At 35.1% G+C, this 72,089-nt stretch overlaps 2 protein-coding genes across 4 annotated transcripts; both read right to left on the reverse strand.

Annotated features, from left to right (window-relative positions):
* Positions 1-28,514: 28,514 nt before the first annotated feature.
* LOC145005891 (defensin-like protein 19) lies at positions 28,515-29,136 on the reverse strand. The gene is made up of 2 exons (XM_078965006.1): positions 29,056-29,136; positions 28,515-28,877 (listed from the first exon to the last, which is right to left on the reverse strand). The coding sequence occupies exons 1-2, from the start codon at positions 29,117-29,119 to the stop codon at positions 28,618-28,620; spliced, it is 324 nt and encodes a 107-aa protein (XP_078821132.1). The 5' UTR covers positions 29,120-29,136; the 3' UTR covers positions 28,515-28,617.
* A 15,466-nt stretch (positions 29,137-44,602) lies between these two features.
* Positions 44,603-46,132, reverse strand: LOC145005671 (major pollen allergen Art v 1-like). Of its 3 annotated transcripts, XM_078964787.1 has the most exons (3): positions 45,810-46,132; positions 45,569-45,667; positions 44,603-45,153 (listed from the first exon to the last, which is right to left on the reverse strand). In XM_078964787.1, the coding sequence occupies exons 1-3, from the start codon at positions 45,871-45,873 to the stop codon at positions 44,729-44,731; spliced, it is 588 nt and encodes a 195-aa protein (XP_078820913.1). In that variant the 5' UTR covers positions 45,874-46,132; the 3' UTR covers positions 44,603-44,728. The 3 variants fall into 3 exon arrangements, with proteins under 3 accessions (XP_078820913.1, XP_078820915.1, XP_078820914.1); XM_078964789.1 differs by lacking the exon at positions 45,569-45,667 and having other exon boundaries at positions 44,603-45,141; XM_078964788.1 differs by lacking the exon at positions 45,569-45,667.
* Between the last annotated feature and the right edge of the window lie 25,957 nt (positions 46,133-72,089).

Below are 72,089 nucleotides of genomic sequence, written 5' to 3' on the forward strand. Positions count from 1 at the left end.
TCATAGTTTTCCCAAAAACATAAACAAAAAATGAGGAGTTGTACGATCATGCATTCGCCTTGCCGCGATCCCCTGATGTACCTGAAACAATAAAGTGAAACTGTAAGCTCGATAGCTTAGTGAGTTTCCCCCAAAATATCGATACATTGCACATAACACATATACGAATAACAACATATACTGGGTCCACAACTTGATGGACTGGATTACCCCTGGGCCTACAGTGTGAGTATGGATTGCCTTCCGGGCCCACAACTCACATCTGGATTGCCAAAGAGCCCACATCACGAGTCTCCCTCAACTCGTATCTGGAATGATCCCGGATTTGTTGGTGACTGCATGGAGCAGTATCAGCTCAACCCATGTCACATAATATGTCGATATATAAGACAACTAATGCACATACACATAATCACATGATACAACAGGTAGTCCTACAGATCTACCTAACTGGCATAGCAACTAACATGCAACACTAACTCATACTCAATATACTACCAACTGCTAGGAAATCATATCCAATGGGCCGACCTTGGTGCCTTAGACCCCTTAGTATAGTGACTCACCTCGCAACCGTCGATTCGAAAGATAAGCTCAAACTCTCGGATCATCGTCACAAACTCCACCACCTATATTTGTCACACAAACATGCTCATAAGTTTCCAAAATGCCCCAGACGTCCAAAAGTCAACCCTTGGTCAAATTCAAAGTCAACTGCCAAGGTCAACATTCTGAACTCGTCAAGTACAACCAGCCACTCGCCGAGCTCCTTGCATAACTTGTCAACTCGCTGAGTCACTTGAGTGACTCATTGAGTTCCCAATGTTTGTGTCTGTGAACTCCTTGGCCAAATCATCGAGTTTCCCCTTGCAACTCACCAATTTCATGCATGTCCAAAGTTTAGGAAAACCCTAGCGGACTCGCCGAGTCACTCTACTGACCCGCCGAGTCTACGACAATCTTCATCGGACTCGTCGAGTTGACCATGCAACTCGCTGAGTCCCTTCAGTCCTTCATTCAAACAGATGCTTTTTAAGCCATGCTAAGGTTCCAAATTGCAGATCCAAATCTCCGAGGCATGGTTATCACATAAACTTGCAAACTTTACGTGCATGCAAGACTCTAGAGACTCTAAATGACAAATCCAAGCTTGCAATAGAGTTTTACACCTTAGGAGAGTATCATTCTCGTAAAATCTGGAAGCTTTATAGATTTAGAGACCCAAGGGAGATCAGATCTGAAGTTGTAACTTTAGATCTTAGCTCAAACATAAGAAAGGCTTCCTAACATGCTAAAAAAGCCCTAAAATCCACCCAAATGAGATCTAGAATGAAATGAGGTCAAGATAACGGCTTAATACCTTCCAAAGGATGCCAATTGAGGTATATCTCTGATTCCCACATGTTTATTGCTTCTAGTCACTTCTCTCTAAGCGTTTCTCACAAAAAAAAAATCCTCTTCCAAAGCTTGAACACAGAAAATCAGCACACTCACACGAATTAGGGTTTATGGAATATCAAGAGGCTGTAAGGGGAGGCTGAGGAGGCCAGTGATCCTTTAAATAGGGTGCAAAACCCCAAAAATTAGGGTTTCATCCTCCAGCTCCTACTTGTCGAGTACCTTCTTGGACTCGTCGAGTAGATCACTTTAACCCGAAAATTAGGGTTTCATCCTCCAGCTGCCACTTGACGAGTCAGGGCAACCAACTCGTCGAGTAGACCTTAAAATCAAGATAATCTCATAACCAAAAATCAACACCTAAGAATCGGGGCGTTACAACTAGTATACCTATGGTGCAAGATTTTCTTGAGGTATTTCCAGATGAATTACCAGTATTACCACCAGAGAGACAAGTGGAATTCAGGATCGACTTAGTGCAAGGTACGATGCCAATTACGAAAGCACCATATTGTTTAGCACCTACATAGATGAAGGAGTTAATGCCACAACTCCAGAAGTTATTGGACAAAGGTTTTATAAGACCTAGCTTATCACCATGGGGAGCTCCAATACTGTTCGTAAAGAAGAAGGAAGATACTATGAGAATGTGTATTGACTATCGGGAGCTATAAAAAGCTACGATAAGAATTAGGTATCCTTTACCTAGGATAGACGACTTTTTTGATCAATTGCAAGGAGCAAACTATTTTCTATAAAATTGATCTCAGGTCAGGCTATCAACAGTTGAAGATTATGGATCAAGACATTTGGAAGAGAGCCTTTACAATAAGGTATAGGCACTATGAATTTCTTTTTATGTCCTTTGGACTAACAAATGATCCAAGAACATTGATGGATCTGATGCATCGATTTTGCAAAAAAAAAATCGATAAATCAGTAATAGTGTTCATTGATGATATCTTGATTTACTCCAAGAGCAATCAAGATCTTGGTAAGCATCTCCAAGAAGTACTTGAAGTCCATAAGTGGGAGAAGTTTTATGCAAATTTCTCCATGTGTGACTTTTGGATACGGTAGATATAAATTTTGGATCATATAGTCAACCGGGAAGGCATTATTGTTGACCCAACCAAGACAGAAGCGGTGATGAAATGGGAGATGCCAAAGAATACTACTGAAATTTATAGTTTCTAGGATTGGTAGGTTACTGTCGTGATATTCCATGTTCCCATGTCATGGCCCTCTAGCAACAGTCCATCGTGATATTCCACATTGCCATGTCGTGGCGACCTAGTGCTACATCGTGGTCACCAAGTCTTTAGCAACTTAATGGATTAAGTTGCCTCCCTCAATCCTAAGGGCTCCAAAGTTTAGATCTGGTCCATAATATTGTCTAAATGGATAAAGTTTCCAAATTTATCCATTAAGACTCCCAAAAAGATCAAGATCTCAAACCCTAGGTCCAAATAAAGCCAAAATCCATAATGTCTTACTCATTAAGCCCTTAATCTAAAAAAGTCCTTAACCCAACTACTCCATAAGGGTTTCTAATACTAGATATATCATAAAGGTGGAAGCTTTATAGACATGTATGCCCAATACATGCCTAAGATCCATCTTAGGTTAAAATATGAACCCTAAGGGACAAAACATAGGTAAATGATAAGATCTTCCATCAAAGACTAGATCCATAACATATAGTACTCTTGGGACTCGGGAGAGTCATAAAGTTGCCAACTTTATGAGTTCCTTCCCTCCAAACCTGCTCAAATATGAGAAACAATAGACCATATTCAAGGTCTAACCACCAAATGACATAAAGCAAAGAACTTAGATACTTACAAAGGTCCAGAGATATTATGAGGTGATGATAATGCTGATTCCTTGCAAGCTCCACCAAAAAATCACATTCTTCTTCTTCTTCTTTTCTTCTTCTTCAAACCTAGAAAGCTCCAAAAAGCTCAATAATCAAACAATGGATGGAGGCTATCATTTTAAGAGGTGAAACTGGGGTTGAAGGTTGATAATGAACCCTAAAATGGGTTTAGAGGGTTTTAAATCAGAAGGGAACCCTAAAAGAATAATGGTCTTGGGCCAGAACAGTTGTCATGCTGTGGTGGTTAAATAAAATACGCGTGTCATTTATTCAATGTCACGCCGTGGCATAGAGTTTTTTTCCCCAAAACTCAATTTTTAGCCTTAGAGAATAAATAGCTAAACCATAATAGAACACGGGTGTTACAACTCTCCCCCACTTGAATTAGATTTCGTCCTCGAAATCACTTTTCATTACATTCCAGGCACCCCTAACGATTCGTTTAATTCTTCCAACACCGCAAAAAAATTGAATCTGTCATATGATGGACTTCAAATATATGATTGGAGCCGACCTTAGCAGGACCCACATACCGATGATGATCAAATCCTTGCCCTGCTAACCTTAACCAATAAAGAATAACCCTCACTACTTAGCTCAATTTCTAGAAATCCAATACCTTGTCTGACTTCCTGAAACACAAAACCATTCTGAATTATTGCCAATACGAATCCACTTTGCAACCCCAAATTTAACAAAAACCCTTCCAACTCTAAATCATCTTGTAGATTCTACTGGGAAACAAAATCCTTGATCATTCATTGTTGCCAAAAACCTTTTACTTGGAAACAAATGCAACTCCCAACATTAGTCTTAATCATTGGTACCATCTTAGGCTCATCTTGTTGTCCTATAATCACATTTATGATCTAACTGAGACCTCCCTGTCCTTGTACTTACCTATCAATTAACTGGAGTACCGGATATCCAACCGGTTTTTTAGGCTGATAGCCTCACACACAATTGCACCATGCAACTTTGAACAAGGGTCTATATGGCAAGAGCTATCCTAGTTTTCTTGTCATAATGGGTCCAACAGCCCTCCTAATCCAACCAAGGACAACATAACCAACCATTATACCAAGGCAACATAATCTACTTGCTCTAAATGAATGGTATTCGCCCAATTGTAGTCTTACATCACAATCGGCCCTAAATGGCTCTTAACCATCCTCGATCCCATGAATATTGTGGTCCTCCCATAGTCTCACAACCCATCAAGCCATGGTTTAACTTTACCTAGAGAAAACTACGAGCGAAGTTGTACATTCGCAACACCATCACAGATGCTCATTGATCAGGTGAATGCTACGGACCACCCCACAGTCTGACAACACTCCTACCACTACCTACCAACCTAGTGAGTGTTATGCCACCCCACAGTCTTAAAACACTTCTATCACTATCTACCAACCCAGTGAATGCTATAGCGACCCCATAATCTTAAAACACTTCTACCATTACCTGCTAACCAAGTGAATGCTACGGCCGCCCTGCAGTCTTACAACACTTCTACTACTACCTGCTAACTTAGTGAATGTTATGACCACTCCACAGTCCTACAATACCTCTACCACTACCTGCCAACCGAGTGAATGCTACAATCACCTCATAGTTTTATAACACTTCTACCACTACCTGCCAACCCAGTGAATGTTAAGATCACCCTGTAGTCTTAGAACACTTCTACCACTACCTACTAACCTAGTGTATGCTACGGCTACCCCCTGTCTTACAAAACTACCACAACAACCATGGACCTAGTCCTGTCAAATCGGGCCATCGTGTCGTGTTTTTGTCTGACACGACACGACACGACACGACACGACAAGGTTTTTTGTAACACGAACACGACACGACACGATGTCGTGTTTTTTTTCACTAACATGAAAATGAACCAATTAAAAAACGACAACACGAAACAACACGACAAAGATAATATTACATAACTATTATTTTATTTAACTCATATTTAATCATATATAACACGATAAAAATGACAAACACGAAAACACGAAAAATACATGCTCAATCGTGTTAATTTCGTGTGGATTTGTAAACACGAACAGACACGACACGACATCGTGTTTTTTAAAATTGACATGAACACGACACGAAAACGAATTCGAATTTTGATTTCGTCCCGATTTCGTTTCGTGTCGTGTATTTTTGTCGTGTCGTGTCATAAATTGACACCCCTACATGGACCTAACTCATGACCTTGCACCATCTACCATACCATAGCATAATCAATCACGAGTCAATACCTTATTTGACCATACTTCAGTCAGGTGTTTGGGTTATGCTTTGAACCCCAAAGCCTTAATCAGACAAGAACATGCATAGATACTCTAACACACCATGACCTGAATCCAAACACATATTTCCCATGTGCTAGTATTGATGCGCAAGGTAACCTGAATCCTAATTCATCGATAAAACCTTAGTCCATACCGCGACTAGAAATGGCTCTCATCTTGTCTAGGGTATGGAACTCCTCCTTATTTCACATCTAAAATCATTCTCATTAATCTAGTCAATTCTACCCCACTTAGATTCGACTGCGCCCTGCTAACAATGAAATCGATGGATTTCCAAACCATCCCGCCACATTACTACCCGAATCTATCGACAACTCGAGCTTATAAGAACTAGCATTCCATTACTAGTCAATCCTATAGAACACACACCTTCCAAAATTGGATGAGTACTCCTCGAAATCTCAATGAGATCAATATTCCCAAGCACTTCCCATTGAATCCACTAAAAATCCTCGGTGACTTTATTAGATGACGAAGAAGAAAATCTCAACTATTGAATTGGGCACACAACCAATTTAATGACCTACTTACACTAGAGCAATTCACATGTAAACTTGCAACTAAGTGAACTTCAAAGGTATGAACTTGAAAACTACTGATCTTACATACGATCAAAACAATTACTTAATGTCTTGCAACCTCAAAAGATCCCTACAATTCCTCCATTCAAATATAGCATGCCCACCCTACGGATTCCCAGAATTCTTTACTGATACCACCAAAATTCAAACCAACTACTGGTCTTCTCTCACTTAAAGCTTGTTTTGACAATGGCCGATGCTTCCTTTATCGAAATATAAAACCAATTTACCCTATTATCATCTAAGCATGACTCTCGGTATGCAAAATGGCATATGAAGGTTCTCAAACTAAAATGTCTATAACATAATGAGGAAAATTCTAATTTATAGGTGGAGACTAAGATAAACCACACATATCGTCCCACACACAACATACCATCACAAACACAAATAATACTGGCATGAAGAAAGGAATACAACACATACATGCGATATCAAATGGAGGAACTCAAATCTCCTTGGCCTGAGACTGCAATGTTCGGCTCCTCACCACAGGAACATTGCACTGCCACCCTTGTGACCATCAATAATCTTAAGAGTGGCTGGAGCAGGTGCCCTGACTGCTCCCCTCACCAACTCCAGACCATCGGCCTTCTTGTGGCCCACTTGGTTGAAGTGGAAACATAATAAACTCGTTCCCTGGTAACAATATCTGCTAACATGACCAATCTTGTAACACTTGTAGCAACCCAAACTCCTAAATCGATAAACTCCATCATGCTGCTTCCCACACGTGCTGCACTGGCCTCAGCCCTGCTGGCCTCTCACTTGCTGATCAGAAGTCTTAGGTATCTTTGTAGGACCCCCAACTGTCTGCACCTAATATGGCTTCCTCTTCCCGAGGTACTCTAAATTAGTCTCCTTCTCTTAGGCTCTAATTATGATGTCCTCCAAAGTCTGACAAGATGAAAAGATAACAAACTCCTCGATATTGTCTCGCAACATATCATGGCACCAAGTCTTCTTCATCTCCTCATCTGCAAAATACTATAGTGATCAAGACTACCAGACTGATTCAGCAGGTGCGCGAACGCCTGCGAGTCGTGCAGAGTCATCAGAAAAGTTATGCTGATCGACGGCGGTCGGATCTTGAGTTCCAGGTGGGGGACTTTGTGTTACTAAAGGTGTCTCCCTGGAATGGGTTTATCAAGTTTTAGAAGAAGGGTAAGCTAGGACCTCAGTATATAGACTGGTTCAGGATTGCAGCCTGGTTGGGCAAGGTGGCATATCGCTTTGATCTGCCGAATGAGCTTAGCCAGATTCACAACACCTTCCATGTGTCACAGCTTCGGAAGTGTGTCACTAACGAGTCTATAGTCATTTCGCTAGACGACATTCAAGTGGATGAGAGCCTGAACTACATTGAGAGGCTGATTTCCATCTTAGATAGCGAGATCTACAACCTAGTCAATGAGCTGGAAGGTCGAATCGACGAGTAGGCGCTGTAAAGATAAAACCCTAATTTTAGGGTTTGCACCCTATATAATCTCTTTAAGAGCCTTGAGGTTGGCCTTCCATCAACCTCCAAACCCTAAGAACGTCTGTGCTAACCCTAATCCCCATTCTCTTCCATTTTGTGAGCTAGAGTGGCTTTTGGAGCTTAAGAAGAAGGAGATAGTAAGAAGATCCAGCAAACCAAGCACTTATCCATGAGCTTGACCATATTGTGGAATGATGTAAGTCTTCAAGACGCGATTTTTATCATATACTATGGCTAGATCTTGAGCTTGCTCTTCATTTCCTATCCTTCTTGTTGATTGCATGCATGAGGTTCATAAAGTCTGTAAATTTATGAATCTCCAGAGCAAAATGGTCCCAAGGTGTGATAGATCTGGCCTTTGGTCGAGCAAGGACACCATGTAAGGGTTTTTAGGGTATATTTCCCTCTTTTTTTCCATTTTGACCTAGGGACATGCATTTGACATGCATGCCCATAAAGCCTCCATCTTTGGAATGTGTTGAGGACTAGAAACTCTCCTGGAAAGGATGGAGTTCAGATCCCTAGAGTTTTGGACCATATGGCAAAGCTTTGGAGCTTTCCAACCTTTGACAAGGGCCTTAGGGCATTTGCTATGGTTCTAGAAGGTAAAGTTGGAAATTTTATCCTTCTAGACACCTTAGGGGTTCAGATCTAAGCCCTTGAGTCCTTGAATTTGATGCATCTTCACAAAAAGCAAACATGAAGGGGGACTCGACGAGTTTTCCTAGCAACTCGACGAGTCGGGTTGGGTTTCCCTGCTTTCTGGATATCAAGTGAACTTGACGAGTTGATGAAACAACTCGTCAAGTTGGCTAGGGTTTGATCAGGTCTTATGGACTCGGAAGGAACTTGACGAGTCGCTAGATACACTCGACGAGTTGAGGTCAACTTGGACTGTTGACCTTGACTTTGCCCAAGGTTTACCAGGGTTGACTTTGAGGGTAATTTTGGGATTATGACAAGTCTATCTTATGATGCTTTTAGGTAGTTGAGTTGGAGCAGCACGTGGGACATATCTGATTCTCATTTTTCAGTTCAACATTCGTGAGAGGTTATTCTCCTCACCATACCAATGGGTCAAGGCACCAATGCCGACCCATTTATTGTTACGTATGTGCTATTGGGTTAAGTGATAGGCCATGAACTAGTTGTATCTATGAACCATGTATGGAAGACCTCGGGGGTTCCTGAGGCACTTAGGTATAAGACCATGGAGGGTTTCTACGATATCCTAGGAAAAGACCTCGGGGGGTTCCTGAGTCACTTAGGTGTAAGACCTTGGAGGGTTTCCCTGGCATCCTAGGTCAAGACCTCGGGGGGTTCCCGATGTATTGGGCTAAGACCATGTGGGGGTTCCCATGGCACCCGGAGTAAGACCCTGGAGGGTTTCCAGGGTTCCTTAAATGTTGGTATGCATGACTTATATGATATATATAGCTTTATAGCTAATATGATATGTGCTTATGTGGATTGTATGTGTAATATGCTATGGCAAACTCACTAAGCATTAGCTTATTGTTTGTTGATTTGTTTCAAGTACTTTTGAGCCCAAAGGCAAGGTCAAGGCTTGATGGCACGACGTGCACTCTCTCAGATATTTTATGGGACACTCTGATATTTTGAAATAATGGTTTAATTGATATGAGTTTTTATAAAAAATCATAATTGGATTTTTTGGTTTATGAAAATGTAATTCAAATTGTCAAGAATGAAAAATTTTCCTTTGAAAATTGGGTCGTTACAAAAACCCATCAGTGGTATCAGAGCCTACGGTGTTTTTTGTTATATTGATGCAATTTTATTGTTTTCAAAGTTGAATAAATTTCAATTTTGGCCTCTGACTGCTGGACTCGACGAGTCCTATGAAGGAACTCGATGAGTAGGGCCAACTCGACGACTCCGTTTTCTGGATCGACGAGTTGTATCATCTGTTTGCAACTTTTTCGAGTTTTTGGCCAGATTTGGATTAGGATCATTACCACAAACTGTTTTGATTGATAAAATTCGATTTTTATGATAAGGTAATAATTATCCTCATCCAATTGAATGATGATTGTCAAATTTTAAGATAATTACTTGATTTTGTGAAAATATTAATTTATTGTAGAATTTGATATGAATCATCTTGCTATATGAAATTATATTAGGTCAATTTTGTGATATAATTAATTATATGATTAATTTAATTGTTCTCAAATTGGTCCAAGTGAGTTTTGAAAAGTTTCAAAATATGCTCTCAAGTTTTGGAATTTAAAAAGTGATTAAAAAGTTTTAATTTTGAAATGTTTAAATTCTAAATCCTAGAGTTTTAAAAGTGTAAAATTCAACCTTTATATTATTATAATATTAATAACTTAATACTTATACATATATATATATATATATATATATGTATGTATGTATGTATGTATGTATGTATGTATGTATGTATGTATGTATGTATGTATGTATGTATGTATGTATATATATATATATATATATATATATATGTATGTATAAGACAGTCAGTCTTACTGTTAGTAGGCCTCATTCACAAAGCTGGTTTATAAAGGGGGTATATAAGGAAATTACCTATAAAATGACGATTGAATGGGTGTCCACTCCCACCTACTGCTCCCTTCACTACTGGAGGGTCGTTAGATAAACGGGCAGGATAGAACATTAAATCTCATAAAAAAGTATAATGATAATTATAAAAGTAACTAAATATTTTTCATAAATTCCCAATCTTAGTTACTTTAGGAAAAATGTGAAAATAGTGCTATTCCGTGAAATTGCACTTTGCACCTTGCCAAGTCGTTAGTGGAGCATGTGTGGTTAACATGCATAGTAATTTGGACTAACAAGGGTGGCAAAGCGTAGCTTGATGTTTGTCAAAGATTAATAGAGAGTGTGTGGTTCACCGACACATTAATTAGGCGATAAATGACATCAAGAGTACCACGCATATTTGCGTGGTTATTCACACCTTGTTTCTGGTGCTTGGTATCCCAGACACAAACCTGAAGGGCATACTCGAGATTTAAACATGCCATTGAAAAATTCAATGATTCTAAAAGAACTAGAAATTTCATAAAACTTAATTCTTTAAAATTTTAGTTTTGGGTGGTGAGATTGGTATATTGTCAATTACCTACCTTCAAATATTTTGCAATTGGATTATGGCATCCCTCTTCCGAAGTGTGAAATATTGTGTTTGCATCCTTGCCTTAATATTTCATTTGGGTGTTCTATTAAGGAATTTCTATCTAATGAAACTTGGCTTTCTTTTTCAGATGTCTACTTCCAACAATGCTTCAAAATCAAATGATTATGGCTCTTTCTCCATCGTGAACTTATGTGGGAGGGTTATTTTCGATGGGTTAAATTTCAATGATTGGATTCGAAAAATTCACATGGCCATTCGATACGAGGAAAAGGAATATGTCCTCGACAAAGAGCTAAAGGAAATTGATGAAGAAATTGCTACTCCTGAGAAATTGACTGAGTATGGGGCTCATGAGAAGGACGCGACAAAGGTGTCATGCATCATGCTAGCCACTATGACTTCTAAGCTTCAGAAGTCCTACAAGGACTTCTGGCCTTTCAAGATGCACCAAGACTTGATGGAAAGGTACCATTAGAGTGCTCGACAAGAAGTGTATGAAATCATTGCCTCGATGATAACAACAAAAATGAAGGATGGAGAGTCCATCATGACCCACTTGCAAAAGATACAAAGATATGTGGACCGCTTGCTAAAGTTGAATGTCAATTTCAACGAAGATTTGGCTATTGACATTATCCTACACTACTTGCCTCCTTGCTATGATCAGTTCAGAATGACTTATCATATGAATAAGTAGGAAGTCACTCTGAGCAAGCTTCAAGTCCCACTGAGAACTGTTGGAAGTAGTTTAAAAGGAAAGTCTGTTGTATCCACTCCTACTGCTGCCCTAGTCCTGGAAATTGGACATGGGAAGGGAAAGAATAGGAAAGCTTCCTCAAAGAATCACAAGGGAAAGTCTCATGATGGATCCTATTCTAGTGGGTCCAAAGGTGGTTATGGTGCTCCCTCATCCAATCCAAAGGAAGCAGAGTGCTTCCATTGTCATGAAAAAGGGCACTGGAAATGAAGCTTCCCTAAATACTTGCAAGGCATTAAGGATGGGAGGATAAAGCTCACCTTTGCAGGTATTTACATTATTCAATCTAATAACTCATCACATGCTAGTTCTTGGGTCCTTGATACAGGATGTGGTTTTTGTTGGATTAGTGTCTAAGTCCATAACTATTTTGGTATGTACTTGACCCGATGGTGCATGGTCCTTTTGGGTTGCCTTCACCAAAGCAACTTGATTGGAGAAATGAATAAAGAGAGAGAGGATAATATGATTTATTAATATGTTATAAGAATAATATATTAAAGGAGAAATCATATTTGTTTAATTAATATTGGTCAATAATTAATTAAGAATTAGTTTTGTGATCAAATGTAATTAATTAAACTAGAGGGGTTGATTTGTAATTATGTGATAGTTACAAAATAAGGTAAGGATTATCTTATTTATATGGTGGACGAATTTAAGGTTGGAAAGCCTTAGAATTCGAGTATGATAAGGATTCAAGGATTATCTTATTGGTTGCTTAATGGATAATCAACTAGATAAGGATAATGACTGAAACCCTATCTCTACACCTATATAAACACCCCTAGGGTCATGAATTCCTGTATCCCTTTCCAAGAGGTCCTAGATACGAATTCTAACCTCTCACCTCTCTCTTTATACCTTCTCCATTTGCTTATGGTGTTTGTGAGCCATTAGAGGAGTGACACTTGTGACTCTAAGTATTCCAAAGTCAATCCAAGGTGGAATTGGGATTGTTATTGCTACATAACAATCAAGGTATGTTCTTAAACCTAATTACATATTAATATGATTACTTGTATGCTAGAATTAGGGTTTATAGTCTTGGATTCAAAGCATGTACAATAGAGAAACCTAGATCCTAGCATTAGGGTTTGTATGAGCACATAGGATGTCTTATGACCAAAACCCATCAGTGGTATCAGAGACTTGATTGGTTTCTATTGTATTGATGCATATTTGATCGTAATAAGCACTGAAAATCGATTTTTGAGTTTTGAAGGTTTGACTCGCCGAGTCACTTGGTGAACTCGCCGAGTCAGCTGATCTCGACGAGTCCAAGCCCGACTCGACGAGTCAAAGTATCTGACAGCTTGTTTTCGCGATTTTCTTCCTGTTTTGGTTTTGGATAATTACCATAAACTCGTCTTTGTGATAAAATCCGAATTTTTCCATTATTATGTGATTATCCTTACCTAAATAGAAGATAATTGTCAAAATTTAGATAATCACTTGTTTTATTAGATAAAGTTTGATTATTTGTAATTTAGATTTGAATTATCTTGTGAAATAGTTTCAATTTATCCCTTTAGGTTCTATAGTTTAAATTTGAACCCCAAAAGTTTTGTTGTTTTGAAATTTAAATAGTTAAAACCCTAATGTTTTGAAAAAGGTTTCAAAACTTGCCCTCAAGTTTTGGAATTTAAAAGTTGATTAAAAGTTTAATTAGAAATGTTAAATTCTAAAACTCTAGTAATGTTTTGAAAAGTTCAAATCACACCCTTATGGTTTTATTAATTAATTAAGGAGTATAATTAAAAGAGGTTTAATAAATCCATAAAAGTTTAGGTTAACAATTTAATTGAATTAAAAGTGTAATTATTAAAGTTAACCACATAGTATTTTAAAAGTATAAAATACACCCTATACTATATATAAGATTAAAAGTCTAACATTATATATATGTATGAGTAAAAGTCAGTCTTACCGTTAGTAGGCCTCATTCACGAAGCTGGTCTATAAGGGGTGTTTAAGGAAATTGCCTATAAAATGGCGATTGAATGGGTATCCACTCTTACCCACCGCACTCTTGACTAGTGGAGGGTCATTAGCCGAACGGGTAGGATAGGACGAAACCTTCCATTATAAGTATAATGAAATACCAAGTAACTAAATGTTTTTCAAATTCCCAATCTTAGTTACTTAGGCAAAAAGTGAATTGATGCAATTCCATGAAATTACACTTTGTGCCCTTGCGAAGACGTTAGTGGAGCGTGTGTGGTTTACCGACACACTAAATGGTTCTAAGCAAAGGTAGCAAAGGGTGACTCAATGTTTGTCATAGTTCGGTGGAGCGTGTGTGGTTTACCGGCACATCGAATAGGTGATTGTAACATGTGAGGGCACCATGTAGTTTGCATGGTTATTCACACCCGCTTTGTGATCCTCGGCATCCCAGTCACAAACAAGAGGGGCATATCGAGATTTAAACATGCCATTGAAATGTTCAATGAATCTCAAAGGATCTAGGAGTTTTCATAGATTTAAAACTTAAATTTATTTTTTGTTTTTCATGATGGAAATTAGTGAATCGTCATTCACTTACCTTCAAATGTTCTGCAATTTGGGTTACGGCATCCCTCTCCCGAGTTGTAGGATATTGTGTTGGGTCCTAGCCTTGGAATTTCATTTGGGTGATTTACCAAGGACTCAATCAATCAACTAACTTGAATTCGTTTTTCTCCCGATGTCAAAGTTCGACAACTATGGTCTTCTCAATCCCGTGGAACAAGCAATCCACATGAAGATGATATTCCACGATTCGATCGAGGAACAAGAAATCATGCTTCACTTCCTCCTCCTCCTCCAATTATTCTCCCTAACCCATAAGATTGTAAAATTGAAAAGTTCAATATCACTCAAGCCCTTTTGGCAAGTAAACATAAAGAGGGCAAGTCGGTGTGTGCACACGTCTTAGGGATGAAGTCACACATTGATAGGTTAAGAATGTTGGGATCCGTTGTCTGTGAGGAAATGGCTGTTGATTGGGTTCTTCAATCACTTCCCAACTAATATAGTAAGTTCGTAAGAGAGTACTATATGATGAGCTACGATGTGACCCTTATAGTTTTCACCTATATGCTTGTTGCTGCTGAATCAACAATGGTTTGGCGCAATAGAAAAGCAAAGTTGATTGGTGAATCTGCCTTCAAGACCTCTATGGATATAGACAATGGAAATGAAAGACATGCAATGATCAAAAAGTTTGATCATAAGAGAAAGGCGATGTCTAAAGTAGTTCCATGTGTTGTTCCAAAAGAGTCAATTTGCTTTTATTGCCAAAAGAAGGGGCATTGGAGACGAAGTTGCCCTATTTACCTAAGAGATCTAAGAGATGGGAGAGTCAAAAGTATGACTACGATTTAGGTAAGAATCCACTATCTAACTCCATTAAGTTCCTATTCATTGATTCTTAATACATGATGTGATAAGATTGCATTTGAATGTTTTGAAGGATCGGTGAAAAGAAAGGAAGCTTGATAAGAGAGCAAGATGAATCTAATCACAAGAGATGGATCTTGATCGCATGGACTTGAAGATTGGATTTTGAGCTTACATAGTTATGATAAAGTTGTTAGAAATTTTCCTTTTACGTAGTTTTCAATAGATTTTGCATTGTAAGGACAAGTGTTTTTCCGCTGCTTTTATAAATAAAATAATTTTTGACTTATTTATTTATTTGTTTACTTCCTTGCAATGAAATCGTTATGAAAATTGATGTTTGAATATTTCTACAACGAATGGATGTGATTCTTAGTTATGTTATTTATGGAAATGTCAAGAATTTACCAAATAGGGAGAGTTTCTCATCGCCCAAGTTTCAATTGGACAGAAACTTGGAATCATGCAACGTGGATGCACGATGAATGAGAAATTTCGTATTTGAAAATTGGACTAATTCATTGACAAAGTGTCAAGTGAAGGACTAGGAGATCGAGTACACAAAGTTGTGTGTTGATCAAGTTCACCATAAGAGTAACAAAGATATTCGTCATGATTTACTAAAGGCTTAGTAAATATGATTACACTTACAAGATTAAGTGTAATTTTGAATTGATTAAAGGGTTTAGATCAATAGCAAAACGAATAAGAAGAATCAAGTAGGCAGAAAGATAAGAGTTTCTCCATTCTAAGAAGAAGGGAGAGTAGCTTTTATGCTTTATGATAGGTCTTAATGATCAAGAACCATATCTCAATTGATCCTCTAAGTGAGTCTTGGTACAATTGTATGTCCAAGAAGAGGAATCAAAGATTGAAGAAATGGTCAAATCAAGAAGTCAATCATACTTCGTTTCAATAACAAGTCTTAAAGTTAAAATTGTGACATGTGAGTGAAAAGTATTAAAGGTTTATAACATTCATCAAATGTGGAAAGTTGTGATGTCTTGGATAAGACAAAGACCAACTAAGACCAAAATTATGAAGTGCTTTGATAAAAGCTGCACTAACTCTTGAATATTTGGTTGTCAACAAATGTTTATTGACAAGAGAATCTTATATATCAAGGAGTCAGTGGGAGTCTTAATAGTCTTGAAAAGTTTCAAGAACAAATCAAATAAAACTTATCGATCATCACTAGCACACGAGTTGAGGTTTACACCCCATCGTGAAGACATTATTATGTTTCTGTGCCAATCCAATCGAGTTAATTATGCATGTGAGTCCTATGAGTTCTCATTTGAATGCATAAAAGGCAAGGACCTTGATCAATGGAAAGTACATTGATAGGAAAAGGTGAGCTGCTTAACTATTTGGAAGACGTGGTCGGCAGCTGTGCTACCATAAGGCAAGAAATCAAGATTAAGGAAATTCGATCCATATGAGTTTGAATTTGTCGTAAACTTTGGATTTTAACAAATTCACATGGATAGGAACACATACACCGTTTAAATCTAAGTGTCATAATATTTCCTCCTTCATGCAAATGATTGTGAGGAAATGCTTTCACTAAGAAAGATTTTAAAAGATAGTGATTGTAAAATTGCATTCTCGAATTCGATCATGGTTACGGCATCCCTTTCCATAATTTGAATTGTGAGGTTTGGCAATTAGTCTTAATTGTTAAGACACACATATAAACTATCTAAGGCAAAAGTGTATAAGTTCAATAAGTCTTGATAAAAGATTATCAAAGCACTAAGTATTAGAAACATGAACTTAAGAAATTCAATAAGTATTGTTTTTCTGAAAGTTAAGATGTTTATGAATACATGTTGAAACTAGTGGGAGCATAAGTGTTATGTTTTATAATAATCATCATGATAGTGGGAGCATAAAAGTTATGATTGTATGATTATTATGGAAAGTATTGCAAGTTGGCAATATTAATTATAGAAAAACAAGAGTTATACCTTGCAAAGTAGTAAGGGTTATAAAGTTGTTTTGCTATAATTAAGGGAGAGAATATTATGCTTCATTTCAAATCTAAAGGATTAGGTTGTGGAATGTTAATAAATTTAGTCAAAGGTACATTGTGTGTTCTTAAAATTTCGATTATGATTACGGCATTCCTCTTCACAATTCGAATTTTGAGAACATAGAAAATAAAACATTGTGCGTCGTGTCCCATACGCTTCGAGTATAGGATCGATTGCAAATGATTTAATGTTTGACCATTCTAAAATTTTCCAAATGTCTAGTGCATATAGAGGGAAAAGCGACTAGAATTGGTTTTGACTAAAATAATTAAACAACTATCAAAGGACAATCCAAAGTTCGACGAGGATTGGTTGCTTGTGAGTAAGTGGAAGTATAGTATTGGAAATTATGGAAATGTTTCCATATTGGATGGACAATATCGACATAATTACGAATAGCTAAGATTCTATTAAGAATGAGTTGTCGTATGGAAAATATGGAAGCGTGTCCATATTGGGAAGTAAATATTGAAAATCTATGACTAGATTAGAAACTTTTATGCAAAAGGATGTTCAAAGGAATGTACTTTGAGTGAGAGACATCATATCTAAGGAATTGTCTTGTAACAATCTCCGATAGAGGACTTTGTAATATCATTGGCAATAGTCTTTGAGACTTTGGTGCAGTGACATTACAAAAGGATCATTACATAAAGTGTTAGAATCTAGTATATTCTATAAGTAACAAGAATTTGATATTCTTACACTTAAGAAAATGGATTTGGAGTTGTTAAATGAGAATGATTGGAAATGTGTTCAATTTGTCTGTTTCACAAAAGTAAGAACCATAGGTAAACATTGTGTGCATGCTAGGAGCATGGGACAAGTGTAATAATTCAAGTAAGAAGTTGATTACCAGAAACGACAAATAATGAGTAATCGATATGGTGATAAATAAAACGTGTTTTGCTTATACTCAAAGGTTTGAGGCCATATGGGATTAGTATTATTCTTGTGTTTCACCTTGCATGTTTTGACTTCCAGAATAATTAAGTTTATTAAGAATAATCGAATTATTCAAACGGGCCACAGTCGTTCATATGTTGGAAGTAGATATGAATGAAGATTGTCGTGAATTGGTGTGTGGATTGTCTAAAAGAGTATTAGACATAAGCAAATGTTTGCTGCAACATTCATGAGTGCTTATGAATATGATTTGAGCATTGGATTAAACCCACGCTCACTTGGATCACTATCTCGAGTGATTAGTGAGACGATAACATCTTATATTCTTGAAACCGAGATGTGTGAGTTGTATCTTGCTAATCGGTTGCACATTGATAATATGTAAACGCACTAGTAACTTGGTGTTATAAAACATATTGTTGTGTGTGATTTGGTTAGTGAGTGCAAGCAAGCATTGTATCAAAGTTTATCCGTTCCTTTTATCCAAGGTAGGATAGAAGCGATATCTTTGGGCCCCTCGATGGTTTAGTGATGACATACGTAAATGCTCGGCCGGGCTAGGGCTAATTTGATTTGTTCAATTAGTCTGTCGTCATAAATCGGAAATCGAGATATAGTACAAAGAGAATGATTTGAAATCATATCTCATACGATATCTAGAATGGAGGAATATATGATCCCTTATCGAAGGACACGCGTATCTGATATGATCAGAGTTGACAGCGGCTTTGGAAAGCTACGATTGCAGATCAGGATCTGAAGTCATACGCAGAATAGTTATTAGACTTATCCAAGTGGGAGACTGTTGGATTAGTGTCTAAGTCCATAACTATTTTGGTATGTACTTGACCCGATGGTGCATGGTCCTTTTGGGTTGCCTTCACCAAAGCAACCTGATTGGAGAAATGAATAAAGAGAGAGAGGATAATATGATTTATTAATATGTTATAAGAATAATATATTAAAGGAGAAATCATATTTGTTTAATTAATATTGGTCAATAATTAATTAAGAATTAGTTTTGTGATCAAATGTAATTAATTAAACTAGAGGGGCTGATTTGTAATTATGTGATAGTTACAAAATAAGGTAAGGATTATCTTATTTATATGGTGGACGAATTTAAGGTTGGAAAGCCTTAGAATTCGAGTATGATAAGGATTCAAGGATTATCTTATTGGTTGCTTAATGGATAATCAACTAGATAAGGATAATGACTGAAACCCTATCTCTACACCTATATAAACACCCCTAGGGTCATGAATTCGTGTATCCCTTTCCAAGAGGTCCTAGATATGAATTCTAACCTCTCACCTCTCTCTTTATACCTTCTCCATTTGCTTATGGTGTTTGTGAGCCATTAGAGGAGTGATACTTGTGACTCTAAGTATTCCAAAGTCAATCCAAGGTGGAATTGGGATTGTTATTGCTACATAACAATCAAGGTATGTTCTTAAACCTAATTACATATTAATATGATTACTTGTATGCTAGAATTAGGGTTTATAGTCTTGGATTCAAAGCATGTACAATAGAGAAACCTAGATCCTAGCATTAGGGTTTGTATGAGCACATAGGATGTCTTATGACCAAAACCCATCAGTTTTCACATTTGTTCTGATTTGAACGATCTAAGAAGAAGTACAGACGTGGAGCACGGGAATGTGAACTTGATCATGGGGAATAGGAAAGCGTTGCTTGTCACCAAGATTGGAGTTTATTCTTTATTGCTTAATAATGGGTTAGAGTTAGATTTGAAAAATTGTTGCTATTCTCCAGATATGGCTAGAAGCATTATTTCTTTTCATGGTTTGTATAAACAAGGTTTTAGATTTTCATTTAACAATGAAATTGGTTCTATTAATGCTTTTTGTAATGGTAAATTTTAATTTGAAGCATTGCTTTGTAATGGTATATATGAAAATGTGATGGTTGTAGACAACATAGGAAATAATGTATTGCATATTGATTCATCCAATGGTTTGGACAAAGGATGCTTGTAGAATTGTCGTCTTAGAAATGTCAACAAGAAGCACATAGTCCAACTCCAAAAGTATGGGGGTGTTGGAGTCATTTAACTTAAAGTCGGATGACACGTGCGAATCTTGTTTTCTTGGAAAGATGACCAAGTCACCTTTCACTGGTACTTATGAAAGAGGTGAGGGTTTGTTGGATCTCATACACATTGATGTGTATGGACCTTTCGGATCTGTCACAAGGGATGCTAACCAATTCTATATAACCTTTACCAATGATTATAGTAGATATAGATATATCTACTTAATCAAGCACATGTCGGAAACCTTTGAAAACTTCAAAGAGTTTAAGCAAGAAGTGGAGAATCAATTGGGCAGGAAGATAAATATGCTCTGATTTGATCGAGGTGGTGAGTATCTTAGTATCAAGTTCTATGACTATCTTAAAGAATGTGGAATTGTATCACAATTGACTTCACCTAGGACATCGCATCTTAATGGTGTGGCTGAGAGGCACAATCAAACCTTGTTGGACATCGTTCATCCATGATGAGTCGAGATTCATTACCTATCTCATTTCAAGGGTATGCCTTAGAGACTAACACCCATATCCTTAATCTAGCACCAACTAAGAAGGTTGCCAAAACACCTCACAAAATGTGGACACGGAAGGTTCCCTCGTTAGCACACATCTAGGCTTGGGTTTGCGAGGCTTTCGTAAGACAAGAGACTTACAACAAGCTCGAACCTTGTAGTGAGTGTTTTATTTTCATCGATTGCCCATAAAGTCCTTTGGATATTTGTTCTATAGACCTAGTGAGAACGTGGTCTTCGTAGCCCGAAGGGGTGCTTTCATGAAAGAGAACTCATATGCCAAGAGGATAGTGGGAGGAAAATTGACCTTGAAGAGCTTCAAGAGTTAAGTGATGAAGGAACCTCTAACACTAGCAATAAACCTGAGGATGATACTCCTATTGAACTAGTTGACGAGTCCGTACATATGAGACGTTCCAGTAAAGTTATTGTTCTGCCTGTGTTGTATGGTTTCATATAACAACTGAAGGTGATATATTTATCAGTGATAGTACATTGATAAATTTGGATGAACCTAACAACTACAAGGAAGACATGGCGGGTCAAGAGTCTGCAAAGTGGAAAGAGGCGATGGACAGCGAGATTCAGTCTTGCGTATATGTCAAGGCTAGTGGGAGTACAGTTAGCTTTCTGGTATTGTATGTGGATAACATACTACTCATAGGAAACGACATTCCAACCTTGCAGGAAGTTAAGTCCTGGCATGGGAAGTGTTTCTCTATGAAGGACATCGGGGAAGCTGCTTACATTCTAAGGATAAGGATATTGAGAAATAGGAGTAAAAGTCTAATAAGACTTAGTCAAAGTATCTACCTGGATAAGGTGTTGAAACATTTCAACATGGAGAATTCAAAGAAAGGAGAATTTCCTATCCAGAGCAATGCCAAACTGAGTATGACTCAGAGTCCGAGTACCGATGCCAAAATAGTAGAAATGAGTGGAGTACCATACGCTTCTACCGTTGGCTCGATCATGTATGCTATGACATGTACTCGCCATGATATGGATTTTGCTTTGAGCATGGTTAGTCGATATCAAGCGAATCCTTGTAGAACTCACTAGATAGCAGTAACGAACATTCTTAAGTACCCGCGGAGGAATAAGGATTGGGTACTTACCCTCGGTGAGAGTAATGATTTGAGAGTAAAATGGTATAGTGACACCAGCTTTCAGACCGATAGAGATTCTGCTCTCAGTCGGGCTGGGTATTTACCCTAATGGAGGAGCAGTAACATGGAAAAGTTCCAAACCGGAGACTGTAGCTGATTCAACGTGTGAATCAGAGTACATAGTAGCAAGCGAAGCATTGAAGGAGGCAATATGGCTAAAGAACTTCATCGGAGACCTTGGAGTTGTATCGATTGTTAAGGAGCCTATAGAGATTTTCTGTGACAACGAGGGTGCGGTCGCCTTAACCAAGGAATCAAGGGATCATGGTAGATATAGGAACATCTATAGATAATATCACTTTATAAGACATTGAGTAGAAGAGGGACTCCTCGTAGTGAAGAGGGTATTGTCAGAGGATATCCCAGCAGATCCCCTTACGAAGGGACTGAGTAGAGTTAAGCATTTGCAGCATGCTAATGGCATTGGCCTAAGAGACAATATTAGTTTTAGTGATTAGATAGGAAGTTAGAAACTTGTAATAAATAAATGTAATTGACATTTGATGATTAAATAATAAGGGTTTTTATTCATAAGCAAAGCACACTGTCTTCTATCAATTGTTTATTTTATGTTTCACTTTTGCATGTTTTGACTTCCAAAATAATATGATTATTCGAACTATCCACAGTCAATCATACTTTGTAAGTAAGCTATGAGGTTAGACTGTCATGAATTGGTTTGTAGATTGTCTAAGGTGGTTAGAAATAGCAAAGGTTTGCTAGAACGTTCATGAGTGCTCTTGGAATAAGATTTGAGTATTGGATTAAACCCACACTCACATAAATCACTTCATGTAATTTATCTTGAGTGATTATGAGACGATAATATCATATAGTCTTCAAAACAAGATATATGATTTGTTGATTACGAGTTGGTTGTGCATTGATAGTACGAAAACACAACAGTAACTTAATGTTATAAAACGTGTTGTTGTGTACAATTTAACAAGTAATTAGTACAAGCATATAAGTCGAAGTTTATCTGTTCCTTTTATCCTTAGAGGATTAAAAGCAATATCTTGGGCCCCTCGATGATTTTGTTTTAACTTATGTGCCAGGCCCGGTCAGGACTCGATTGATATGTTCAATTAAGTTCTATGTCAAACAAATCGGAAATCGGGAAACAAACTTTTGGACAATAAGTATGACCTTATTCCATGTCTTTGTCCACACGATATCTTGGAGAACAGAGCATTATATGATCCATTATATAAAAGACAATGACTTTTGAGAGTTACGATTGCTAATTGGATTTTGAAGTTACATTGTAAGTTATAGTTATTAGACTTATCCAAGTGGGAGACTATTGGATTAGGTGTCTAAGCCCATAACCATAATTGGTATGTACTTGACCCGATAGTAGCATGGTTATTTTGGGTTGCCTTCACCAGAGCAATTTGGTAGGATGGATATTCGAGAAAGAGGTTATTTGTGATTTATTAATATCTTATATGAATAATATATTAATTGAGAAATCATATTATTTAATGAATATTGATCAATAATTAATTTGGAATTAATTTAGTGATCAAAAGAAACTGATTAAATTCACAGGGACTAATTAGGTAAATCAGTAATACTTATAATTTGGGCTAATGATCCATGTTGATTAAGGGATGGGCTAAATATATGTGAGAGTTCATGAAGAGTTAGTCCAAAGGGCCTATCATATGGATCAATGGAATACCTAAAGGTTTAAGTAAATTTGGGGTTTATGTACGAAACACTAAGGATTCCACACTATAAATTGAACTCCTAGCTTCCCAAAATCGTCCAATCTCTTCCAAGGTGAAACCCTGGCCGATTTTGGTGCTTCCTAACCTCTTTCTTATAAGCCTCCTCTTACTTTTGGTGTTTGTGACTCATTTGAGGTAGCACACTTGAGGTACTAAGTTCTTAGAAAATCAAGTTATACAAGTTACAACAAAGAGGTATTCATCTCACTTGTTTTATGTTGTAAATATTTATATTGTATGATAGTTAGGGTTCATGCATTGGAAAAATGAAAATTGCATGTATAACTTGAGAAAACTTAGATCTAAGGCATTGTGGTTGTATGTGCACCATAGGATTGTTATATTGCTCAAAACCCATCAGTCAACTCCTAGTCCAAGGTCAAATTCATGGTCAATGTCAACGCTCTGAGTTGACCTAACTCGTCGAGTTATCCCTGTAACTCATCAAGTCCATCCCAAAACCAGAGTCGCGATGTTGCGATCCAACTCGTCGAGTTCCTCTTCTTTTCAACAGAATTGGGTTAACCTTAACCCAACTCGTCGAGTTCCCTTGTGGACTCGTCGAGTTCTTCAGTCTGTCCACTCTCTTAATGCATTAAGCCCTTTTTCTCGAATCCAAAGGTTCCAAACTTCAGATCCCTAACCATAGAGTCGTCTAGGAGGGTAAAGTTTCCAACTTTACCCCCAATGATCATCTAATAAGCTTTATACCCAAAACCTAGTTACTTTGAGGAAGGTCTTGACCCATTAATCCCTTAAACTCTCACTCCATCGTCCCAAAACACATATCTGAGGTCCTAAGGTGGTTTAATCATGTAAAGTTTCCAACTTTACGTCCATGCATGCTTGTAACACTCTCTAAGGTCTATTTTTGGCTTCATAAGGGACATACTTTATGAATGGGATATGGAGGCTATTAAAATTTGCAACTTTAATCCTCTAGAGGTCATGTAGGGGCTAGATCTACATCCTCAACCCTTGGAAACCTCTCTTCTTTGGATACGCAAGACAAGGTCCCCAAAACCAAGCCAAAACTTCAAGAAATGAGATCTACTAAACTACATGTCAAGGTTGTGGCTTTATACCTTCAAAATGCAGCCCTTGATGTAGAGTTTCTGGATCCAAGATCACTCCTCCAAGATTGCTACTTCTCTCTTCAAAAATTCCTTCAAGAATCACTCTCAAGCTCTCAAATATAGGGTGTAATGCCCGAATATTAGGGTTTTCATCACCAGCATCAACTCGTTGAGTTGGACCTCCCCAACTCGTCGAGTTGGTGTTCCAAAAATACACGTGACAAATTTCCAACACGTCGAGTTCTTACGTTTGAACTCGACGAGTTAGACTTATAAATGAAGTTTTTCCTTCCATAATTGACATTCTAGATTTCAAGTGTTACACTCCATCCGCATTCTTTTTCAATTCAAGTCCAAAAATTACCAAACAACCCCTAGCATCCATAAATCTATGCATAACTAGTTCAACAACTACACCTTAATCCCTGATTTCCAGAATTTATAACATTTAACTCGTTATGCTAATACTCTAATAATGTATTGCAGATTAGGGCCAATATAAAATATTAAAATATAAAATATAAATATATTTAAAAATATCAAAATACATCTCGGGGTCTTCGGGTTTATTATTTATTTATTTAATTTTATTAAACAGAATGTTCCAAAGATGACAGTCCAATGTTGTGCCACACAACAATTTTTAAGTTAGAAATATTTTAAAAATCAAACAGCTGCGAAAGGCAAAGAGGTCATTTGTTTGTTTTAAAAAAATATTTATGATCACTTCGCATGCGCCCTATATAATACACTCAATACTTGACCTTCCACATCTGTTTGTTTATTTTTTAAATACTTTTGGCTTAAAAATCGTTACACGTGTGTTGTGTGGCGCAACACCGAACCTTCTTTTTTAAGCTACTTTCCACATTACTTTAAGTTTATATACATAGATTTGTTTAAATTTTTTCAACATGTTTATTATTTTAATAATATTATGAAAGATATTATAAACAATTTAAGTATACTTTATATAATTTCAAAATCATTGTAAAAATTTCATAGATATATTTTGTTTATTACATTGTTTATAATAAAATATTAATAAATAGTAAAGTTAGTCACTAAAACCATCAAATCTTTTGATGCTAACCGAAGAAATAGGTATCATGCATCTTAGAAAATTTAACAAAATAAATATGTTGTTCGCTAAATTAACAATTTTATTTATTATTATTTATCAAATATTTTGTTTATATATATATATATATATATATATATATATATATATATATATATATATATATATATATAAGGGATAGGGAATATACATTACAGCCTCACCTAAGCTTCGACACTAAACATATAAAATATGTTGTTTTAACTTAGTAAATATACTTGATTTGGTTTTCACTTGGTAAATATATCATCATTGATAACATTTCTTTCCTACATTATCGTTTTTCCATCTCTATTTTTTTTTCAATTATCGTTTATTAATTCACCCCAGTGCACATTACTTTTTTTCACTATTATAAAGATCTAAGATAATCAATATTCTTGCTTACTGGTCAAAACTATTGCGTCAATCTTGAATCTACATCTTCAATTTTTAATCGTGAATCCCCTAACCATAATCTTTATATAGTAAAACAATGTAGTTTCACGAGGTTTAGTATTTAAACTTAAGTGAGACTGTAATATCTTTAAAATAGTATCATCATGATGATCTTTATGTTTGCATATGATTAAAATTAATTAAAACTTTTATTTAGAATATCTTTTAACTATTTTATGATTAATTTCAATTTATTTCATAGACTGCAAAAGTTAAAAAAAAAAAAACAAACTTTTTATTGTACTTTGCAAACATTTGGTCCACATCTTTAGAAGGTTGGAGTTGTAGCCAGCCTACTACAAACGTTTTAGTATCGAAAAAACAGGCATCATCAGTTGAAATCAAACTTATTTATATTGAAGTTATTTAGTTTTTGGAATGTTTGTCTCATGAAAAACGATTCAACCGAATTATAATTAGGTTGACTCGATTATGATAATAACTTGTTTGATTATTTTGATATATATTTTAAAACTGAAATCTATTTTATTTCAAATCCTTTTACACCAAGACATTCAATTGAACACCTCTACATATTTTAAAAACCGAAATCCATCGAATTATAATTAGGAAGTTAATTCAATATTTACTTCCATAATTTTATTTTCAAAACAGAATTATATAAGAATTTATTGACAAACCTCAAAATCAACAGATTAAAGGAACGAATATCAAGTTGTTGAACCATTCCCTTTCAGCTGTTCATTCCAATCCTAGCCAAATTACACCCTAATGCAAACATAAAGTAGTAGCAAAAAAATCGAAAATACACAAAGAGACAATACATCAAACACCTTACGTGCAAGAAACCAAACAAATTGGAGAAAAATGTGATATTAGGTTGGCAAAAAATCTAATTCTGAGACAACTTATCTTGGTTGTATCGATCATATTCCTTGCACAAAAAGAGAGAACAAAACAGAAAAAAGTAAAAACTTGACCATAATTCGTATGTAAATACTACAAGAAAGCTGCATCATAAAAGAGTTGCATGTTTCTGATTTGTAATTATTGATGTAACCTATTTTTTTCCCTACAGATCGAAGACCGGAGACAACATCTCTTCGATTGGATGTAAATGACGAAGCATCAGTCGACGCAAAACCGATGAAGCGCTAATCGATTGGAACAAAACCGGTCAGTTGAATGAAATCTGTAGAACCATAATCGAATAGAGAAGAAGATGAGAGGGAAATGGGAACCGAAGCAGTTGTCGATGCCATCTTCATGTGACTTTCGATGTGACCTTCTATCAGAAGAGGCGAGGAAAACAACGTATGAAAAGTCCACAATCGGGCCAGTGGAACTGAGGAGGTGCAAGGAGGTCGCAAAAGGAGAGATAAGCACTCGAGGCCAACGGTGGTAGGTGACACCATCGGTAGCAGAAATATGAATATCCTCCTGATGAGAAACGAAGAAGGAAAGAAATAGATTAGATAATAAACGTAGATGAACGGTGGGGCGGTTACCATGGTTGAAACAGAAATCAGGTCCTTATTGGTGGAGAAAAACGGTAAAAGAAAGAGAAGTGAAGGCGTGGACACACAATATAGAAAATGGTAAAATATACCCCTAAAGAAAACAGCTCTGCAGGATTGTAAAAGCAGACATAGATGGAGGACGAATTCTACCAAAAAACAAAGAAGTTCACTATTCCTAAAGATAGTTTTTCATATATATATATATATATATATATATATATATATATATATATATATATATATATATATATATATATATATATATATATATATATATATATATATCTTTATCTTTTTGCATATAATTAAAATTAAATAAAATTTTGATTTAGAATATCTTTTAACTATTTTATGTTTAATTTCATATTATTTCAATAGATTGCAAAAGTTTAGAAACAAACAAACTTTTTATCGTAGTTTGCAAACGTTTTATCCACCTTTTCGGTTGATGTAGAAGGTTGCAATTGTGGTCCGCAGACTACAAATGTTTTAATATCGAAAAAACAAGCAACAATCAAGTACATTCAGTTGAAATCAAACTTGTTTATATTGAAGTTATTTAGTTTTTGGAATGTCAGTCTCACGTAAAACGATTCAACATAATTATAATTAGGTTGACTCGGTTCGGATAATAACTTGTTTGAATTATTTAGATTTATATTCTAAAAACCGAAATCTGTTTGATTTCAAATCCTTTTAAACGAATACATTCAATTCAACACCTCTACATACTATTACATGTTTTGTTTTTGTTTGATACCCTCTTGATCAATATCACACAACTCATCAAATTATATTTTTATAATAATTATTTAAAATATAAATAACCAGTTGTTTGATTTCGTAAAGTAAATATTATTATTGTATAATCGACCTTGTGAAATTTCAAAATAGACCTATACTAATAGCATAAGTGAAACTTGTTATGCATGGGAAGCATAAGTTATCACCTTATTACACATGTCACTACCAAAAAAGTGCACCCTTCATCACGTCATGCTTCTTTAAAGAAGTTGATAATGTGATGTTAAGTAAGCACTTTATATTATTATTGGTATCATAAGGAAACTTTCTATTTAAAGAAACTAATTGCCATCGTTACATGGATGCTCCACATTTGGTACTACTTTCTTGTCCTCATGGCCGGTCTAGCTTTTTAGCCTTGAGTTTGTCTTGGGCGAGCTCTTTGGCTTTGAGTTTGTCTTGGGCAAGCTTTTCAGCTTTAGGACAATTGAAGTAGCAGAAGCACATGTGTTTCCCTCCACGCACGTGACATGCTCCATGGGCTCCACCCTCCCAAGATTTGCACTGGCCATCACAGTGTCCGGTGTTGCCACAGTTACCCGACCATGTCTTGCTAGGTTTCTCGCATAGTTCTCCTCTCACACTCGTGATATCTGGACAGTTTATAACTCATAAGGACAAATAAAAACATGAAAAACAATAACTTAGTGAAGAGAAAATAAAATAGATTACTTTTCTTTATAGGATACGGCTATCTAAAATCTAAAGAATAAGCTTATATACTACAACGTTAAATGCTTGATCACAAATAGTAGATTAGGATTTGATTACCTGAGATAGCTAGAACGAAGAGGATAAGAACAAATATGGAAAAGATAACCGACTTTCTCATCATTTCTGAATAATGACTTGACAAACTTAATACTCACGATTTGGATGAAGAGAACGTTATTGTGGTGACGGGTATTTATAAGAAATGAGGGCGGTTCAAGATGACATGTTTTGAAGACAGACAAATCTTGAAGGGTTAAAAATCAGCAAAAATCAAGAAATTTCAACATTACTTGTGTTGCATTCAAATTTTGCGGCAGCATGTATTCTTGTTCTGCCACGATCGACTTAGGGTTCAATACTCAAAAATTATTTCTATAAGTAGAAAGAGTCGAGTCAAACTTTTCTACACATACTTATATATAGAAAAGCAGATGTCACTAGGGGTAGAATTATGGTTTCTTGAATTGCGGTATCACAGTTACTCCACTCGTTATACGTTGCTTCATGGATACAAACATAAAAAATCAGCCACAACACTTTGACAACAATTCCTTTTTTCTTTGTCTTTTTTTATTTGTAATTATTGACAAGATAAAATTTATTTAAAATATATTTAGTAAAACGATGGTGCATTCTTGAAAATAAAGAGAGAGAAAATCAACAAATTTACAAAAAAATAAAAATAAATAAATAAATAAATAAAAATACGAATTAGTGAAAAACATCAAATTTCTCCTACTTTTTATAGTAAGTCATGTATTATTATTATTATTATTATTATTATTATTATTATTATTAAAATTAAATGAAAAATAAATAAACTACTTTACCTGACTAAAATTAGGTTTACAAATTGATGGTGCAGCCACATATCTTGCCAATATATTCATCGACAAAATGGGTACGTGTACAGAGATAATCCTTGTTATGGTCTATAATGTACTTCCTCATGAGCCGATATCTTCACATCGGCTACATATAGTGATTGAAAACAAGGGCAATACTTACGACACAATCCGTAGGTATTCCGTACATAGATATAAGGCAATACTTACGTAGGTCTAAGGCAATACCTATAAAATTGCTATGGAAAAAAGTCTATAGCATAAATACATGTGGAGAATTTATACCTACGGAATTCTTACGCACTATCTACAGAATACCTATGGTTTTTTCCGTAGATAAAATAGCTACGTAATACATACGAATTACCGATAGGAGTCAAATTTGACTAAAATTGATTATTTTCCTACGAAATAGCTACGAAAATATACGGGTACAAATTTCGTACATATTATCGATGGGACCTACTTTGACTAACATTAGCATTATTACCTACTATGGATTTCCTACGACTCATATTACTTACGGATTTTTCATAGGTAATTATTAAAAAAAAAACAGCAAAAAGTTATACATTATCCAACTTTTTCTATCCTAAATATTGAAAATACTCATTACATTAAACTAATAATAATATTGAAATTCAACCATAATACAAATAACATTACAATAAACCTAATAAACCTAAAAAAAACTATCAAATGCAAATACATATTACTAATAAACATTGTCTAATAATATATTAAATGTGTAATAATACACATTAAAAGTGTCAACTACAAATGTTTAACTAAATGCTTACATACATAAATTTGAGAACTATTTGGTGGTTTACTTGACAAATTACAAGGTAAGTCCAATCGATAAACACCAACACGTGTTCTTCAATTTGAGTTTTGAATCATATTTTTCCTATTTCAACACACCATAATCAATTATCACAAAATATACAAATATAGAAATGTACATTTATTTTTTATTATAGTCGCAATTAGGAACATATTCGAAAGTACAACGTTATAGCTAAGACCAAATGAAAGTAGGATGTTATAATAAACAAGTATATCTTTCATTTAACTAGCACGAAACTAAAAACATATTTCCTTCTAATTATCGACTGCTTCATCATGTTGTTGAATCATTACAATAATCGACTCATTCATCATTTTGTTATCATTAGAAGTTGGCTACTAATACAATGATCCATCATCCATAATAAAGATAGAAATTAACGCAAACATATGGGTGTACAAAGATTTAATTATTTAAAAACCATTCACCACTCCAATATGCCATTCATGGTTACCATAATCTTTAAAAGATGCTACATCTAGTTCCCGAAAAAACATATTTGAGTCAATTATTTGTTAACGGTTAAATACAAGGAAAGTATGTTTAAAGAAATATGAACTTACAATGATGTAGATTGGAGGAACAATTTTATCTCTTTTATACTTGTAAGTTGGCATAACAGAGAACCTTGCTACCAAATCATGTGACCTAAAAGTCCATCTGTCATAATTGGAAAATGCTTAACAACTTTACAACTTAAGAACTTAACAACTTAATTGAAAACTAGTTAATCAAGGACTAATTTTTTTGGAATAGTGCAAGTTAATGGGTATGGGCATGGTTTAGAGGGGAAATTGATTAAGAAGTTGTTTTTTCATTTTTTGTGTAGAGATAAGTCAATAATTTTTGGGGAAGGTTAAAATGGTCATTTAACCTTTAGGAATATAGAATATGTATTGGGCCTTGGAATTTGTGAAAGTATCTTAATTATTAACTAGGGATGAATTAGGTGTGTTCAGTGTAAGGAGCTCGGGTGCAGTGCACATGTGTTCGGTTATCATGGACGGAGGTGATTCGTCTTACTATACCCGTGGGTCGAAGACACTTATGTCGGCCCACAAGGATTCGTTATGCTAGTTGACTTTGTGAATCTTGCATGGTGTGTAAGGCTAAGCCCATTGTATGACGAGCTAGACACATTTGTATGCTGGGTTAGGCCTAGACCTGAATAAAGAGACCGATCTCGAACCAGACTCGAAAAAAAACCAAGACCAAACCGGTCTTAAACGAACTCGGATTGAAAAAAGACAGGTCCTAAAAAAGGCCGAACCAAAAAAGACCAACTCGAGACCGTCCCATACTGATCCGAAAAAGACCGAACTGTTACGAGGCATGTCCCAAAAAAGACGGGACCGAGCCGAGACCGGTTTGGAAAAAAAAGACCGGTAACAAACTTTATAAATGTATAAGTTTTTGTTAATTATACAAATTTTAATCACAAGTTATTTAAGTTTATTCCTTTTTTCTTTTATTAAACTTAGATCATCATATTTAATTAATTTTTATTTATCATTTTGGTGTTAATCATATATTTGTTAATGGAGAAAAACTAGAAACCAAAACAAAATAATCGAAAAATATCGAAACCGAAAAAGGCATAGGAAAAGACTGCGAAACCAGACTGAGAAAAGACTAGGTCCGAAAAAAGGCTGGATTGAAAAAGACCGGTCCGAAAAAAGAGCGGATAGGAAAAAGATCAACAGGTACCAGTTTGGAAAAAGACCGTACATTTTCGAGACCGACCCAAGACTGGTCTTTGACCGCCAATGTGCAGCAATGGCTAGGCCCATGGAGCAGGAAGGACTAGGCCTCTTGTATGTTATGTAGGGTGATAGTTGTCTCTATGACTCTTTCATTGTATGTCGGTATGGCCCATTGGTTTGTCAAGGCTAGGCACATTATGGTACGCAGGGCCTAATATGCGGGCTAGGCCCAAGGATACGCATGGTATGTTGTATTTTAGGGAACTCATTAAGCTTTGTGCTTACGATTTTATGGTTATGGTTTCAGGTACTTCTGGTTTGGAATGGAAGGGCCTGACTTGATCGCAACGCATCCACCCATGTTTCTGCATCTTCATGATTTTGGAATTGTACTTTCATAACTGTTTTATCATGATATACTTTTGAATGTTTAGAAAAAGATAATTGGTGTTTTTGGTAGAATTAAAAATGAAAATTTTACCTTACATTTTTTGTATCGTTACAAGTTGATATCAGAACCTTGGTTTGAGGGATTTGGGCACACTCTTGGGTATGTCTGAACTCAAACTGAGGAATTGGTAATCTTTTTTAAGGAAAATAAGTTTCTAAAACGATTCACATAAAGAAAATAAGTTTCTAAAAAGATTTTTATAAAGAAAAGGGGGTTGTGATTCTTGCAATCGGCCGAGCTCAAGTAAGTAATTCTCAGAATACCCATACATGTTGATAAATTATATGATATGAATGTTTGCATGCTAGGATAAGGCTAGGAATACCTTCAAAATTTCATCACAAATTGGCCTGATATGTGATACCTTGTAGCCTAGGAAGCATCATACGCTATGATTAGGAACATGTATTAGTAATAATAATAATTGCTAAGTGTATGCTTTGACAAATGCATACGATTAGGATCATATAGCCCTAAAATGACTAATTTGGCCTTATTTCATGTTCCTTGGTTGGTTGTGGTCCTAAGGTAGAGTCTTTTATTTAACAATCTATTTGATCCTGTAATGTGTATAAGTTGCATGCATAAGGCAACCGACAGTAGGAGTGGAGGTTCCTAACATGCATAGTAGCAAGTGAGCTTAGGATGTCCTTTGTTTGTTATGTTTCTTGGATTCATGTTGCACAAATGCCACTTGCTTTGTGCATTAAAGAAGTCCTAGTGATGGGAGTTAACTATTAAGTGAATATGTCAAGTCACATGTTTCAAAGGTTAGATAGTCTCAGAATAACGGATTTGACTCTATTGTGTAGCTGTCATTTGACTCTGACTGTTGTAGGGTTGAGTGTTTTACTCAAAGGATTATCTAAGCTTTATGGCAGGTGATTATATTCATGAAGTACGTAGCCGACATTAGTTGGAGTTCTTCAGCAGCAGATAACAGGGTGAGGTTGGGAACCTAGGAAAGCCTAGGAAGTGCCTTAGTGGGCTTGGTTGAACTGTTTAGCAGGTATTTAGAGCGCCAATTTGAGAAGGTTACCTGGATAATTTAGGATAATTCATGAGTAGGGTATGGATAGGCGTGGAAGGTAGTATTAGGCCCAACCTACTAAAAGCACAGAATCCATATTTGAATTGAGGTGAGTCACGAAAAATATAGGAAGCTTGTTGGATGAGGATTCTTGGGTATGTTATGATAAATAGTATGTTTATTTTTCAAAATGGTGATGAGCACACGTGGAGGAGGTTGTAGTTCTGGTTCAGGCTCAGGTTCAGGTACCGAGCTGATTGATGAGCGGATGCAGGAGTTCATGTCATCGGAGATTACCTGTGGTATTTTAGAGCAGACGTATGTGATCTTCAAAATGGTCAAAGAGGGGATTATGGAGATTCTGGATTAGAGCCTAGGAGCATTCCAAACTAAGATTATGGCTATTGTGGGAGCTCGCACTCTTTCTTTCTGTGAGTTTCGTGCTTGTGGAGCTTCCGTATTCTTTAGGGAGAAGGACCCTAGTGCTAGTAGGAGATGATTAACAGATATGGTGAACGCTTTATGGAGGAGTTTTTTCCCTAAGGGGTCGAAGGTTAGATTTGCTTCCTATCTTCTAAAAGACAGATCTTGGGATTGGTGGGAGGAATTAGACTTCGCTTTGGGAGGTGAAACCCTGGAGACAATGACATGGGATGAGTTTGTGACCCAATTTAGGATAGAGTTTGTACCATCTATTGAAGTGCAGTAGTTGGTATAGGAGTTTAATGACCTTTATCAGACGACTGTGACTATGCCATAGATCACTGCCAAACTCCGGGAGAGGGAATTTTTTTGTTCCGTAGTATGCAGTAGATGAGGAGATGAAGAAGGTAAGGTATCATGACACGCCGAGGGATGAAATCAAGGAGTTTATGACTTTTTTAGGGTGCGGGACTCTAAATGATATGATTGCTAGAGTCCAAGAGCGAGATATCGATTTGGAGCACCTCAGAAACAGGAAGTCATAGCAGATTCAGATCGTAGTGGGAAAAGCAAAGAGGCCCAAGGCTCAGGATTCATGTTTGGGAGGCCATCAAGGTCAGGGCCATTATTCCGTGTGTAACATCCCAATTTACACGAATGAAATTTAGGGATTTGTGCAATTTTCGAAGTCTAATCGACGAGATCTTGCATGTACGTAAAGTTAGCAACTTTATGTGGTAACTTCACACTAGGAAGCATATTTGGAGTTTGAAGCCATGAACTCGAATTGAATGAGATGAATGTGAAATGGATGAAGGTATTCGTCGAGTTGCTTAGTCAACTCAACAAGTTGAATAAGGGTTTCCCGCTTTTTGGATTCTGCATGAAGTCGGCGACTTGGCAAGGTGACTCAACGAGTTGGTTAGGGTTTTCCTAATATTCTTAATGCTGCATGGACTCGACAAGTTAATTGGTAACTGGGCGGGTTGACTGAGTTTCACGAAATTCTGAGTTCTGAAGGAACTTGATGAGTCTATAAGATGCACTCGACGAGTTAGGTCAACATGGACTGTTGACCTTGACAATTGACTTTGGCTTTGACCATGGGTTGACCAAGTTTGACTTCTGAGGGTATTTTGGTAATTTAGGAATTTATGGAATGGGATCAATGGTGGTTGTAGGTGTTTATGTTTGGAGTCATACTTCGGAAGTTTGATCTTTTTAGTTTAGTACAGTTCGACATTATGAGGCGAGTTGTCCTCACTATACTAACAGGATCGAATGCACCAATGCCAAGTCTTTTCGGATTTGTATATGGGTTTATTGCATGTTGGTATGTTTAGTGACCTGTTAAGTTGGTATCCTTGTATATATGATGATGCTAGGTTAGTGACCTGTTAGGTCGGTATCCTCGTATATAGGATTATGCTATGATTAGTGATATGTTAGATCGGTCCGACTGTTGTATATGGTAGCATTTGATATTTATGTGTTGAATGTGTGATTGGGGATGGGTTGAGGCGGTCTCTGATTTGTGCTCTAGGCCAAAAAATCCAGGGCGGTTCGGATATACTGAAGACTCGGTAAGGGTGTACTTGTCAGACCGGAGGCCCGGTGAGTGGTCCGGATAGGCTGAAAGCCCGCGAGGCGGTCCAGACGTAGCGATGGCTCGAAGAGCAGTCCAGGTAGGCTGATGGCCCTTCGATGTGGTCCAGTTATGCTGATGGCTCATATGCATGTTATTTGTTTACTTGCTATGATATGGTTATGATTTGTATGGCGTTGCTATTTTGGCGGAACTCACTAAGCTTCGGGCTTACAATTTTGGATTTTGTTTTAGGTACTTTGGATGATCGCAGGAAGGCGAAGGCTTGATCGTGCACCTCCTCACATTTTTATGATTTGATTACTGGGATACTCTGATATGAAATTATTTTGAAGACATTTTGTAATACATGATGGTTTTTGAATGCTTGAAAAAGTTTTAAATTTTTTGAATTTTAAGGTTGTTACAAATTCGTATCAGAGCCTTAGTTTGAGTTAAGTGGAGGAACACTTGTTTGAATCTGGTCTCAAAATCTGAATTTTCACTAAGGAAATCCATCAACAGTCACTATTCAGGGAATTCAAGTTGTTGTCCCTATCACTGAATCAATATCACTGTGCATTGTTGAAAGAGAGGTGTTGTATGAGTCCATTAAAAACTGAAAAGTAAATGATTTAACAGAAAACTACTAGGTTTGACCAAAAAGTCAAGGTTATTAACCAGAAACTCTGTTTAACCGTGATCGTTAAAAATCAACATTTTAACCTAAAACAGTTGACCGAGAACACTTTTTTTCCTGAAACTCTTCCAAGCCGAGAACCTCTAAATCTCATTACTGAGAACATTATTTAGCCGCCGAGAACACTAAAACCTAACAGATAAATTGAAGTTTGTCATCGAAAACATCCAGACCTGATCCAAAATTCCCAAAAACACCAAAAACACAAAATTGGTAATTTAGCAAGACCAATTTCAATCAAAGCTTCCAATTTAGTGAAGAACACGAAGAACAGCAGCAATAATTGTCGTAAAAAAGAACTCAAAAACACCATAGACATCAAGAAAAACTCCAAGAAACATTTAATATTTTGCCAATTCGATTGATACCAATCCTAGCTCTGATATCAATTATAAAACCTTGATCTAGGTATATATTGTAATGTTTTAGCAGTGTTCTAGGTTGGTCATTTCAGTGGCTGAGTTCGAGATTTTGAGAGAGACAGAGAGCACCGAGAGACATAGAGAGTCTTATGTACTAGACTATTGTTTCATATAGTGTGCATTAAAGATTCATCATTGTGCTATTATATTTACGATTTGTGGCATTCACTTGATTGGGATTCCGCACCAATCTAGTGATTTGGATTGATACCAAGATCGAGGTTTTACAAAGGATCTAACAAATCCTAAGAGAATTTTGAATCTTAGTTGAGGACCTCTTGGAATTTTACAATCATAACCACTTTGTCATTAAGGATTTCATGCAAATACATACGAAAACACACACTTACGTTCCAAAACATACATTCCTGACCTGCGATCCTAACCATCAATCCGATACCTGACCTGCCTATATCCAAAGAGCACGAACCCTTGATCACATCATAAAACATCCATATCACATCAATCCTCCTGCACACTCATACTATCACCCAACACCACGATCAACAAAGACAACACTGGGTTTACATCCTAACTCTGATTTTCACAAGCATTTTCACACCTTCTCGAACTCATAAAACTAAAAGGGCATAATCCTTGACATAGATGGCAACATTTAAATCCATCAATCAACCACTCAACGTACAACTGCTATCCCTAAGCCGATTATAACAATTGTTTTCTTCTTGACTCCTAGAACTCAATACACGACCTCGAGCAAAACCCTTGAGATCTCCAAACATATATACTCATCTAGGCTTGTACCATTCAACCCTAACTGACATCACCACTGGAGACCAAAAATTTCCAGACCTATCCTCATGCCTAAGAAACCATAACTAAAAGATCAACAGATATGGAACCACTGCCACGAATCATGGTATCAAACCATGATATATCTCCCCTCCCATTAGTTGTTGAAGGACTCCCATCAATGTCAGCCCACGACTTCATGAATACACTTACATGAAACAAAACTTAAATAATCTTCTAACTAAAGGACAACCCTATAATGGTTAATCTCCAATGAGAGATACACAATAGGGCCAAATCCTTTAATCTAAGATTATTCAATGTCCATAGCATGTACCTTAATGTATTCATTTGATAGTTAGCTCACATGAATATGAGTCCCATAAAGCACAAAGCAAGGAACATTCAAGCAGTGGAGTTGACTGGCACTAAGACACAATAAAAATATGCATATCCTCGTATAAGATTCTAGATCTCTAAATTCCAGTATCTAGGATACACCTTCATCCTTCCCTCACTCTCTCAAGTGTGGCTACCCATTCCATGCGTTATCCAGCCATGAACTGCATCTACTCATGAAACTTCCACCAACCTACAACACTCGTGTATGCTAATCATACATAACACTGGATCTTATAGACAATCAAATACTCGATTCTAACCTAAGCCCTTCATCAAACAAGAACATGAAATAAGGCTAAACCAAACATTCTCAGGATATAGAAGCTTAGTTATGTACAATTATGATGCATACACTAAGCAACTACAGTAATGATGTAAATTTCATATAAGGAACAACCTGAGGCTATTAGGCATCATATAATCAGGCAATTCTATTATGCAATTCATGAAAATCCCTAGCTAATCATACACCTTGGGGTAACTTCCTTGCTCTAGCTTATCATACACCTCTCATTTTTCTCGGTTATTTTTTATAAAAACTTTGAGTTTAATTTTGAAAAATCATTTTTTAAAACATTTTCATTTCCTTAGTTTGAGATTGGATTTACACGGGTGTTACTCCAATTCACGCAAAACAAGGCTCTGATACCAACTTGTAACTTCCCAAAAATTACAACTGATTTAAACTTTTCAAAATGAAAATTTACTAAAAGAAGTGTTTACAAAACCATTTTTTCCAAAACATTATTTAAAATTTGAGTTCCTTCTCGAATTACCACTTGGGTGGGAAAGGGGCAAGTTAGGGTCCCATTATATTGGTCCGTTCAGGATTACCACTTGGGTGGGAAAGGTGGCTTACTGTTTGGACCTGCCAGACGAACTTAGCAAGATTCACAACACCTTCCATGTGTCTCAACATCGGACCTGTGTTACTGACGACGTCGTGATTATATCTTTGGATGAAACTCAGGTGGATGGGATCCTGAACTACATCAAGAGTCTCATTGTGGTCTTGGATAGGAAAGTTAAGGTCCTTCGTAATAAAGATGTGAAGCTAGTGAAGGTGTAATGGTTGCACCGAATGGGCTTGGAATGGACATGGGAGCTGGAGGATGAGATGAGAGAGCACTACTCGGATTGGTTCACATCAATAGACTTCGAGGATGAAGTCTGGTTCAAGTGGGGGAGATTTGTAACGCTTGTTCTAGGTATCATTTATTTTCCTAAATTTTAGGGTTTTGGACTGGTACTCAACGAGTTGGGGAGCTCCAACTCATCGACTGAGGATCATTATGGATGCGAGATCGATGAGTTGGAAGGCCCAACTCTACGAGTAGGCGTTGGAAAGGAAAACCCTAATTTTCAGGGCTTTGTACCCTATATAAAGAACTTATGGCTCATTGTGGCCTCCCTTATCGTCTTTGCAGGCCAGAGAAACCCTAATTCGAGCCTTGTGCATTCTTGAGTGTTTATGAGAGCCTTTGAGAGTGATTTTGGTGTGATTGTGAAGGGATTTAGAACTTGAAGAAGTTAGAGCAAAGGGAGAGGCTGTAGATCCGACATGAACTCGATGTTGCAACCTTTTGGAGGTATAAAGTCTTTACCTTGGCTTTCCATTTCATAGTCCTTCCCTAATGCAAGAGTATGGTCATTTCTAGTGCAAAATGGAGTCACTCTTTGGGTCGAGCTTGTCATGAGGACGTGACTTCAAATCTGGACTCCCTATGGCCTCTTTAGACATGAAGTTACCATTTTATTAAGTTATGGACCTCCCTTATGCCCTAAGCCCCTTATTAATCTTTATATGAGTGTTTTAACCCATTAGATGCCATGCATGAGCGTACGACTTGCAACTTTACGTGGTATCTTAACCCTAGGGGACTCGATCTATAGTTTAGGGCTAGGATTCGAACTGGAAAGGTCTCAAATGAAAAAGGTTGAAGGAACTCAATGGGTTGCCTAGCCAACTCGATGAGTCAGGTCGAATTACCCCGCCTTCTAGATTCTGTGTGAATGCAGCCAGTGGGTGAGGTGACTCGATAAGTGGATTGAAGTTTTCGACTCCTGGACACTAAAGAAGTTGATGAGTTACTCAGGTAACTCGACGAGTTGACCCAAGTTTTCGGTTTTCTGAACACTGAAGTAACATGACAAGTTGCTAGATGCACTCGACGAGGTCGGGTCAACATGGACTGTTGACTTTGACTTTGACCAGGGTTCACCAGGTTTGACCTTGAGGGTATTTTCGATATTTTGGGATTTTGACAATTTAATCACATGATTGTTGTAGACATTTGAGTTGGAGTTGCAAGTTGGGACTTATCTTATCAGCTCAACATTTCTTGAGAGGTGAGTCTTTTCACCATACCAATGGGTCCAAGGCACCAAGGCCTGCCCTTTCATGATATATGGATTGTTAGTTGATTATGTGATATGTTGCTATGACACTTGTATGGAAGTCCCTGGGGGGTTTCTGTGGCAGTATATTAAGTCCATGATGAGGTTCCTATGGCGTTTGGTATAAGTCCTTGGAGGGTTTCCACGGCTTCCTAGTATGTTTACATGTTTAGCTCGTATGATATTTCTATGGTTAGTGTAGGCTGTGTGGAGTTTCCCACTGCGGTTAACCAAGACCACATGGGGGTTGCAGTGGCAGCTAGCAAAGATTATGTGGGGTTCCCATGGTAGATAGTTAAGACCACGTGGGGATTTCAATATCACTTGGTGTAATACCATGGATCGTTTCCATGGCATCCTTATATATTTGTATGCAAAGCTTATGTGTTGTATGTAACTTATATAGCAGTTATGGATTATGTGATTATGTGGATTGTGTGGGGTATGCTCTGGGGAACTCACTAAACATTAGCTTACAGTATGTTGCTGTTTCAGGTACTTCATAGCCTAAGGGCAAGGGCCCGACTTGATGGTGCGATGTGCACTCTCTCCGACGATTTCATTTTGGGACACTTTGATATATTGAATACAATATTTTTGATGTTATGAATTTTGAAAACAATTGTTATTGATTTTTCATATTTACGGGATTGTTTTGGTGATCTAAAAATGAAAATTTTATTTGGAAAATTTGGGATGTTACATCAACACTTTTTCCCTCCTCAACAAACCGCCAACACCCTCAGCCCTCTTATACACCAATCCTCGACTCCATCCCGCCCAACTCCATATCACCCTATACTCCCTCCAACACACCTCACCCTACAACCGATACCAAACCCATACCCCCGACATCAAACACTCCCCCTCCAATATCCCCAACACCCACTCCTAGCTACCACGTTAGAACCTGTTTATGCTATGGAATTGTTAAACCTACTCAACACCTCAACGTCCATACTTCCAACTTATCCTGAATTCTAAAAAAAAACTCTACAAGTTCCTTCTCGAACCTAACAGGAACCACGTTGTGTACGATGATATATGGTCTTATTTTACAATGAGACATGGGTACTGGACCCGAGACCACATGATGCTTATATAATACGATGATTCCGGCTATATTGCCATAAATTTCATGCTGACAGTCCATAGCAAGCTATAAAGCATAACTAGTTGGTAATGGGAAAATCTCAACTGGTTGACGTTGACTGTAATGACACCTTTAGTCTCCATCTCAAGCCCACTGCAATTCATACGATTCTTACCTAAGCAGTTTCCCTCTCAGGGCCAATTTACCAACTCGATGTCAAGAATGCATTTTTAGATGAGAATTTGGCTGAAACTGTCTACATGCATCAACCTAGGTTTTGTTGACCGTTCACACCCTCATTACATATGTCATATGCAAAAATCTTTATATTGGCTCAAACAGCCACCGCGAGCTTCGTATCATAGGGTTGCTAATATATATCACCTCTCACAGTTTTACAAGTTTTGTCACAGATACCTCATTATTTGTTTACCATAAAGGGAACAATATTTTGTACTAAATCCTATACGTTGATCACATTATCCTCACCACGCCCAATGATTTGAGTTTGAGACAAGTCATTAACGCACTTTTCCAATAATTTTCCATGACTGATTTGGGCAACCTATATCACTTTCTCGCCGTTCAAATATCTCGCTCTGATCGTGTCATGTTTCTTTCGCAGACGCAATATGCATAAGACATCCTAAATCGGGATAATATGGCGGAGTATAACCCAGTCGCAACTCGGTTGTCACTTCGTCAAAAATTCATGCTAATGTTGGTTAACGACTCAAATATGGCACCCTTTATCGACGTTTAGTCGGAGTCTTCCAATACGTAACTTTTACAAGACCTGATATCACTTATGTCATACAAGTATGTTTATTCATGCATGTACCCCGAGAGGCCCATTTCAATTTCCTCAAACACATCCTTCGTTATTTTAAAGGAGCCACTAATCAAGGTCTCCACATCTCCACGCCCCCGAAACTTCACGTCACAACTTACTTGGACGCCGGTTTTTTTTTTTTTTTTTTTTTTTGAGGGGGGGGGGGGGGGGGGGGGTCCTGACTCATGTAAATCTACATCTGGGTATTGTGTGTTTCTAGGGGACAATCTCGTATTGTGGTCATCTAAATGATAACCCACCGCGTCCCGCTCCAGCATAGAAGTAGAATATAGAGGAGTTGCTAATATCAACACAGAAACAAATCGGCTCAGAAAACTTCTTCTCGAACTTCATGTACTGGTAACCAAAGCTATGATTTTTTCCTACGACATCATTTCGACTATTAACACAGTCAAACATCAAATCACTAAACATGTTGATATCGACATTCAATCGAGAATCCGTTCAAATAGGAAGCACTTACAAAACAACCGTTTCACCGCGTCAAGTCCAGTTTGAGCATTCGTTCTCCTCCTGCTCCAACTGCCGAGGAATATTAGACGATATATTGTTATTATTATTTTATATTTAAAATTGATTTGTAATCTCACGTAAATTGGGAAAGTTTATTGTATCTTATTTATATTTCTCCTCTGTATAATGAAAGTCTCAATTGATTTTTAGTATCCTTTAGAATCATCCTAAGAACATATGTGGCCTCAGTGTGTGTTATAACTTCTTAGATGCTATGTCGAAGTACTTGTATCCATGTCAATGTTCCTAAAAATGAAGTAGTCTTTCTGTCATAAAGATGTATGTTAGGTTAAAGAAGAATTAAGAGAGATGCTCAAAGGCAATATATCGTCATGTAGGCAGAACTACGGAGTCTTTGGGAATTGTTATATATAGTAAAATGTGTTCCGTAACATATTGTCTTTTAAGGCTTCGAGGTATTTGGAAATAAAATGTGGAACATAAACAAAATATACATTGTAATCAGAAGAACATAAACAAAATATACATTGTAATCAGAACATAAATACCAAACAATTTTCCAAATATCGTTGCAAAACATGCATATAACAAACTTTTCTATATATACATTTTGAAAAGGATAACACATATATATCATTTCTTATATCTGCCATAACGGAGGATGCAATATCGAAAACATGTTCTAAAGACGATTTTTTGTTTGTGGCTTACATATAGCGACAGCATACGGTCAAGTTTAATGCTTTGTCGTCAAATACATGTTTTGTTGTACGTTCTAGAATTTTCCCATATGATGTAATTTTTAACGTAACAAATAGTTATGAGAGAACGAATGAATGGGAATCTCCCCAAAAACCATAATCAAGTGTGGCTAGATCCATTGACAAGATTTATTAACAAGACAACGTTACCGGAAGTGTGCGAGAATCAGAACATGCCATTAACTTAAACACCAGTGAAGTTATCATTCCATCCAATTAATTGATTTTTATGATTACGTGAAATTTATTTTAAATTTTTAATTTGAAGAAATTTACTATGATTATGAGGTTTATAAATTCAATATTTGTTACTAGTAAACATTATCCTGCTATGTTCGCTTAAGGAATTTGACAAACTTATATAGTTTAGCGTAGAACAACAATGTACGCCTGATTCTTGTTGTGTTTTTCCTAGCTTTTCTCGCTAGAGTAATGGAATTGTCCTATAAAAGAAAAAAAGAACAATAATGTATGCCTAGTATATTAGTTAACGTGTATGTTGACGGATAATGATATGATAAATACCCAACCACAGTTAATCATACGGGTGAAATTCAGAAACCCTTGAAAGTAGGCAAAAGTCGTTGCCATCCCTAACTTTGGCACAACAAAAACCATGAGAAAACTTTGCCAACATGCATAAAAGGACCAAGTCGTTTCATGTAGTTTTGTTTAAAATTATTCTTGAAAAGTTACCTATGCTATATTTTATTTAATAACTACCAAATGGTTTCTAGGCCACCAATACGTCATGTTGGTCGAAATGTGCCTTTCACCCATATATAAGATGATAGTTCAAAATGAACTTTGTAATTTAGGAATAAAGCAGCATATATGTTCTTAAAGAGAAAATACACTCAATTTGATATTAAAATTCAATTTGTCATATTCCTAAAATATTTATGTATGAGAATCATAAGCTATGCACTACGTATCAAATATATTATTATATGTTGATTACAAAATATTTTCTCTTCATTCATAATTGTTATACAAGGATGACTGAGGGGTCGATTGGAAGCTCAAAATGTATCACTTTCTCAACTTCGATCTTGTAGCGGATGAGTGCTTCAGCTATTAGCTTATCTACATCAAGCTTCGCACATCCTGGAGGTGGAGCCGGCTGTCCCCCAGCCGGTGGTGGTGGTGGTGGTGGTGGAGGAGGAGGAGGAGGAGGAGGCGGAGGTGGTGCTGGAGCTGGGGCTGGGGCTGGAGAGGGAGGTGGTTTCTTTCCTTTGGGGGGACAATTAGAGTAGCAAAAGCACATGTATTGTGCTTCACGTTGGTGACAAGCACCATTTTTTGCACCCTCCCATTCTATGCACTGTTTGTTGCATTTGTCGGTATCTTTGCACGTTCCAGACCAGGTCTTGCTTGCCTTTTCACATAATTCTCCTTTCACTGTGGTGATTTCTTTTCACGTAATTTACATTTGATTATAACAAAAAAAAAAAAAAAAGATATTAATGAATGGAGGTGAATATATTGGTTTTCCTTTTGCATTATTATTTAGTAGAAAATTTTTTAGTTAGTTTACCATCAAAGTTATTAAACCAAATATTGTTCAGTTGGTAAGATAATTAATATTCCGACTATTATTGCTTTGAAGCTCAAAATTGGCCTTTTGAAAATCATTTGAACAAAGTGAAACGGAAAATTACTGTTAATCAAGATGATCAAAAAAAAAAATTTACTACTTAGTGTCATTAAGTTTGTAAGATAATTACTAATTTTGCAAGAAACGAATCACCCGCATTTATTTATTTAGCCGCAGGAACTTTTTTCAGAAAAAATAATAATAATAATAATAATACCAAAAATTACGAACCGGATGGTGAGGCTTTAGGAAAATACATAATTACATTCACTCGCAATTGATATTGAAGATTTGAAAATGAATATATGAAACGAGAATGATCCCAAACAACTGCAAAATCTCGATCATTACAAAAAAAAAAAAAAAAAAAAAAAAAAAAAAAGTTTGAAAAAGTAAATATCTTCTTTTTACAAATGACAGCCAAATAATATTTAAATAACTGAAATCAGCTAAACGAAGTTTTATTAAGCACCTGAAATAGTAAGAACGAAGACGAGTAGAGAGAATGCAAGGAAACCAAGTGAAATTTCTGCCATTTTGATCAGTTATGATGATGCTAAATAACACCGCTACGACTTGGGTGAAGAATAGGATGAGAAGGAAAGGGTATTTATAGAAGGAGCTATAATAAAATCTGTGTCAAAGATGACAAATCTTAACAAAAAATCAAAGTATCCACGCATGTTGTTTCATAGGAGCTTTGATGCACACTTTCATATGAAGATCAAAGAAAGATTAGGTAGTTATATACGCTTCAATTTTTTGATCATGTTCTAAAGTATTCTATGGGTTCCAACCACCTACTAATTAAGGGCTTCCTGCCTTTTTAAGTATATGAGAACAAGACTCGTCCTTTGGACCATACACTAAGACACCAAAATACTTGATTTTACAATTAAGCGGGTTTACATCTAAAAAAATCAATATATGCGTAACACTTGTGTCCAAATAAAAAAATTTTAATGATTAAAAGCAATAGAAAAATTAAAAATAAGCCTAAAAGTAATAATTAACTATTTTATCATTAATAAAATAAGCCTAAAAGTAATAATTAACTATTTTATCATTAATAAAAGTTAAAACTAACAAAAAAATTTATAAACAATCATCATCCTAACAAAATCAATAAAATAGATACATCACAACTTATCATCCCATAAATATTACTTACATGGCAAGAAAACAAAAAAGTATATAGATTATGAAACAAATGTTTTATAAAATATGATTTTATAAGACTTAATATCATAAACTTCTTATTATTTATTATCAATGTGTTAACAAAACAGTAAAAGTTGTATAAAAAATATCGGTAGCCGTCAAAAAACAATTATTTCAACTCAAATTAAAATAAAAGTATAAATATATATATAATTTGTTTATATTATTAAAATAATATAATGTATGATTAATTAGGAGTAATTTAGTTTAATTAGAAGAAATAATGAGCTTTAAACCCTCAAAACCGCAACCCTTAATGATGTAGTAAATTCGAGTACGTGAAAAGGTTTTAGTAATTAAAATCTTAGTCATTATATAAAGCTCGAAAAACCCTATCACTACAAGAAATCAATGCATTAGCGGCGACACAATTAGCGGCGACAAAGGCTTTTAGCGGCGACATTATACTATGTCGCCGCTAATTGTGTCGCCGCTAATGCCTTGTTGCCCGAATCCGCGTTATCCCCTTCTGGTAAACCTTAGCCGTCCGATCGAGTATATAATCCAACGATTGGGGTCTCGTTTTCACACAAAAGCAATACCGGTGACAATTTGTCGCCGCTAGAGCTCGAAAAAAAGACGCGGCATAAGTTCCCTCGTTAGTTGTCGCCGCTATTGGCTTGTGTCGCCGCTAAAGGCTAATTGTCGCCGCTATTGATGTCGCCGCTAAAAGTCAACGCGCAAATAACAACCCCTTTCTGCTTTCACAGCTTTCATTTTTCTGTGTTTTTATCCATTCTCTTCGAAAATTTTTGCTCAATCGAGTTTCCCAGAGGCTAGAAGACATAATGACGACGCCTATAGACCACCGGAAACTCCCCACTTCCACATCTCCGATGATTTAACTGTGACATTAATTCCGACACTGTTGTTGTCGATTTCCTCTGTGGTTTGTGTTTTCGTTCCTCTTTTCTTCTTTTCCTTATCTTTTAATGTCGATTTCTACTTGTATTTGTGATTAGTTGCACAAAATTGTTTCTTTTCTCTTTTGACCAAAATTCCAAATATAATTGTTTTTTTTTTGTTGGTTTTTATTGTCTTAAGTTACACCACCACCACCAAGAACTGTTGCAACATCGAAGACTACCACCACCAATTGAAAGAGAGCAAAATTTTGGGAATCACAGGTGCATTTTTTGTAATTTGTTATATATGTGTGCATTTATGTGTGTGTTTTGTGTATATATATGTGTATTTCATATATGTGTGTGAAATATGTTATATGTATGTGTATTTCATATATGTGTGTGAAAATTGTGTGTATTTCATCTATGTGCATGTATAAAATGTACGTATATATGTGTATAATGTATGTATGTATGCATTTGTATGCAATTTGGATTATGTTTATGTTGTTTTATGTGTATAAAAAGTATGTATATATGTGTATAATGTATGTATGTATGTATTTATAAACAATTTGGAGTGTGTTGATGGTTGTTTTATGTTTATAAAAAGTGTGCATATATGTGTATAATGTATGTATGTGTGTATTTGTATGCAATTTGGAGTGTGTTGATGGTTGTTTTATGTGTATAAAAAGTATGTATATATGTGTATAATTTATGTATGTGTGTATTTGTATGCAATTTGGAGTGTATTTGTATAGAATGTGTAAACTACAATGTTATAATGGAAAAAAAACAAAAAACAAGTAGGATGTTATTATTGAAAATGTTATTTAAAGTAAATTACTATGATAGTTCCTATGTAATATGTATTTGTAAATAAATTGGTAATTATTAGTTTGTTGGTTTGTTAGTTTGATTGTTGGTTTAATTTAGAAGGTTAATGTAGTTAGTTGGTTTGTTAATTTGATAGCTTGTTGATATATAGATAAATTAGTAATCGGTAGTTTTCTTATCATTTGGTAGTTTTTAGGTTGGTTTAAGTTAATATGTTAAATTACAAGTTTATATGTTGTTATTTACTATGTAGTTGGAGAATCTTATACCAATGTCCAACAATTCGGAGAATACTATGGAACTTATAGGAGGGAACGAGGGTGGCGGTGATGACGACACGTAGTGTTAGTTTTATCTTTTATTAGAAATTGTAGTACGACAAAAATTTATAAGAATTTTGTTATTTATTTTGGTGTATGTATGGTATTATAAAACTTGGATGTTATATAATTGTTTTTCTGCATTTAACGTATCGGTTTTTCTGCAGTTAACATTATCATGTATCGGTTTTTTGACAACTGAAAATGGCTGCTTTTTAAAAAAAATTAAAAAAGCCAATAGCGGCGACACTATTAGCGGCGACATAGATCATTAGCGGCGACATTATCATTAGCGGCGACACGTATCATTAGCGGTGACGGTGAGCATTAGCGGCGACTTTTTGAGCAATAGCGACAAAGCAGTAGCGGCGACTCAATAGCGGCAACGTGTCGCCGGCAAAGGTATTAGCGGCGATTTTTGTGAGCAATAGCGGCGATTTTTGTCGCCGGTAATACCCTTTTTTCTTGTAGTGTATGAAAAACCCACTAGAATTGCAAGAAAATGTTGATAATCAAGTAAGAAATCGGAGAAAAAAAATGTGAAAAATTACGGAGTTTTCTAGCAAATTAAGATATGATTCTTTGTTTTTAGCTTGGTATAGTCATTTGATTAGGGTAGTACGGCTGCATTTAGTGTTTTGGTTCCATCTAATGTCTCTGTATTGGCCAATAAGAGTTTAATTGATGAAAATTTTGAAGTGTTTGAATTTTGATAAAAAGCTTGAATCCATATTCATTCGAGAGTTTTCCTGAAAAATAATTTATGATTACATTTGGTAAGAAGCGAAGATGATTAATGTTGGTTTTACAAATTAATTTTATATAAATTTTGAAGCGTCAAATTAATAAAAAAAAAATGGAAGAAAAATAGTGTCGGGGAAAGAAGAAATGAAATTCAGGTTTTGTTTTGGGTGGGTACCAAGAACTGTCAAAACAACATAGTCAACTGTGTACTTTTTATTTTTGAGAAATTCAAATTTACAGAAAGAGTCCATCTGGTTTTGATCAAGTTTTCGTTTCCTTGAAACGCTTCCTTCTTTTTATTTTGAATTAAAAACTAAAGTTACAAAAATGGTTATTGAACTGTTAACATGTTGACAATACTAAATTCTTTTATACAAAAATAAAAAAGACAAAAGTGGTCCATACTAAACAGCTAGTTTTTATTGTTATTATTAAAACCAAATATGTTTTTATTTCAACGTTTCAAATGTTTTAATACGAGTATTATATTTGAGAGTGAAACTTTATTTATATGAAAATATTGATGCAACAAAAGATAATACATGTACTAAGCTTATTATGTACATTTTAACTAACGTAGATGGTGATTATTTTGATTGGCCGAACGAGACACGTGGATAGTTGAACCAAAATGAACACGTAGGATGTTGTTCTAGAACTGTGGCCTTAGAAAACATGTTGGCTAAATGTAGGGTGCGTGCAGCGTAACAAGCTTCAGTTAAGGCCTAACGTCATTGAGGTGAGTTTTCTCCTGTTCTGTGGTTGTTCACACATAAATGTTTTTCATGCATTTATTATATGGTTTTTATTTAAATATTCATAGTATATTTTATGATAAGTATGGTTGTGTGAAAATGTTATTTTGAGTTGTTTTCTATTGTGCGTTTTTTTGGGTGACATGTTTAGTGGGAACGGGTGGGGTGTTTAATCGTCGTGAGCATAACGGATGTGTGTGATTGGCGGGGATGAGAATTGAGATTTATACTCATTTCCTTGGATATTTAAAATACTTGAGTACAATTGATGCTGAGTTTTCTCAAGGAGGAGGGAAATGAACCTTTTGTTCTTTCTCTGGATAATTAATTGCTAGCTCCCCTAAATTATGTTATCAGATGATATGTTCTGTTGTATGATTTATTGAAGATATATACTAAAATTATATGTTTTTTATTTGATGGACATGTATGTGCAACACGAACTCACTAGGCCCTAGGCTTACCAATTTAGAAACTTTAAATAAGCGCAACCTAGGAAACTATTTATCTAGTGGCAGACAAAAGGACAAAGAAGGCAACAAAGGAATTTTGCGAAGACGTAACACCTAAAGTTGTTCAATTGAAGACTTTATTTTATCTTATCTTGTTTCCGCTGTAGTTTAATCTATAAGTAAATTTAGAATTGATCTTGGGAGATGTTGGAACGATTATTTGTTATATAATCTATATATGAAAATTAGTGTGTTACAAGTTGGTATCAGAGAATTGTTTAAGCATATTAGGTGTTTCCGTAAACACTTAAGCTTAGACGGAAGGATTGAGAGGTAACCTAACGACTAATTTAGAACATATCTTACTAGTAGGCGTCATGTCCTCAAGGATATTATGGAGGCTTACTAGGGTAACACTAGAACGGGAAGACATTCCGGTTGCAGCCGAAGTTGCTGCACTTAGAGAAGTACTAGAGACTCTTGTAAACCTCACTTCTAGTTGTTGGCATGGCTAGGGTCAAGGTAGAGGTAGGTGTAAGGTAAGAGGTCTAGGAGTCATCATAGCACCTGTACGAGCAAAACTAGTGTAACTGAGCTCCAACTCCAAACGAGATCGTGGTCGGGGTTGAGATTGTGTACAAGGTCCTACAACAAATATGGTTACTCGAGAATAATCAATTGATGAGATTGCTCAGGATATGCAAGCTACATTGTCGAATGTAAATGTTCAGGACCGAGATGCACTATAGAATGTGAAAGGCGGTAACATGGTTAATGAAGAGGAAGGATTTGGATATAGTATCTCAGTTCTAATTTATGACCCTAGTGTTGCACTAGGCAATATGTAAACGATAAATGATGAGGTAATTGTTACAAGACGTTCATGACTTGTAAACCACAAACGTGTCGCGGGGACGTTGATCGTATCGTATCATCAATGTGGATCACGGAGATAGAGGAAACATTAGATACCAATAAGTGTGGAAATAAGGACCATATTGTTTATGTTGTGACAATGTTTAAAAATGAGGCTTTATACTGATGGGGAGGGTAAAAGCAATTAGGGTGTCGGATACAACCAATAGGATGTCATGGGATGAGTTTGCAAGAATCGTTAGAGAGATGTTTTGTCCTCAAACGGCGATCAAGCAGTTAGAAGAAGAATTCTTGAGGCTGGAACAAGGAAATGTGACAGTGAGATACTATACTAGCACCGATAAGGATGAAAGAATTTATTTTGCAGTTAGAGGATCTGCTTGATAAAGTTTTTATTCAATATAGTACATCGCCATGGGGTGCACTAGTAGTGTTCATCACGAAAAAAAAAGAGGGGACAATGTATATGCGCATGGATTACCAAGAGTCAAAGAAGGTGTAAGATCGTTACTAATTATGGAAGGTTAATGTTGTCACTTATTCACTCAGTCATATGTAAGGAAGGAACCAAGTAAGATTTGTTTGATGAGGATTGATGTAAGATCGTTACTAATTATGGAAGGTTAACGTTGTCACTTATTCACTCAGTCATATGTAAGGAAGGAACCAATTAAGATTTATTTTGTAGTTAGAGGATCTGCTTGATAACGTTTTTATTCAATATAGTACATCGCCATGGGGTGCACTAGTAGTGTTCATCACAAAAAAAACAGGGGACAATGTATATGCGCATGGATTACCAAGAGTCAAAGAAGGTGTAAGATCGTTACTAATTATGGAAGGTTAACGCTGTCACTTATTCACTCAGTCATATGTAAGGAAGGAACCAAGTAAGATTTATTTGACGAGGATTGATGTAACCTTCGGTTTATTGGTGGTCTGAAGAAGAGTCGGAAAGAATCCTCAATAGAGGAGAAGTGGAAAGTTTTTAGAATTTTTTGCCTAATATATGACGATACATCTAATGAGGACATGGTGTATGATAGCCGAGAACATAACAGGTGTGGTGTGACCGGTGGGAGATAGGAAATTGAGACGTTACTCATTTTCTTGAATATTTAAATGCTCGAGCACAACGGTCGGGTCATGCCAAGTGGGAAGGGAAGCGTACCATTGGTTCTTTCTCTGGATATATAAAATGCTCCCTTAAACTGTGTCATCGGATGCAATATACGTGATGGAAAAGTTAGTTAAGTTGTATTTTGATAAGATGGTTCAGTTGTATATTTTTTATAGGAACCTTCGTTTTATGTCAACATTTTGAAAGAATAATCTAACAGTAAATTAGTTCTATAGTAAAGTATGAAATTTTATATGGTAGGAAGTGTACCTACTATGTAGGGATGAGGTAGGAAGAAAACGATAGCAACTGGTTAGATCCAAGCTCTTTCGACAAACTACCGAAAATTTAATATTTCGAGAAGAACCTGAAGGATGCATATGAATAACCAAAAGGTTAGGTGGTTAAATGTAGGAAGCCAATAGTGTTTCAGGTGGAGATAAATTCATGTTGAACGGATTCTCACGGAAAGATATGGTGCGGTTTTGTAAAGGTAGGTTAAGTCTCTGACCTATTGGACCTTCTTAAGGATCGAGTTGGATGGGTGGCTCATTGATTAGAGATACCAAGGGATCGAAGGCAACATTAGAAAACGAATGAGAAATGAAGACCAAATATCCATATTTGTTTAAAGAATTCAAATTTCAAGGACGGAATTTTTTTAAGGGGAAAAGTTTGTGATAACTCAAATTAAAATAAAATATAAATATATATATAATTTGGTTATATTATTAAAATATAATGTGTGATTAATTAGAAATAATTAGGTGTAATTAGGAGAAATAATGAGCTTTAAACCCTCAAAACCATCACCCTTAATGATGTAGTAAATTCAAGCATGTGAAAGGGTTTTAGTAGTTAAAATCTTAGTCATTACATAAAGCTCGAAAAACCCTTTGAAAAACCCACTAGAATTGCAAGAAAATGTTGATAATCAAGTGAGAAATCGAAGAAAGAAAATATGAAGATTTACGGAGCTTTCTAGCAAATTAAGGTATGATTCTTTAATTTTAGCTTGGTATAGTTATTTGATTAGGGTTGTACGACTGCATTAAGTGTTTTGGTTGCATCTAATGTCTGTGTTCTGGCCAATAAGAGTTTAATTGATGAAAGTTTTGAAATTTTTGAATTTTGATAAAAAACTTGACTCCATATTCATTCGAGAGTATTCCTGAAAAATAATTTATGATTACATTTGGTAAGAAGCGGAGGTGATTAATGTTGGTTTTACAAATTAATTTTATATAAATTTTGAAGCGTCAAATTAATAAAAAAATGTAAGAAAAATAGTGTTGGGAAAGAAGAAATGAAATTCAGGATTTGTTTTGGGTGGGTACCAAGAACTCTCAAAACAACATAGTCAACTGTGTACTTTTTATTTTTGAGAAATTCAAATTTACAGAAAGAGTCCATCTGGTTTTGATCAAGTTTTCGTTTCCTTCAAACGCTTCATTATTTTTATTTTGAATTAAAAACTAAAGTTACAAAAATGGTCGTTAAACTGTTACCATGTTGACAATACTAAATTCTTTTATACGAAAATAAGAAAGACAAAAGTAGTCCATCAAATTTTACTAAACAGCTAGTTTTTATTGTTATTATTAAAACCAAACATGTTTTTATTTCAATGTTTCAATTGTTTTAATATATGAGTATTATATTTGAGAGTGAAACTTTATTTATATGAAAATATTGATGCAACAAAAGATAATACATGTACTAAACTTATTAGGTACGTTTTAACTAACATAGATGGTGATTATTTTGATTGGCCGAACGAGACACATGGATAGTTGAACCAAAATGAACACGTAGGATATTCTTCTAGAATTTTGGCGTTAGAAAACATTTTGGCTAAATGTAGGGTGCGTGTAGTGTAACAAGATTCGATTAAGGCCTAACGTTATCGAGGTGAGTTTTCTCCTGTTCTGTGGTTGCTCGCACATAAATGTTTGTCATATGTTGATTATGTGGTTTTTTATTTATTTATTCATAGTATATTTTATGATAAGTATGGTTGTGTGAAAATGTTATTTTGAGTTGTTTTCTATTGTGCGTTTTTTTGGGTGACATGTTTAGTGGGAACGGGTGGGGTGTTTAATCGTCGTGAGTATGACGGATGTGTGTGATCGGCGGGGATGGGAATTGAGATTTATACTCATTTCCTTGGATATTTAAAATACTTGAGTACAATGGATGATGAGTTGTCTCAAAGAGAAGGGAAATGAACATTTAGTTCTTTCTCTGGATAATTAATCGCTCCCCTAAATTATGTTATCGGATGATATGTTTTGTTGTATGATTTGTTGAATACATGTAATAAAACTATATGTTTTTTAAATGATGGACATGTATGTGCAACACGAACTCACTAGGCCCTAGGCTTACCCATTTAGAAACTTTAAATGTGCGCAACCTAGAAAACGATTTAGCTAGTGGCAGACAAAAGGAGGAGGAGGATAAATTAAGAAGGCAACAAAGGAATTTCGCGAAGACGTAACACCTGAAGTTGTTCAATTGAAGACTTTATTTTATTTTATTTTGCTTCCGCTGTAGTTTAGTCTAGAAGTAAATTTAGAATTGATCTTGAAAGATGTTGGAACGATTATTTGTTATATCCTACTTAATAAATGAAGGTTTTTTTTGCCACATGTCAATCTCTCATGAGTTTTGACACTTGTCATTTTGTGGTATTTTTGAAATAAATATTATCCACTTGTCAATTTTTAGTTTATTTCAATTTTAAAATTAAAATCATATACTTATATATATGCAAAGTATTAAATATCATATATATGATATTAAATTGCAATAAATATGTTTCTTTCTTTTTTATTTTAAAGTTTTACATTAAAAAATATTTTTGTTTACGCTTTAATGTTTTTTTAAATCAACCCGTGTAATACACGGGGCTCACACCTAGTAATGTATATATGAAAATTGGGATGTTACAAATTTAATCTGTGTTGATAAAGAATATGCAACATTCAACCTTTGTTATTATGAAAACTGAAGTAATGTTTATGAATTTAAACATTTTGAGGGGAGTAACGTATATAAATTGGAAAAGTTGAAGAGAGTAATGTATATAAATTAGAAAGTCTAACAAAAAATCTAATCATTGTTGGATGTGTCATCATCATTGCTTCCTCGTTTCCTCCGGTATCACTTCGTGTTCTTTTTTTTTTTTTTTTTTTTTTTAAATAGTGATGTTTCGTACAACACACTTGGTCATCAAGCATTGTTAGAAGATTCTCCAACTACATAATAAATAAGAATGTAAACTTATAAGTTAAAGTATCAATATAAATCAAAACTACCAAACTAATAAACTAACAATTACCAATAATGAATTACAAACTAACAAACTAACAATTGCAAAATTACCAAACTATAATCAAGCTAATAATTATTAATATGTAAGTAAACTATCAAATTGCCAATTACCAAACTATCAAACTGCTTAATTACCTTATACTATCAACAAAAACCAAACTATTAAAGTATAACCGTAAAGAAAACTACCATAGTATCAAATTACCAATTACCAAAGTACCAAAAAACCAATTGCCAAAGCTTTTAATAGATAATCATCATTAACCAAAATTATCAAATTGATATGCATGCAAGGATCCTTTCATATATATATATATATATATATATATATATATATATATATATATATATATATATATATATATATATATATATATATATATATTATATTCTTGTTTTTCATGCATCGATCTTATCCATATTGATTTTTTTTGCAAAAAATAGAATTAAAAAAACCTTGATAAATCTAATAAGATTCCATTATAATATGATAGTAATGTGATTCAATTCTGATAAGATTTTGTTCCATTGCACTCACTAGACTAGATAAATTTCAATAATACCCTTTTAGAACCCTTAAGACATATAGTGTTTCATAAAACATGTCCTTTCCTAATTCATAGATGTGCATGATTCTACAAAAGGTATTGGTATGTTGTCTAGTGTCTTCAGTTCTGACTCTAGTTTTAACGCTAGATGCACCAGGCTCATTTGTACCTTTCAACTATCTTTCATATTTCTTTAAATGTGTAGCAATGTTCCAATATGTCTCTCAACTACATTCTTGTTTATATAAATCAAATCTACACATTGTTAGAAAAATTATACATCTAATACTTAAGATATTTCCATATATGTTGCATTTCTTACAATAAGTGGATTCCTTGTTTCCGACGACGTCTGATGTACCAACTTACTATAATGTTCTTCTTTTATTTCCATCTTTCGATCGATGTCAATGTTTTTAGGAACCCCTAATTGATCATCCATATCTACTTTTCATAACTTTATTGTAATATATTTTACTTTGTTGTATATTTTTTTCCAGTGTCATTTGTGTCATATGTTGTGGAGTAGTGTTGAACTCTTGTTTTCAGTGGAATGCTTTCCTCTGCCTTTTGAATGGATGTTCAAATAGTAAATATAATCTATGATCGACATAACTTTGTTTATGAGAGTGTAGAAGTCTAAGAAATTAAGTATGTTTCCTATACATTGTATAACATTTATATTCGATGTAGGGAATCAACATATTTTACGAAGAGTGGTAAATCTATAGTCCGTAAAATAACTACATGTAGAGTAAACATCTCTTGTGTATATGCATCATATATCTCAACTCCCACTTCGAATAAAAGCTAAAGATCATTAATAAAAGTTTCTAAAAACATCAATTTTGTTACATGGTGTATCTAGTATTAATAATGACAAAATAATAAACTTTCTTTTCATATACAACCATACCAGAAGATTGTAAATCATGATTAAAATGGGACATATATTGTGATTTCAATTTCATTTGTTTACATTAACCCATCAGTCGGAATGTGTAGCCTTATATTTATTTGATCATTAGCAATTTCTGTAAATCTTTCATCTGTGGCACACCATATTTGTGACATTCTCGGTTGACATAAAACAATGCTTTTTGATCTACTTGTCTCGTGCCATATTAAGTATCTCCCTTTTGTATTTCTTTGACAGAGTTGTTTTTTTCGTGATTTCTGTTTCACATGTTTACTTCAACCCCACCAGCGAAAATGTGTACTCGTATATTTCTTTGATCATTAGCAATTTTATAAATCTTTCATTTGTGGCACACCATGTTAGCGACAGTCTCGGGTGATGCAAAATACCGCTTTTTGATCTACTTGTCTCGTGTCATATTAAGTATCTCCTTTTTGTATTTGTTTGAGTGAGTTGTTTCATTCGTGTAATAGTAGAGAAGTACCATAATAAGTTTTTTCATATTGTTGTAATATAATTTCGTGTCTTCTCCTCTACCCTCAATCTTGATTTCTACAAGTGGAGCATACATTCAAATCCTTATATTATTAATATACAAAATGAAGTCATTGATACATGCATGTATCTTTATATACTTTGAACCCATTTTTTACATTGTTTTTGTAGCCTCATAAGTACCATCCGTCATTTCATTGTCTTGATGTAGCATCTTTTTAACAGATTTAATAGTTCATTAAAGAACTTTTATGAAACTCATTACTTTCTATTCAAGATGAGGAGTCCAACCATTATAGAGAATATTGTGAATTTAGGACTTCCTTTGCTAAAGGGCTTCTCAAAATCTTCAGGTGGTGATTGGAACTTCTCATAGTCGTCCAATAAATTGTCTTATGTATCTTTAACGCATGTATTCGTTTTAGTTTGCACTTCTTGGGACTATTGATTCAAAATGCGTATAATCAATAGTGTGCCTTTTATTGTTGCCATTGAGATACATACTTTTCCCGCATAATCATCTTTTCTCCATGTTTAGTTTATATTGATTCACTTGTTTAATACTATTGTAGATATGCCTACTACACAACATGTTGGTAACATAAATTGATCACAAGGGAGTATATACGCTACGTAGTTGACCCAATATAAAGACAATGAAAAATAAATAAAAGTGTAACTAATTTATATTTATTGAGTTTAAATGGCTAACTAGAAATTAATATAATTAATTTATTATTTCTTAAAGTGTTAATAAATAATTAAAAGTTAAATGGTGGAAGTTGATTAACTATTCTTGAAAGAATTATATTAATTATATAAAATAATTAATAGATAATTAGTAATGACTAAAATAATCTTATCCTTTAATTCAAATTTGAAAGTGATAAGATTTCCACCAACTATATATAAATGGGGGATTGATATGTTGAGTTTTATTCAATAATCGATTTCTAAAAATACTAAAAACAGTAACAACAACTTTAAAATTATGAATAAACTTAAAATCATTTTAACTCAAAGATGAACATTTTGCAAAGGATGGAGAAATTAAATAAACTATAGAAAGAAAATATTACGAACTTTGAAGACTTTGATTCTTATGAGAGACTAAAAGTTTATGAAGTAAGGCAAGAAGATCCAAAGTAGAAGCTCTAGGTATCACCTAAGCAAGAGTAAACCACTTCAAGATGTTAGTCTTCACTTGTTTTAATTTATTCTAAAACCTTAATAACTAATACCAAATTAGTCTTAAAAAGTAGCAATTTATAAACCCTTAATTCATGCACCAAATTACAAGACAAAGACGAGGGAAAGAGAGCCTTATGCTCTTGCTTTTGGTAGCCCAAAAAGAGAAGAATATAAGATGAAAAACTAGCTAGCTTTCACCCTTACATCCTTTATATGCTATCTTATATGTACTAATGCACCATAAATTTAATCAAATCAAAGTATTGTCATGTAAGAAGTATGACATGAGAAAAGTAAAAACAATATTGCATCTCTTCTTTTGGAAGAGATTTTCTAGCATCGTCACTAGGATATGATGGTGGTGTGTGTTATACTCCAACTCATAACTAGTAGTTACAGACCAACTAGATGTTTAGTCAAAGTGTCCAAATAAATTGTTCATAAAATATATATTAATACTATATTAATATTAACTAGTTGTTCACTTTTTATTAATATTTCATAAAAATAATAATTTCCCAATTAGTAGTTAAATATTATTTTTATAAAGTAATAATTTTCCAATTAAAAAAAAGTGTTGATAATATTTATTAATAACCAAATTACTTTAATAATTAATCAATTAGTAGTAACTTGTTATAACATGTGAAGCTATAGGATCATATGTCATTATCAAATATTATTCTATAATGACTATTGTGCATACGGATCTTTCAACATAAGTGATTTGAATGCTCCATTTTGAAATCGTAAAACCAACCTCCTTTTTCTTGCATCCTACTCTGTGGGCAACAATAACAACAACACTTGCTTGTTGGTGAAGGGGTGCGATACTCTCATAAGGACTCTGGTTTGGGTCTGGAATCTTCCATACAATTGATAAAGGTATTTCTTAAACCTCCTTCTAGGGTAAGGGGTGCTATTAATAAAAATAAAAATGAGACAAGGTTTAGTCATAAGGTTTTTGTTTTAAATGTTTTTTTTGTTTTCTGTTTAATTATATGGTTTCTTATAATCACAAAGACCAACTTAAACCTCCTAGAAATCGCTTTTCGAAAACCTAATATGTATGATCTTGTATGCATTGTTTTATTAATAAACAAATTACTTTAATAATTCACCAATTAGTAGTAACTTGTTATAAGATGTGAAGCTATAAGATCATATGTCATTATCAAATATTATTCTATAATGACTATTGTGCATACTGATCTTTCAACATAAGGGATTTGAATGCTCCATTTTGAAATCGTAAAACAACTTCCTTTTTCTCGCATCCTCCTCTCTGGGCAACAACAAGAGCAACATGATAGCTTATTTTATTTCCTTATTTTTATTAGTTTATTTTAGATTTTTAGATCTTTTTATCATTAATGCATTGTATTTTATTTATTTTTCTTTAGTATGGATCGTGCCGGGTGCTTGTTATGTTGCATGAGATATTTTGTAGGTTTTTCGGTGCTTGTTGCGGTTGCAGGTTGATTGGAGACGGGCTTAGTGGGCTCCTGAGGCATTATTGGGCTTGGCGGAATCAAAGAGGAAGAATTGGGCTTTGAAAGTTATTGGCTTGGATTATTTGGGCTTATGAAGATGGATCATAAATTTCTAATTTTGGGCTTGGAGCATCCATTTGGTGGCTAAATGATGATTGGTGCATTTCAAATTACATGGACAAGAAGGGGGGACCAAAGGAATCTTTGGTAGTGGAAGGGTGGAGTGGCTTGGTGGACCAATAGCATTACAACAACATTTGTGCGGGCGGAATTTTCGTCGCGCGGGTACCCGCGCAACTACCCAGTTTGGGCATTTTGGTCATTTGGCTTGCCATAACTCTTGGGGATCAGATCTAGAAGCCTATTCACGATTTTCCACCATTGGAGACCTGCAAGAGGCGATTTTGGGAGCTAGAAATCATTTCCTTTCATCTTTCCAAATCTTAGGTAGTTTCTTTATGCAATTAGATTATTGTTCTTGTTACTTTGTTGCCATGAGTGGCTAATACTCTTATTTGGTTGACTTTGGCTGAAAACCAATGAATGTTTGTGTGTTTTGAAGGATTTATGTTGATTATCAATTTATTCCATGTTTATGATTCTAGTTTGCAATTCTTATGCTTATTTGATGCTTTGATGATGAGCTTAGTATTTGATTGAGCAATGGTTGATTTATTTCATTGATTTTGAATTGGATCATTGAATTTATCTAGAACAAAGGCTTTATGATGGTAGAAATCATCTCTAGCTTATGAATCATATCTCCTTTATGGATGTGTAAGCATTTGACATCCTCTAGGAATTGGGGATTCCTTCATTCTTAAGGCTAGTTGATTTCTTGGGATTAATTGCTTCAATTGACCCTTGATCTTAATTAAGAAGGTGTGTTGTGGGCTTCCCCAACCTCCATACTGTTGGATTAGTGTCTAAGTCCATAACTATTTTGGTATGTACTTGACCCGATGGTGCATGGTCCTTTTGGGTTGGCTTCACCAAAGCAACTTGATAGGATGAATTATGGAGAGTAAGGATTAAATATGATTTATTAATACATTATGGGAATAATATATTAAAGGAGAAATCATATTGTTTAATTAATATTAGTCAATAATTAATTGGTAATTCGTTTTGTGACTAAAAGAGATTAATTAAACTTAAGGGACTGGAATTGTAATTATAGGATAATTGCAATTTGGGTCATGGATTGCCTTGTATTAAGGGATGTGGACGAATCTAATGGGAAACCCCTAAGGAAATCGTCCATGGGCTTAATTAAAGAAGTCTATGGGTTGCTTAGGGCTTAAGCATCCAAATTAGGGTTTCCTTGTTAGATTACCCTAATAGCCCAAGTATATAAAGACCCCTTAAGGCTCAAAAACCTGGCTAAGTTTCTTGTAAGGGTTTACACATGTTTTTGGCAGCCTCAATCCTTTCTCCTCTTCATCCTCTTGCTTATGGTGTTTGTGAACCATTAGAGGAGTGACACTTGTGACTCTAAGCCTTACAAAGTTAATACAAGGAGATTTGTGATTGTTATTGCTACATAACAATCAAGGTATGATCTTAAACCTAATTACATATTAATATGATTACTTGTATGCTAGAATTAGGGTTTATAGTCTTAGATTCAAAGCATGTACAATAGAGAAACCTAGATCCAAGCATTAAGGTTTGTATGAGCACATAGGATGTCTTATGACCAAAACCCATCACATACTACCTATGAGGAATCTTGGCATATCATGCTTCATGATTGCTATAACCAATTAGGGATGGCGTATAAGGCCAACTCCAACCATCCACTATATCACACAATTTTTGTGTTTTGGAGGGCAAGAATACTCCAACCAACCTTCAAATTTCGCACCATTTTTGTGTTGGTTCAATTTTTACACCAAGTATAAAGGCCAAATGAGAAGGCCTCTAAAACCCACTTTTTTAGCTAGCATTATGTGCAATATATGTATTTTGTGTGAAAATTGAAAATATTGAATTTGTTCATGTATTATGTGTATATATTGATTTAATTTGTATTATGTATTTGTTTTAATAACTAATATATGTATAATTTTTAATTAATAAATTTACATATGTATTTTGTTTGGTTTGAATTTAGAAGCAATCTAATACCCTAATTATTTGTGTAGTTGGATGAGTATTGATTTATTTTACTAGTTATATACACTAGTATACGTATTCGGGTATTATATAAATTTAAACTCATGTGCTAGGAAATGTGAATTTTATTAATTTGTTAAACCTTGGTTTTAAAGACACACATAGGTTATGTATACTTATGACAATTTAACCAACCACATCTAATTGATCATGATACATGTCTATATCCAAATACACATACATATATTAGTCGTTCATGAAATTTTTGAGTGTTGGGCTATTTTCATCATTAAAATCAACATCAACTGGATTTAGATTTATATGTTATTCTTGAATAAATAATCGATATTCCAAAAACAAAAATCATGCCAAGATAAATAGTTTAAGGTTTCGTGGTTAATAAATCTGAAAAAGTCTAGTTTTTTAACTTTTATAAATATTTTTACTAAAAATATTTCAAATATGAAATTAAATATTAGGCTATAGCTAGAGTTCAAAAATGCTTTAGGAACTTCCATTAGAGGTGTGCAAGTCCTTCAAAGGTTAGAAACAGTTTTAGCGATTTTAAGAAAAGTAGTATTATACTAGTTTTTTATTCTTAAAACGGTTGTATCTTTTGCATATGAACTACATTTTGGACATTCTTTATATTTTCAGAATCAGGGAAACGCATACTACGTCGCTAGAGAGAAAGAGAGAGAGAGATAGAGAGAGAGATTCTAGTAAATGTTTTTAGTGAGTTCTATAATCGAGCTACTTGATTAAATTTATCCCTACAACGCTTCATTGGACGTTGTAATAATGATTGATAGACACTTATCACCTGCTTCAATTGATCAGTCGAGACTGTAGCTAGCAGCCGCAGGTGGGGATATGAACCCCCTATAGATCTATATATATATATATATATATATATATATCTCGATCTGAAGATTAACGGTTATAGTAGTGTGGGTATGCTAAATGTTTAGACTCAGCCAATGAATAAGGTAGTGTCTCACTAAAAATCCCTTAACTAAAAAGTCTGTGAATAATTCTCAGCTGTAACTTACTTGTGGATAAGTCACTTGGTATAATGAATATCGTTGTATAAGGTTTATAAAAGTCGAGTATATTTCACATATATGTAAAAGTGTAATGTACTCGCTTTTATAAAAATAAAATTTTCAAATTAATGAACATACGTTCATGTATAAACTTTATGCTTATAAACATATAATTATACATGAATAGTAATAGCTTGAATCATTAAAATACTACAAAGTGTTATAACGTAGTTGTCATGATATACTATGTCACATAAAACTCATATATTTTTGTATTATATAACATTTGTCTTGTGGAATAGTTATTTCACAATTATAATTCCATAATATTTATACGAAAAGTTTATATTAGTTATTTGTAACAATATGTGAAATTTTTAAATAACATTTTTATAAACTAGATTTATTTTATTTTCGCATGAAGGATAATATATTTGTATAAACAGAACGTTCAAATTCGGTTTCTTTGAGAACCTTGATGTAAGAAACTGTAAATCCCCAATTTTTAACTTTGAAATACTCTCGGGACCATTCCATAACAAATTTGAACAATCAGGGTCTGATTTGTAAGTTTGATAAAGTGTAGGGCTTTTGGTAATTTAATTTAATGGATTGGACTGTTTTGGTAAATAGAATACCAAATGGGGGGTTGTGTTAAACAAATGGGTTAAATGTTTGGGGTTGGGACTTAATTTGAATAAAAAGTTTAACAATGGGCGTAATTTAGTCATTTTATAATTAAAATGACTTAAAGAGTTGGGGCTTTTTATTAGGTTGGTGTATCGTCGTTTTGGCCGTTCGGGAACACGGGAAAGAACGGGACGAAGCTGTGGGGGATCGAGACGTCAATTGAGAGGCACCGGCAACGACTATCACCGGCGTTTTCTTTCTGGACCGATCATCAGCCACACGAATGGGGAAGGAAAAATAGATTCGTAATCTCCAAGGGGTGTTTTAGGGGGTTCAATGGATTGAATCGGATTGAGAGGACGGTGAAGCGTGGCGACTGTGATCCTCGGACGAGAAGGAAGAGACGAAGCAGCGGGGCTGCTCGTCTTCGGTCTTGGAAGTAGTTGCGAAGGGGAAAGAGGTCCGAAAGCATCTGCGAGGCGTCGCGGGCAGCAACAGCGACGTTGACCGGTGTTCAGTAGGTTGAAAGATATGGGTGCGACGGGGAAGATGATTCTGCAACAACATGTAATCTTGTGTCATCTTTTTTTTTTTTTTTTTTTGTGCGTGTGTGTGTGTGTGTGTGTGTTGATATGCATCGATGGATAGTATGAGTGTTTGGTTTTTGATAGAAAAGGATAAGAATAACAGTTGTTTGTGTTTGGTTGTTGACAGAAGTCGTTCGGTTGCTTCGGTTGGGTCCGTTTGAGAGGGAATGAACAAGAAATCAAATGGGGGTCTCGGTGGTTGAAGGTAATTGGATGGGGGTCTGCTCCGGCAGCCTCGCTTGCTCTTCTTCTTCCTTCTTTTGACTGTAATTGTTTAAATCAAGAGGTTTAGATGGGTTTTTGGTGTGTTTGGATTCGATGTCAACAGGGAAGAGGGAAGGATAGAAGCATTAACGAACAGGGGGTCTTGGCTGTGATATTTGATGGACGAATTAACAAAGCAATACAGGTGATGGTTGGCTTGATTGTTGATTTTATTGTGTTTGAGTGTTAACCTGGTTCTTATTTTGTGTGAAATTTTGGATGTGTAAGAATTTGTAGCTGGCATTATGTGTAATATATGTTTAATACTGTGTGTGAAAATTCCAAATATTGAATTTCATCATATATTATGTGTGTGTATTGATTTAATTTGTATTATGTATTTTTTATAAATATGTAATGTGTGTATAATTTCTAATTAATAAATATCCATATGTATTTTGCTTGGTTTGGATTTATAAGTCCTCAATTATAAAATTATTCTTCATGATGAAAGAAATACTATGTTTTTTGTTAATCAACTTTTCTCGCTAACATACAACACAATACCAAAAAACTAAAAAAAATAAATAATTAACGTTGTTTTTGGTTGAGTGATTTGTAGTTGTTTTAGTGGAAACATGTTAAAAGTTCCAATTTTGAAACAACCGGTATGAAGTTATGTAAGACACTTTTGGTTTTATTTTTAACAGATCCAAAGATAGACCTAATTCTGCCGACTTGACGTCAAAGTCGAGATTATGTGATTTACGACTTTCTGTTAGCGTGAGGTCGTGAAACGTGAGAAGGCAGTCGATCATTCATCATTCAGGGACATTCGATTACTCCACAGCGTGCAAAAACATTTTTGATTTCAGATTTCTATTCATATTCATTCATATATGTAGAAGGTGAAAATTAAGAACTGAGAAGGGCATCAATAAATATACCTTGTAATTTTGAATGCTAGGATGTTGATTGAAGATCCAAAGGTGTTGATTGCAGCAGTAAGCCCCAATCTACATATATATGTTCTAATGGCATGAAAATTTAGATAAAATTCAAACACCATGTAAATTATATTATTATTTTTTTGTTCCACTTTAAATTTGCTATTCAGTTCCACTTTCAAACATTTTGTTTGGTTGTAAACGGAAATCTCATACTTTTCTTTTGCCTATGATTTAACACTTGGTCGAAAATCGAAGTCACAAACACTCCACATACCTCTAAAATTTATCAATTTTTGTATTTTTTTGACATTTAAACTTCAAAAGTCTAAAATTGTATAGAAATCCAAGTGCTTTGTGTCATTTAAATTATTTAACAGAATATATGATCATACATAGTTTTATTCTAAAAAATAACTATAAAACCTCTCCCAGTTGTTAAAGAGCTCGAAAATAACATCATTTCATAAGTTTTCCTTCTAAAATAACATATCAAGGTGCCTTTCAACAGTTTGATTCCCACAAAGTCAATTTGTCGAGTTCAACATAAATGTATATAATTTCTTAACCACAACACCAATCGTGTCCATAAATAAAAAGCGGAACAGAAAAATAATACGGAAGTCGATATCCTAATTTTTTTGGTCGAGATGGTTTCATAAACATGATACCCATAATTTGAAGTTCTTGATCACCTTCATGTAAAAATATTATACCCAGAATTCGAACGTGAAACCCACAACGTTGGGAACGAAGAAATTCGAAATTGAAAACATAAGAATTTGAACATGAAACCCATAACATTTTGATTTCAGATTCTGTGATTTCCGACTTTCTGTAAGCGTGAGGTTGTGAAACATGAGAAGGCAGTCGATCATTCATCATTCAGGGACATTCGATTACTCCACAGCATGCAAAACCATTTTGATTTCAGATTTCTATTCATATTCATTCAGATATGTAGAAGGTGAGAATTGAGAACTGAGAAGGGCATCAATAAACATACCTTGTAATTTTGAATGCTAGGATGTTGATTGAATATCCAAAGGTGTTGATTGCAGCAGTAAGCCCCAATCTACATATACATGTTCTAATGGCATGGAAATTTAAATAAAATTCAAACACCATGTAAATTATATTATTATTTTTTTGTTCCACTTTGATTTTGATATTCAGTTCCACTTTCAAACATTTTGTTTGGTTGTAAACGGAAATCTCTTACTCTTCTTTTGCCTATGATTTAACACTTGGTCGAAAATCGAAATCACAAACACTCCACATACCTTTAAAATTTATCAATTTTTGTATTTTTTTGACATTTAAACTTCAAAAGTCTAAAATTGTTTAGAAATCCAAGTGCTTTGTGTCATTTAAATTATTTAACAGAATATATCATGATACATAGTTTTATTCTAAAAAATAACTATAAAACCTCTCCCAGTTGTTAAAGAGCTCGAAAACAACATCATTTCATAAGTTTTCCTTCTAAAATAACATATCAAGGTGCCTTTCAACAGTTTGATTCCCACAAAGTCAATTTGTCGAGTTCAACATAAATGTATATAATTTCTTAACTACAACACCAATCGTGTCCATAAATAAAAAGCGGAACAGAAAAATAATACGGAAGTCGATATCCTAACTTTTTTGGTCGAGATGGTTTCATAAACATGATACCCATAATTTGAAGTTCTTGATCACCTTCATGTAAAAATATTATACCCAGAATTCGAACGTGAAACCCACAACGTTGGGAACGAAGAAATTCGAAATTGAAAACATAAGAATTTGAACATGAAACCCATAACGTTGGAAACGAAGAAATTCGAAATTGAAAACATAAAATCAAATGCATATACAAACGACATAGACACAGTTGGAGGCAGCCACAAAGCAGAAACGTTTGATGGAGACGGAAGTGGAAATCGTTAGTTCTTGATTCAGACTGTGTGTGACACGTCAAACCAAGAATTGGAAATCCTAATTCCTAATCGACAAGACTTCGGAGACGTCAAACCCACACACTCGGATGAAGAAAGGGAGGAGTCTGAAGAAATTATCTAAAGCATATACAAACGACAGAGAAAATACCCAAAATTCAAATTGCAATAGAGACGGCTGGAGGCGGCCACAAACCACAGATGTTTGGTGGAGACGGAAGTGGAAAATCTTGATCGAGAAGATGAAGGATATTTCAAACCCACACAGTCAGAGAAAAAGAAAAGGAGGACTCTCAAGAAATTGTGAAATGCCGATGATTGTGGGAATTTTGGATAAGGGATGGAAAGTTTTGGATTAGGGATGCCCTAGAAGGCCAACTCCAACCATCCACTATATTACACAATTTTTGTGTTTTGGAGGGTAAGAATACTCCAACCAACCTTCAAATTTCGCACCATTTTTGTGTTGGTTCAATTTTAACACCAAGTATGAAGGCCAATTGAGAAGGCCTCTAAAACCCTTTTTTTAGCTGGCAATATGTGTAATATATGTATTTTGTGTGAAAATTGAAAATATTGAATTTGTTCATGTATTATGTGTATATATTGATTTAATTTGTATTATGTATTTGTTTTAATAACTAATATATGTATAATTTTTAATTAATAAATTTACATATGTATTTTGTTTGGTTTGAATTTAGAAGCAATCTAATACCCTAATTATTTGTGTAGTTGGATGAGTATTGATTTATTTTACTAGTTATATACACTACTATATGTATTCGGGTATTATATAAATTTAAACTCGTGTGCTAGGAGATGTGAATTTTATTAATTTGTTAAACCTTGGTTTTAAAGACACACATAGGTTATGTATACTTATGACAATTAAACCAACCACATCTAATTGATCATGATACATGTCTATATCCAAATATACATACACATATTAGTCGTTCATGAAATTATTAAGTGTTGGGCTATTTTCATCATTAAAATCAACATCAACTGGATTTAGATTTATATGTTATTCTTGAATAAATAATCAATATTCCAAAAACAAAAATCATGCCAAAATAAATAGTTTAAGGTTTCATGGTTAATAAATTTGAAAAAGTCTAGTTTTTTAACTTTTATAAATATTTTTACTAAAAATATTTCAAATATGAAATTAAATATTAGGCTATAGCCAGAGTTCAAAAATGCTTTAGGAACTTTCATTTGAGGTGTGCAAGTCCCTCAAAGCATAGAAACGGTTTTAGCGATTTTAAGAAAAGTAGTATTATACTAGTTTTTTATTCTTAAAACGGTCGTATATTTTGCATATGAACTACATTTTGGATGTTCTTTATATTTTCAGAATCAGGGAAACGCATACTACGTTGCTAGAGAGAGAGAGAGAGAGAGAGAGAGAGAGAGAGTGTCACACCCCAAAACCAAGAATGGCGGAAACATTCTGGGGCGGAGGACGTCATGTGTAGTATCACAACACAGTAATTGTAAATAAGCAAACAACATCATCCATTGCATTAAATATAAACATTTTAATACAAGTGTATTCCATACAGTTTTAGACACCAAAAATATAATGTATATCAAAATAGTATGATGAGACTTGAATGCGCTCCATCTTCTCAAAAGCTAGCATCGGTACCTGTCTACTGATGACCTGAGAATACAAGTTATTTTGAAAGAGTTTGTCAGCATTAAGCTGGTGAGTTCATAAGTATTTTAGTGTCGAGGTTCGTTTATCAAAAACGTTTTGAACCTGTTGCAAGTATGAGTTGTAAATGTATGTAAGTGTTTGTAAGCGTTTGAATCTCTCAGAAAAACCTATATTTTCTGTTTAAAGTATAAAAGTAGCCCTTTACCAAGGCTTAACAGTTTGTATGCTCGTTTGATGTAAAAGTGTGAAATTTCCCAAGTGTAACTATCATTTAACAAATATAGTTTGTACATTTAAGTTTAGGTGAGGCTATCACCAAAATGTAATGGGTAAATTATTGTAGTACGGTAGTTTCGTTTTATATGAACTACTGTGGTACTAACTACCTTAAACCGGGTTTATATTAAGGTATCGTGTGATAAGTTGCACCATACTATTGACTGGTAACATCGACAACGTTTAGTCGAAAAATAGGTTATGACGATTGGCACCCGTAGACCTGCCGGTCCCACTGTAGCTAACAGAAAGGTGTAGGATAGTCAATCCAGTATAGATCTATACGCAAACTCAACGCTCTCCCTCCAAGAGACTCTGGCTACAACCCGGGTCATGACAATTAAGACATGAACCCATACAGTGGATCACAATTGTTAAAGTATTCGTGTGTATGTAATATAATATTACTTGTTCTAGTATCGTTGTATATGTTCTCTTAGTAATGAATATTGACTCATGAATGAACTGACTCGTTGATCTAGAAAACGTAGTAGTATGATCCCGTGTTACCCCGATGGTAACTTACTAATGATGTGTTTGATAAGCATGTATATGGAAATACCTTTATGTCTATACACGTATATACGACATATAACTAATATTGAAACGACCCTCGGATAGTCACCCGAAATTCCACCAGACCACATCCAAATCGAGGAAAAGGAAATAGGATAGGTGGCTTTCCTAAGCCCTTTAAACATTATTTATACAGCTATACATATATAGGCATGCAAATTTATAAGTAGTAAAACAAAGTTTTCAATAAAACATTTGATAAGTAAAAGAGTTTGTAAAACATTTTGAAGTAAAACAGTTTGAACAGTGATAAAATCATTGGTTTCTTAGTTATTAATCACATGTGATTAATGCCGTCACATGTGACCGAAACAATAACTATAAGTGTTTAACTTGTATCCCCCCTATAAAGCATTTAAAAGTATTTAGAATAATTAAAACAGTTGATTAAGGGGTATGAAACTTACTTGGAAATTCGAAGATAGCGAGCTCGAAAACCGGGCAGAGTTTCGTCTCGCGAAACGGATTTTTCTCGGGATTCTCGGGAATCTCGGGAGTAAAATCGACCCTCGGGACTTGAGCAAAAAGACCAGAGCTTCGGGTTTGAACGGGCACGGAAATCGAGGCAAGATCGGGAGAGAAAGAGAGGAAATGAACAACATTTTCGGAAAGGCTCGCATCCCTTTTATAGGGTTGCTGAACCGCCTCCGAACGCGGGGCGTATGGGAGTACGCAGCGCGTACCCGTGCGTCATCGCTTACGCACTTCGGACGGGATGGGTCGGATGGGGCGGGTCGGATGGGACGGGTCGGTAGCTTCGCATAGGGCGACGTGGACGATCCGAGACCCTTCATTCGAGTACGCGGGGCGTTCGAGCGTACGCGGCGCGTACCTCGGCCCTAGGCTGACTCCTCCCTCGGAAGGTGAGACGTTCTTTATATCCCCGCGAAGGTGAGACTACGATCTACAACTTTCGTCTAGATTCTGTTGGCAAATTCCGAAATTATTTTTATTATTTTTTTTATTATTTAATATCAATCCATCGTGTTTAAGGAATTTCTTTGAAAATTCATAACTTCGCTATCTGAAGTCGGATTTGGGCGATCTTTTTACGTACGATCATGGTTCAAAGACATTAAATCATAGAAATAAATTAAGTAGAACTTATTTATACATTTTATTACTCATAAGTGGTTACAATAGTTGACCTATTAGGTCATTACAAAGAGTTGAAATATCGGGTTGTCACATCATCCCCCCGTTAGAGGGAATTTCATCCCGGAATTCAAAGTAAGGGAACACTCATGGATTAGGGAAACAGATGTGGGTACTTGCGTTGCATCTGATCTTCGCGTTCCCATGTGAATTCAGGTCCCCGCTTAGGGTTCCAGCGAACCTTCACGATGGGTATGCGACTTTGTTTTGTTTTCTTGACCTCACGGTCCATGATTTCCACTGGTTCCTCCACAAAATTGAGGCTCTCGTTGATCTCGATTTCGTCGAGTGGAATTATGAGAGTCTCGTCGGATATACACTTTTTCAAGTTAGATACGTGGAATGTAGAATGTACGTTACGAAGTACGCCTGGTAGATCGAGTTTGTAAGCTACATGGCCGACTCTTGCAAGAATCTCGAAAGGCCCTATGTATCTCGGATTTAGCTTC

This window comes from Lactuca saligna, chromosome 7, assembly GCF_052625555.1.
Source record: "Lactuca saligna cultivar CGN05327 chromosome 7, ASM5262555v1, whole genome shotgun sequence".
Lineage (NCBI taxonomy): Eukaryota > Viridiplantae > Streptophyta > Magnoliopsida > Asterales > Asteraceae > Lactuca > Lactuca saligna.

Bases quoted from the DNA above. Each gene is read 5' to 3' on its own strand.
- LOC145005891 (XM_078965006.1), bottom strand. From the start codon at position 29,119: ATGATGAGAAAGTCGGTTATCTTTTCCATATTTGTTCTTATCCTCTTC. The intron at 28,878-29,055 runs GTAATCAAATCC...TAAACTGTCCAG, and splicing joins CTTCGTTCTAGCTATCTCAG to ATATCACGAGTGTGAGAGGA.
- LOC145005671 (XM_078964787.1), bottom strand. From the start codon at position 45,873: ATGGCAGAAATTTCACTTGGTTTCCTTGCATTCTCTCTACTCGTCTTC. The intron at 45,668-45,809 runs GTGCTTAATAAA...GAGATTTTGCAG, and splicing joins CTTCGTTCTTACTATTTCAG to TTGTTTGGGATCATTCTCGT. The intron at 45,154-45,568 runs GTTCGTAATTTT...TTACGTGAAAAG, and splicing joins TCCTAAAGCCTCACCATCCG to AAATCACCACAGTGAAAGGA.